We start from the raw sequence: 51,362 nt of genomic DNA, 5'->3' as shown, positions 1-51,362 counted from the left end.
TTGTCAGCAATGTGGGGGTCATTCCGAGTTGATCGCTAGAAGCAACTTATTGCTGCCCGTGCGATCAACTCGACGCCGCCTATGGGGGAGTGTATATCTACATAGCAGGGTGCGATCGATTGTGCAGCCCTGCTACGCAAAAAAAAAGTTTTGTGTAGAACTAGACCAGGGTAACAGTTACTTACCCTGTGCGATCGATCCAGCGTTGCAGGTCCCGGAATTGACGTCTGACATCCGCCCTCCAAATGCCTGGACACGCCTGCGTTGGACTCACCACTCCCAGAAAATGGTGAGTTGCCCCCCGAAATGCCTTCCTGCTGTCAATTTTCTTACGATCGCTTTCTTTGTTCTTCTGGACAATGCCCGGCGACGGGCGTCGCTGGGCAACGGCACGCGTGCGCATTGCAGGCGCAGTACCGGCTCGCGCGCACCGCTGCGACAACCAGTAGTGTGCGAACGGGTCGGAATGACCCCGTGTCAGTATACCTGCACCGGCTATGTCTTAAATGCAATTTTAAGCCTCTTCCTCAGAAAATAGGAATAGGGTACTCAGAAGACGAGATTGTTGTTAACCCTAAACTGTACTATATCAGGTATCAGATATGGCGGGGCAGACCTCAAACACTGCCCAGAGGACGACACTTCCACAACTCCTGTCATCCAGGACACAATGTTCTGCTCCTGTTTTACCAACTTATTTCTATCCCATTTTAATTATCCTCAGCTTGCTGGTCTCAGTAGTGCTTTTTGGATGTAGCACTACTGGGCCTAACTCAGACCTGATCTCAAAAGCAAAATCTTCCTCTAATGGGCAAAACCATGGTGGTCATTCTGAGTTGTTCGCTCGGTAATTTTCTTCGCATCGCAGTGATTTTCCGCTAAATGCGCCAGCGCAATGTTCGCACTGCGACTGCGCCAAGTAAATTTGCTATGCAGTTAGGTATTTTACTCACGGCATTACAAGGTTTTTTCTTCGTTCTGGTGATCGTAATGTGATTGACAGGAAGTGGGTGTTTCTGGGCGGAAACTGGCCGTTTTATGGGTGTGTGTGAAAAAACGCTACCGTTTCTGGGAAAAACGTGGGAGTGTCTGAAGAAACGGGGGAGTGTCTGGGCGAACGCTGGGTGTGTTTGTGACGTCAAACCAGGAACGAAACTGACTGAACTGATCGCAGTGTAGGAGTAAGTCTGGAGCTACTCAGAAACTGCTAAGAAGTGTCTATTCGCAATTCTGCTAATCTTTCGTTCGCAATTTTGATAAGCTAAGATTCACTCCCAGTAGGCGGCGGCTTAGCGTGTGCAAAGCTGCTAAAAGCAGCTTGCGAGCGAACAACTCGGAATGAGGGCCCATGTGCACTGCAGGTGGGGCAGATGTAACATGTGCAGAGAGAGTTAGATTTGGGTGGGTTATATTGTTTCTGTGCAGGGTAAATACTGGCTGCTTTATTATTACACTGCAATTGAGATTTCAGTTTGAACACACCCCACCCAAATCTAACTCTCTCTGCACATGTTACATCTACCCCACCTGCACTGCACATGGTTTTGCCCATTAGAGAAAAAGTGTGATCGGTCTGAATTAGGCCCTCTGTCCAGAGATCTGTGCAAAAATAGGGACCAAAGGATTTGTTATTGTAGAGATGAGCCGGTACAGATGTAACAGCAGAATTAACGCCAGTTCGCGTTTTACCCGGATTTTTATTATTGGCTATCCAAAACACGTGACATCCGTGAGCCAATAAGATGCCGTTTTGAGAACTGAGTAAATTTGAGTAAAACCGAACCCGCTCATCTCTAGTTATTTGCAAGATTAAAGTGAACTTCATCCAATGCAAGCTAGCAACGCGTTTCGTGGTCTAAACCAAGTGCTCTTTGGCCTGTCTTGTGTAGTCTTTGTCTAGAACTACCTACTCTGTCACAAGTGCACTGCACTGCTCCCCTATGAGTAGTTAGCGGGGGCGCATCCAAGTCTTCGAGGTACCCGCAAGACAGCCAGAACCCAGGTAAGTAACCTGTTATGACCAGATTTTGCTGAAGACATTGGCTGGAGCTATCCTTTTAATGTGTTTAGGTTTGGGCACCATGATACGCCCCGTCACCTCTCATATGGCAACACGCGTTTCACAGACTGTGTGTCCGGCCCACAGCTTGTTGTTACAGTGGTCACAGCCTGGGTGCTTAGTCGGGAGTTTCTTTGTCTACCACAAGCCCATGTTTGTGTATCTCCGCCGGATGCTGTCTCAGCCCTGAGATATTTCTAGACGTATACAGCAGGCCGGCTAAATCAGCGCCACACAGAGAAACGGGTTAGAGTCTCAGAAACCTAAAACCAGCAGATAGGCAGACGTACCCAGTGTGACTATGGTGACCCGGCAAACATCAAACACAGGGCCTGCTACAGAGACATAGGTAAATGCATTCACCGCTGCGAGTTTGTACGCAGCGGCTGTGCCATAAATTTCGCACAGGCGGTAAGGGCAGCCGGTCCGGACATTCGCTTTCGTTTTCTAAACCGTACAAGCCTGCTAATGGTTACACAAAATTATTTTTGCACTATACAAGTGGCCTATACAATTATTATATGTGTATAATGGGGTATATATTTATACACACACACACACACACACACACACACACACACACACACACACACACACACACACACACTGTATATATTGTATATAGCCATTTCATGAGGTGACATTTGTTAGCCGTTTATTGCAATGTACACATATTATGGTATATGGTAAAAATAGTGACAAGTGGCGTGGCCCCAACTAATACACTATAATCCAGGTAGATTCCTGACGACACAGCCGACGGCCAGTCATGTGGTGCTTAATGCTCTATACCCACTTCACAAGCTGGATTATGAATTCCCAGTAGAGAGACATAACTTCTTCCCCCCTTCGCGGGCTCAGATCCGGAGAAGAGAATCCCCCTGGCTTTGTACAGGAGAATACAAGAGGCTTTCCTCTTACACAAATACACTTCGTCAGCACACAACGCTGCAACCCATTCAGTGCCACGGACATCAGCAGCCGCTGTGCCTTCAGGATAAACGTGCCCTCAGAACTGGTCTCGGCGCTGTGACATATTGGGGATCCCCGATCCCCGTCACCCCAAATGCCAAGTCACTTGATGTGGTGATGAAACTGTATAATGGACTTCTCTTGCTCCGTCGTCTCTATGGATCCGCGCCGGAGCTGTCGAATCTCGTTGATGGCCTCCACCCCGGTGATCTTCTTCGACTTTACCAGGTAGCAGGCTAACATGGTGCCCGTGCGTCCGTGCCCGTGCATGCAGTGCACTGCCACCCCCTGGAGGAACGAGCAAAGCTTTAGGAAATTCTCTTTTTGTAAATATATTATTACAGTTTATTCCGAGCTTAATAAAAATGATCATCCGTGCACAGCACAATAGTGAGGAGACGCCAAGGGTGGGGTATCTCTGTCCCACCTGTGCTGATGACATGAGGTAATATAATCCCTACTGTACATTATACGGATAATAGAAGTCACTCTCTGCAACAATATAAGGGCCTGGAGGCTAGAAAGATGGATGCCATTGTTTTTTTACATACAGATTTTACGGGAGCTTATACATACTGTATACCACTGTCAGTGTGTTATAAAATAAATGGGGGAGGGGGCTCTTACCTCTCTCCTGCCATTTGCATCCTCCACAATCTTGAGGAAGCTTTTAATCTGCTCCAGACTGGGCGGGCAGAAGTCCACGATTCGTATACGGTGAAGGGTGATGCCAGGGCAGGTGTCGTGGTAAGGCGGCTTGTGTTCGGTCAGGGTCACCAGGTGGCGGATGCCGTTCTCATACAGGTATTCATAGTGGGCAGGTAGACGCGGCATGGCCATGCCAGCTAGAAGCCCTGGCTCCACCCAAGAGAAGTTATGAGGGGATACTGGAGGCATCTCCGCCAGTCTGTGTTGAGCTGGGGAGACATAAGTTAACAAGTGTACTGTAAATGGTATATATATTAAACTTGTCCCATCACTATATAAAGTCAGGGAACGTCAGGGTGCAAAGTTATGAAGTAACATAACCTGTACATTGCCGTTATTCCATATTACAGATACTCAAAAATGTCCGAGCACTTCCAGATCAGTTCCCTGGTTGGGCGACGCTAAACAAATGGCAGCACACTCAGCTACGATTGTATCGCCATCAAAATAAGATATTCAATATTAAAGTTATCTAACATTTTGGTTTTCAAATGCAACTGCGACAATTAGTGCGTTTACAGAACGCCATTAGTAAAACAAAAAAAGTGAGGCGCCAAAATTATTCAAATTGAACTCAAACGTTTTCAAGCCATTAAAAATAGGCCCAAACAAGCTGGAATGTTCCACTTTCTCTAAATCTGAGGTTGTAAAATTTGCGAAATTCGGACAACTCTCAAAGCGCTCTGATGTCCCCGCGTCGAGAATCTCTAAGGTGCATGATAGGATAGGAACACTCTACGAGAGGGCACTCCCTGAGGTCAGTGCTGATCTGGTGTCTCATTCAGGAAGTGTGCACTGTATATATAGAAATCTATGCTGGGAACCAGTGTGACAGAACACACTAGTATACAACATAGCTCACTATAGTGTACAATTACAAGCAGCAGTGTCACCCTGCCTCGGTCATAATAGGACTGTTCAAATCCAACTGAGGAAGCAGACATTTTAATTATTATTATTATTTTTTGTTAAGCCTTAATCATGTCAATAGTGAAGTCACTGGTTCCTTATGATGCCCCTAGCTCGACTGATATAAGCACTGTTGCATAGTCTACAAGATGGCTGCCTCCATTAAGTATTGGTTTAGTCTGATTGAGACCTCCTGGGGCCCTAAGCAACTAGTTTGAACCTCATTTTACACTCATTTGTCAAAAATGAAAACCCACGTAAAAACAGGCTAGGGCAGTGGTTCCCAAACTTTTTTGAATAACGGCACCTTAGAGTACCAGAATTTTTTTCACGGCACCCCTAGGCCAAAAGCTTCTTATTCAGAAATTTAGAAAAAAATATTAAATGAAGTAAATTGTGTTTATATGTCATCCTTAGGTTCAGTTTTATCGTAAGGTACAATATTTGCTTCTGTTTGTCCATGTATTTTATGATTGACAGTCACCATTACCGGTTTTCCCCATTACGTTGACCATAAATAATTTGAATTGGTCCTGGACCACCAATCCAAGGCACCCCTGCAAGTGTCCCGAGGCACCCCAGGGTGCCATGACACACAGTTTTAAGACCACTGGGCGAGGGTAATCAGAGCCTCTCTACGTACAATAGGCCCTATGCATGTGCCTAGGTTGGATAATAACTGATCGTCTGGCTATGACTACAAGATGGCTGCCTCTGCTGTATGTAGCAGGGAGGTAAACGTTACAATGACAAGCTGGCACTTATACTGTCCAGCCAGCCATTCTGTACAGTTACAATATACACTATGCATACAAGATGCGCAGGAATAATGAATATGTGTCACCGAAAATGGTCCCTGACACAGGGGCCCGATTCAGAGCTGTACACAAATGATGCTGCAGTTGCGAATTTGTACGCATCGGCTGTGCAAACACATACCTCCCAACATTTGGATTCCTCAAGGAGGGACGGCTGACGCAGCTAAGCTGCGTGGCACCGAAAGGGTGGGTGGTCTATTGAAAGGGGGCATGGCCTCGTGTGGATGACGCAATCGCGAGCCGTGCCTCCAATTTTCGCCACAGTGGGGCACGGCCAGCGCTCTGTGAGTTGCTGGCCATGCCCCCAGTCTCTCTGAACTGAGCAGAGCAGCGAGTGCTAGAGAGCCTCCCAACTGACCCCTCCCCGCCCCACCGCGGTACACTGCGGCTCGTAGGAGGGACAGCGGGACAGACCCAAAAAGGAGGCGTCTGTAGGAGAGAGACGTCTCATGTTATCATTAGTGAGATCTGAGTGCAGCGTCTGAGGAAGCAGCCTCAGATCACCATTGGTCGCGATTTGCAATGGTTCTAGGCACCAGCCAGTCTGAGTAAGCTGTGCTATAATACTGTAACTCCCAGCGGCCATTAGGAGACAGGGAAGGGTTATTTCTACATCAGCGCAGATGTGGCATCCAGCTGCAGAGATAACCCAGCCTGTACATCATCACCTATGCATTGCTAATTTATGTCCATCAGCGTTCTTTATAAATGTATCCAAAATAATAAAGCAGTGTTGCCAGGGCTCCAAGTCCGCTAGCTCTAGCTCCGGGCCTTGGAGCCATCTCGTAGGCCCAAAACACTGACTCAACGTCAATCGCTGATTATACAGTGATTATACAACAGAACAGTATAATGTAAAGGTTCTTTTATCCGTCTCTCTCTTTCTTAAACTCATCACTTGGGGATCAAATGTCACAATCAAATTTGTCTCCGATGCTAAAGCCATAGTGGCGGAGTTATTTCCATAGGTCTCAGTGCATGTTGCTCTCCAGAAAAATGTCTGCCACTTGTATAACTCAGTCAGTATTAGAGACGCACTGTAAGGTGGAAGTTGCTTCACGTGAAACTGTTGTTCTGGCAAAACTTTATTCCCCTTACCCAAATGAACAATCCCGGAGTTCTAATATGCCACATACAGGTACTTTACTGATAGCACAGATGGACTGGCAATCTGGCAAATGCCAGTAGGGCCAATGGCCTGATTGGCATCCAGCTGTCTGGAAGCATCGCCGAGCAGCTCCGTCTGCTGGCATTCTGCTTGACTGGCAAGTTTAAATGCGGGGGTGACACGTGGCCATGATCCAGTGTCTCGTGGAGTGTCCCTGTGATGCAAAGTCATGCCCCCTTTTCCCCATTCACACGCACTGGGAATAATGTCGGGGCCTATTTTAAGTCCCAAGCTGTCCCTGACTGATAGATTGATTTATGCATACTGGGTGCTATTCTCAGGTGTATGCGTGCTGTGTGTACTTTGACCACTGTATGTACTATAGGTGTATATATGGGCAAATACAAAACCCCAAATTAAGTCAAATTATGCATATACATGTTACGCGGCCAGCTTTGCAGAAGGCGTAGTGCGTCGGTGGATCGGCTCCCCAGCAGAGTTAGTAAAAGTTGATCTGCATGTACGTACTAGCAGCGACTGGAGATTAGGCGCTCATTCGCCCCGACGTAGACATGCAGCACTAGTCAGAGCAGGGACTGACCCTTGTGCTGTGCCCTCACAGAGCTTTATCATTGCTGTCAGAGTTGTGTCTATGTTCCCTTCATGATCAGGACCAGGAAGTGACAGCAGTAGAGGGCAGCAGATAACTTCCGCCCTGACAGCACCTAAATGTTTTCTCCATTCTCCGTTTGTTTCAGATTGTTTAGTTTTATCTCTGCACCATTGTACGCTCGCCACGATTCGGGCTCGGTGTCTCGCCTCGCTCACCAGGTTACTATTCCAAAAAGTTTGTGTCATGGACCCAGGGGCTTATGGGAAAGGTCCTCTCCACGAAGGGTAACTAGACGCTACCGTTCTGTCAGTAACACGTCTCCCAAGGAAAGTTGTAATATGTAAATTGACAGTTAGGAGCTGATTGGCTGGAGCGTTATCACCTTCTACTTATCGCTGCTTTATCACTTCTCCCGGCTTAATACATCAGCCCCATAGTACTCTAACTGGAGCCTTAGGAGAGAGATAAAGTATCATCCAATCAGCTCCTGTCATTTATCAAAGACAGTGTGTAACATGCTAGTCAGGAGCTGATTGGCTGGTACTTTATCTCTCTCTCCGCTACACTTCTGAGTGCTGCAAGCAGCGGTGAAACTGTCGCACGTGTGTGCAGGTCCATTCGCTTACACTATTTGTTGAACTGTTTGCAGTATATCATATGAGTGCTCGGGAGTCAGCCCAATGCAGGTCACAGAGATAGGATCCACTGTATGGAGACCCCTGCTACCAGCACTTACCCCTGCTGGATCTCCCAGGGTACTCAATGTCAACGTGACAAGCCCCCCACCCACAGCGTAACCATCCCATCCAGCCCTGCCCCTGTAGTAGCTTCCATTAGCCCTGATCCCCTGGACACGCTGGACAGTCATATTCAGCCTGCAACACTGACCTGGCACTCTGCAACACCCAGCAACACACTGCAGCCTGGATTACCCCTAGGTCTCTGACGTCAGAGGATACAGCCCAGGCACCGGCTGACAATAAGCAGCAGCAGCTATGCAGTAGGGACAGTGTGCAATGTGCAATACCTACACTCGGCGAAGGGAGCAACGCCGCTTGTTATAGAAAAGGAAATCTTGGGAAACGATTTTACAGTTACTGACTACTGTGCATCCAAATAACTATATACGCAGGAAAACTGCAGGGGGGTCAGTGTGCAAACTAGAGCCTAGGGCAGGCATTCCCAGCCTCCGTCCTCAAGGTACACTGGCAGTGCAGATTTTAGTGATATTCATGCTTGAGCACAGGTGACTTAAATTAGTACTTCCGGGACGCCTATGGTTTACTCAGTTTGTGTGGCTGATCATAAATGGAGAAACGCAGGCTTGAATTTAACCAGCCACAGAACCTGTATAAAGCATAGGTGTCCCAGATTAAAGGGGTACGATGGCAAGCTTTTATATATATATATATATATATACACGTATACGCATACCATACTATCCCTTTAAACAGGGACACAAATTACACAGTTTCTGTGGCTGATTGCAACCAGGTGAAATGCATCATACTTACCTCATGTTAACTCCTTCCCTCCTAGAACTGGGAGGTGCTAGTTGCGTGGGGCCGAAAATTGTGACATCAAGGTTTCCAGAGCTGGATTTAAAGTGACAATTATAAATATAAAAAAAAATAAAAAAAACATTGCCCCTTTAAATCCAACGTCCAAAACCTCCTGGATTTGAAAAGTGCTGCTTAAGTTAATGCATCCCTTAGTCTTTAATTAATTGAAAGGTGCTTTATCTATTAAGCCAGCTATCACAGTTTGTCCTATCATAGTGAACAGCGCTTGACTGTTTTCTCCCGCACTTTGTATTTAATAATGAGCGGGGGTCTGTGATTTGGCACTCGTTGTGATTAGACAATTCAAATTTTCCTGGTAAAAAGAGAAAATGCAGGTGCACGACAAGTCACAGCATGGTAGCACCCCTTACTATGTTTAGAATTAGGGTGTGCAGTACAGCCCCCTCCCCCATAAACCCGTCAGGCAATCCTGGCGTCTATCTGCGCCAGCGAGTGGTAATATCCAGGTAGGTAGCCGGTATCCAGGATATTACCCACAATGCAGTTCCATCTCTTAGCCCTGTTGTCCGCCCCTCCCTTCCCTCCTACTCTCCGCCCCTCTATCCCACTCTCCGACCCTTCTCTGTGCTGCAGTCTTCACCGGTTGGCGCCCGGAGAGCAGAAAAAAACGCTGGCTGGTAAAATAGAACTTCTCGCTGCATGGCAACGCTGTGTTAAATAGTTAAATACCAGCAACAGTTAACTAAATAGCGCTGGGGTGGGGCCCAAAGTTTTGTGATCCTCTTAGTAACGTGTCATATTGGCCCCCGCCCACTCCTCTAGAGCCGCTATTCGCTGCATTACATCCCCCATTCAACCCACTTCAAAAAGAGGTGGGCGGAATGATGACGGCCCACCCACTCTTCCAGGAGTCAGGGAACTCTCTAACATTCCGGGAGAGTAGGTAAGTATGATATGAATGTTATCCCTTCCAGAAAATAAAATATAAATGAGTTTTAAAATTGCACAGTACAAATGCTCCTGTTCTGATATTGGAAGTAATTCACAAGATCTGTTCCTATTCTGTATATATGGTCAAGTGCACAGTGTAACTTCACTTAATCTGAATGATGTAATTCTCAATACATATTTTGTTCTGCTTATTCCAAATGTATGAAGTTGCACAATACTACCTCTGCTACTGTACGCTGAATGTAATTTTCAGTATTATTGTACTCTTACTCCATATATGAATGAACAGTAGCACAGTACCACCTCTCCATCTGTACGCTGAATCTAGTTCCCAGTATTATTCTTCTACTTTTATGCCAAATGTATGAACAGTGACACAGTACCACTTCAGTTGTCATGTACTGTATGCTTTATGCAATGTTCATTTTCTAAATTATCCACAGAACCATTCTCTCATTCTATAGCCTACCCTTGATGTAATTCTTAGTATCTGTCTCTATTTCGTATGTATAGAAAATCACAATGTATTACTCCTCTTGTTGTGTTTACTGGATGTAATTCTCAGGATCTACTGATAACTAAAATAAGAATGTACTCACCGGTAATTCTATTTCTCGTAGTCCGTAGTGGATGCTGGGAACTCCGTAAGGACCATGGGGAATAGCGGGCTCCGAAGGAGGCTGGGCACTCTAGAAAGATTTATGACTACCTGGTGTGCACTGGCTCCTCCCACCATGACCCTCCTCCAAGCCTCAGTTAGGACACTGTGCCCGGACGAGCAGACATAATAAGGAAGGATTTAGAATCCCGGGTAAGACTCTTACCAGCCACACCAATCACACCGTACAACTCGTGATACTATATCCAGTTTGACAGTATGAAAACAACTGAGCCTCTCAACAGATGGCTCAACAATAACCCTTTAGTTAACAATAACTATTTACAAGTATTGCAGACAATCCGCACTTGGGATGGGCGCCCAGCATCCACTACGGACTACGAGAAATAGAATTACCGGTGAGTAAATTCTTATTTTCTCTGACGTCCTAGTGGATGCTGGGAACTCCGTAAGGACCATGGGGATTATACCAAAGCTCCCAAACGGGCGGGAGAGTGCGGATGACTCTGCAGCACCGAATGAGAGAACTCCAGGTCCTCCTCAGCCAGGGTATCAAATTTGTAGAATTTTGCAAACGTGTTTGCCCCTGACCAAGTAGCTGCTCGGCAAAGTTGTAAAGCCGAGACCCCTCGGGCAGCCGCCCAAGATGAGCCCACTTTCCTTGTGGAATGGGCATTTACAGATTTTGGCTGTGGCAGGCCTGCCACAGAATGTGCAAGCAGAATTGTACTACAAATCCAGCGAGCAATAGACTGCTTAGAAGCAGGAGCACCCAGCTTGTTGGGTGCATACAGGATAAACAGCGAGTCAGATTTTCTGACTCCAGCCGTCCTGGAAACATATATTTGCAGGGCCCTGACAACGTCTAGCAACTTGGAATCCTCCAACTCCTTAGTAGCCGCAGGCACCACAATAGGCTGGTTCAGGTGAAACGCTGACACCACCTTAGGGAGACACTGGGGACGAGTCCTCAATTCTGCCCTATCCGTATGGAAAATCAGATAAGGGCTTTTACATGATAAAGCCGCCAATTCTGACACTCGCCTGGCTGAAGCCAAGGCCAGTAACATGACCACTTTCCACGTGAGATATTTTAGATCCACGGTTTTAAGTGGCTCAAACCAATGTGATTTTAAGAAACTCAACACCACGTTGAGATCCCAAGGTGCCACTGGAGGCACAAACGGGGGCTGAATATGCAGCACTCCTTTCACAAACGTCTGAACTTCAGGTACTGAAGCTAGTTCTTTCTGGAAGAAAATCGACAGAGCCGAGATCTGTACCTTAATGGAGCCTAATTTCAGGCCCATATTCACTCCTGCTTGTAGGAAATGCAGAAATCGACCTAGTTGAAATTCCTCTGTTGGGGCCTTTTTGGCCTCACACCAAGCAACATATTTCCGCCATATGCGGTGATAATGCTGTACAGTCACATCTTTCCTGGCTTTAATAAGCGTAGGAATGACTTCTTCCGGAATACCCTTTTCTTTCAGGATCCGGCGTTCAACCGCCATGCCGTCAAACGCAGCCGCGGTAAGTCTTGGAACAGACAGGGCCCCTGCTGCAGCAGGTCCTGTCTGAGCGGTAGAGGCCACGGGTCCTCTGAGAGCATCTCTTGAAGTTCCGGGTACCACGCTCGTCTTGGCCAATCCGGAACCACGAGAATTGTGTTTACTCCTCGCTTTCTTATTATTCTCAATACCTTTGGTATGAGAGGCAGAGGAGGGAACACATAAACCGACTGGTACACCCACGGTGTCACTAGAGCGTCCACAGCTATCGCCTGAGGGTCCCTTGACCTGGCGCAGTATCTTTTTAACTTTTTGTTGAGACGGGACGCCATCATGTCCACCTGTGGTTTTTCCCAACGGTTTACCAGCATCTGGAAGACTTCTGGATGAAGTCCCCACTCTCCCGGGTGGAGGTCGTGTCTGCTGAGGAAGTCTGCTTCCCAGTTGTCCACTCCCGGAATGAACACTGCTGACAGTGCTAGTACATGATTCTCTGCCCATCGGAGAATTCTTGTGGCTTCTGCCATCGCCATCCTGCTTCTTGTGCCGCCCTGTCGATTTACATGGGCGACTGCCGTGATGTTGTCTGACTGGATCAGCACCGGCTGGTGTAGGAGCAGGGATCTTGCTTGACTTAGGGCATTGTAGATGGCCCTTAGTTCCAGAATATTTATGTGAAGGGAAGTCTCCTGACTCGACCATAGTCCTTGGAAGTTTCTTCCCTGTATGACTGCCCCCCAGCCTCGAAGGCTGGCATCCGTGGTCACCAGGACCCAGTCCTGTATGCCGAACCTGCGGCCCACTAGAAGATGGGCACTCTGCAGCCACCACAGTAGAGACACCCTGGTTCTTGGAGACAGGGTTATTAAGCGATGCATCTGAAGATGCGATCCGGACCACTGGTCCAACAGGTCTCACTGAAAGATTCTGGCATGAAACCTGCCGAAGGGAATTGCTTCGTAAGAAGCCACCATCTGTTTTGGTTTCAGGAGGTCTCTGACTAGAGATGACAACTCCCTGGCTTTCTCCTCCGGGAGAAACACTTTCTTCTGGACTGTATCCAGAATCATACCCAGGAACAGTAGCCGTGTCGTCGGAACCAGCTGTGACTTTGGGATATTCAGAATCCAGCCGTGCTGGTGCAGCACCTCCTGAGATAGTGCTACTCCCACCAACAACTGTTCCTTGGACCTCGCTTTTATTAGGAGATCGTCCAAGTACGGAATAATTAAAACTCCCTTTCTTCGAAGGAGTATCATCATTTCCGCCATAACCTTGGTAAATACCCTCGGTGCCGTGGACAGTCCAAACGGCAGCGTCTGGAATTGGTAATGGCAATCCTGTACCACAAATCTGAGGTACTCCTGGTGAGGATGGTAAATGGGGACATGCAAGTAAGCATCCTTGATGTCCAGGGATACCATGTAATCCCCCTCGTCCAGGCTTGCAATAATCGCCCTGAGCGATTCCATCTTGAACTTGAATTTTTTTATGTACGTGTTCAAGGATTTCAAATTTAGAATGGGTCTCACCGAACCGTCCGGTTTCGGCACCACAAATAGTGTGGAATAATAACCCCGGCCTTGTTGAAGTAGGGGTACCTTGATTATCACCTGCTGGGAATACAGCTTGTGAATTGCCGCTAGCACCGCCTCCCTGTCTGAGGGAGCAATCGGCAAGGCAGATTTTAGGAACCGGTGGGGTGGGGACGCCTCGAATTCCAGCTTGTACCCCTGAGATACTATTTGGAGGATCCAGGGATCCACCTGTGAGCGAGCCCACTGATCGCTGAAATTTTTGAGGCGACCCCCCACCGTACCTGGCTCCGCCTGTGGAGCCCCACCGTCATGCGGCGGACTTGGAAGAAGAAGCGGGGGAGGACTTTTGCTCCTGGGAACCTGCTGTTTGTTGCAGCCTTTTTCCCCTACCTCTGCCTCTGGACAGAAAGGACCCGCCTTTTCCACACCTGTTTTTCTGGGTCCGAAAGGACTGAACCTGATAAAACGGCGCCTTCTTAGGCTGTGAGGGGACATGGGGTAAAAATGCTGACTTCCCAGACGTTGCTGTGGAAACTAGGTCCGAGAGACCATCCCCAAATAATTCCTCACCCTTATATGGCAACACTTCCATGTGCTTTTTTGAATCTGCATCTCCTGTCCACTGGCGAGTCCATAAGCCTCTCCTAGCAGAAATGGACAATGCACTTACTTTAGATGCCAGTCGGCAGATTTCCCTCTGTGCATCCCTCATATATAAGACTGAGTCTTTTATATGGTCTATGGTTAACAGGATCGTGTCTCTGTCTAATGTGTCAATATTTTCTGACAGGGAATCTGACCACGCAGCGGCAGCACTGCACATCCAAGCTGACGCAATAGCTGGCCTAAGTATAATGCCTGTGTGTGTGTGTGTATACAGACTTCAGGATCGCCTCCTGCTTTCTATCAGCAGGTTCCTTGAGGGCGGCCGTATCCGGAGACGGTAGTGCCACCTTTTTTGACAAACGTGTGAGCGCTTTATCCACTCTAGGGGGTGTTTCCCAACGTGACCTATCCTCTGGCGGGAAAGGGAACGCCATTAGTACCTTCTTAGGAACTACCAATTTTTTATCAGGGAAAGCCCACGCTTCTTCACACACTTCATTTAATTCATCTGATGGGGGAAAAAATAAGAATTTACTTACCGATAATTCTATTTCTCATAGTCCGTAGTGGATGCTGGGGACTCCGTCAGGACCATGGGGAATAGCGGCTCCGCAGGAGACAGGGCACAAAAGCAAGCTTTTAGGATCACATGGTGTGTACTGGCTCCTCCCCCTATGACCCTCCTCCAAGCCTCAGTTAGGTACTGTGCCCGGACGAGCGTACACAATAAGGAAGGATCTTGAATCCCGGGTAAGACTCATACCAGCCACACCAATCACACCGTACAACTTGTGATCTGAACCCAGTTAACAGTATGATAACACAGAAGTAGCCTCTAAAAAAAGATGGCTCACAACAATAATAACCCGATTTTTGTAACAATAACTATGTACAAGTATTGCAGACAATCCGCACTTGGGATGGGCGCCCAGCATCCACTACGGACTATGAGAAATAGAATTATCGGTAAGTAAATTCTTATTTTCTCTAACGTCCTAGTGGATGCTGGGGACTCCGTCAGGACCATGGGGATTATACCAAAGCTCCCAAACGGGCGGGAGAGTGCGGATGACTCTGCAGCACCGAATGAGAGAACTCCAAGTCCTCTTTAGCCAGAGTATCAAATTTGTAAAATTTTACAAACGTGTTCTCCCCTGACCACGTAGCTGCTCGGCAAAGTTGTAAAGCCGAGACCCCTCGGGCAGCCGCCCAAGATGAGCCCACCTTCCTTGTGGAGTGGGCTTTAACAGTTTTAGGCTGTGGCAGGCCTGCCACAGAATGTGCAAGTTGGATTGTGCTACAGATCCAACGAGCAATCGTCTGCTTAGACGCAGGAGCACCCATCTTGTTGGGTGCATACAAGATAAACAACGAGTCAGATTTTCTGACTCCAGCTGTCCTTGAAATATATATTTTCAATGCTCTGACAACGTCCAGTAACTTGGAGTCCTCCAAGTCGCTAGTAGCCGCAGGCACCACAATAGGCTGGTTCAAGTGAAAAGCCGAAACCACCTTAGGGAGAAAATGAGGACGTGTCCGCAGTTCTGCCCTGTCCGAATGGAAAATCAGATATGGGCTTTTGTACGATAAAGCCGCCAACTCTGAAACTCTCCTGGCTGAAGCCAGGGCCAGTAGCATGGTTACTTTCCATGTAAGATACTTCAAATCTACCGATTTGAGAGGCTCAAACCAATGAGATTTGAGAAAATCCAAAACTACGTTTAGATCCCACGGTGCCACTGGAGGCACAATTGGGGGCTGTATATGTAGTACACCCTTGACAAAAGTTTGTACTTCAGGCACTGAAGCCAATTCTTTCTGGAAGAAAATTGATAAGGCCGAAATTTGAACTTTAATAGACCCCAATTTTAGGCCCATAGACAATCCTGCCTGCAGGAAATGTAGGAATCGACCCAATTGAAATTCTTCCGTTGGGGCCTTCTTGGCTTCACACCACGCAACATATTTTCTCCAAATGCGGTGATAATGTTGTGCGGTCACTTCCTTCCTAGCTTTAATCAAGGTAGGAATAACTTCCTCTGGAATGCCCTTTTCTTTTAGAATCCAGCGTTCAACCGCCATGCCGTCAAACGCAGTCGCGGTAAGTCTTGGAACATACAAGGTCCCTGCTGAAGCAGATCCCTTCTTAGAGGTAGAGGCCACGGATCTTCCGTGAGCATCTCTTGAAGTTCCGGGTACCAAGTTCTTCTTGGCCAATCCGGAGCCACTAGTATTGTTCTTACTCCCCTTTTCCGTATAATTCTCAGTACCTTTGGTATGAGAGGCAGAGGAGGGAACACATACACTGACTGGTACACCCACGGTGTTACCAGAGCGTCCACAGCTATTGCCTGAGGGTCTCTTGACCTGGCGCAATATCTGTCCAGTTTTTTGTTGAGGCGAGACGCCATCATGTCCACCTTTGGTTTTTCCCAATGGTTCACAATCATGTGGAAAACTTCCGGATGAAGTCCCCACTCTCCCGGGTGAAGGTCGTGTCTGCTGAGGAAGTCTGCTTCCCAGTTGTCCACTCCCGGGATGAACACTGCTGACAGTGCTATGACATGATTTTCCGCCCAGCGAAGAATCCTTGCAGCTTCTGTCATTGCTCTTCTGCTTCTCGTGCCGCCTTGTCTGTTTACGTGGGCGACTGCCGTGATGTTGTCCGACTGGATCAACACCGGCTGACCCTGAAGCAGCGGTTTCGCCATGTTTAGAGCATTGTAGATCGCTCTTAGCTCCAGTATATTTATGTGAAGAGACTTCTCCAGGTTTGACCATACACCCTGGAAGTTTCTTCCCTGTGTGACTGCTCCACAGCCTCGTAGGCTGGCATCCGTAGTCACCAGGACCCAGTCCTGTATGCCGAACCTGCGGCCCTCTAACAGATGGGCACTCTGCAACCACCACAGGAGAGACAACCTTGTTCTTGGTGACAGTGTTATCCGCTGATGCATGTGCAGATGCGATCCGGACCATTTGTCCAGCAGATCCCACTGAAATATTCGTGCGTGGAATCTGCCGAATGGAATTGCTTCGTAAGAAGCCACCATCTTTCCCAGGACTCTTGTGCATTGATGTACTGACACATTTCCTGGTTTTAGGAGGTTCCTGACAAGTTCGGATAACTCCCTCGCTTTCTCCTCCGGGAGAAACACCTTTTTCTGAACAGTGTCCAGAATCATTCCCAGGAACAGCAGACGTGTTGTCGGTGTCAATTGAGATTTTGGAAGATTCAGAATCCACCCGTGTTGTTGAAGCACTACTTGGGTTAGTGCTACCCCGACTTCCAGCTGTTCTCTGGACCTTGCCCTTATCAGGAGATCGTCCAAGTAAGGGATAATTAATACGCCTTTTCTTCGTAGAAGAACCATCATTTCGGTCATTACCTTGGTAAAGACCCGAGGTGCCGTGGACAAACCAAACGGCAGCGTTTGAAACTGATAATGACAGTCTTGTATCACGAACCTGAGATACCCTTGGTGTGAGGGGTAAATTGGGACATGCAGATAAGCATCTTTTATGTCCAGGGACACCATGAAGTCCCCTTCTTCCAGATTCGCTATCACTGCTCTTAGTGACTCCATCTTGAACTTGAATTTCTGTATGTACAGGTTCAAGGATTTCAGATTTAGAATAGGTCTTACCGAACCGTCCGGCTTCGGTACCACAAATAGTGTGGAATAATACCCCTTTCCCTGTTGTAGGAGGGGTACCTTGATTATCACCTGCTGAGAATACAGCTTGTGAATGGCTTCCAATACCGTCGCCCTTTCTAAGGGAGGCGTTGGTAAAGCAGACTTTAGGAACCGGCGAGGGGGAGACCTTTCGAATTCCAACATGTAACCCTGAGATACTATCTGCAGGATCCACGGGTCCACCTGTGAGCGAGCCCACTGATTGCTGAAAATCTTTAGTCGACCCCCCACCGCTCCTGAGTCCGCTAGTAAAGCCCCAGCGTCATGCTGATGGCTTTGTAGAACCCGGGGCGGGCTTCTGTTCCTGGGCAGGGGCTGCTTGCTGCCCTCTCTTACCCTTTCCTCTGCCTCGGGGCAGATAAGACTGTCCTTTTGCCCGCTTGTTTTTATAGGAGCGAAAGGACTGCGGCTGAAAAGACGGTGTCTTTTTCTGTTGGGAGGGAGTCTGAGGTAAAAACGTGGATTTGCCGGCAGTTGCCGTGGCCACCAGATCCGATAGACCGACCCCAAATAATTCCTCTCCTTTATATGGCAATACTTCCATATGCCTTTTGGAATCCGCATCACCTGACCACTGTCGCGTCCATAAACTTCTTCTGGCAGATATGGACATCGCATTTACTCTCGATGCCAGAGTGCAAATATCCCTCTGAGCATCTCGCATATAAAGAAACGCATCCTTTAATTGCTCTAAAGTCAATAAAATACTGTCCCTATCCAGGGTATCAATATTTTCAGTCAGGGAATCCAACCACACTACCCCAGCACTGCACATCCAGGCTGAGGCGATTGCTGGTCGGAGTATAACACCAGTATGTGTGTATATACTCTTCAGTGTAGTTTCCAGCCTCCTATCTGCTGGATCCTTGAGGGCGGCCGTATCAGGAGACGGCAACGCCACTTGTTTTGATAAACGTGTGAGCGCTTTATCCACCCTAGGGGGTGTTTCCCAGCGCGCCCTAACCTCTGGTGGGAAAGGGTATAATGCCAATAACTTCTTTGAAATTAGCAGTTTTCTATCGGGGTTAACCCACGCTTCATCACACACGTCATTCAATTCCTCTGATTCTGGAAAAGCTACAGGTAGTTTTTTCACCCCCCACATAATACCCCTTTTTGAGGTACCTGCAGTATCAGAGATCTGCAAAGCCTCCTTCATTGCCGTGATCATATAACGTGTGGCCCTATTGGAAAATACGTTTGTTTCTTCACCGTCGACACTAGATTCATCTGTGTCGGTACCTGTGTCGACTGACTGAGGTAAGGGACGTTTTACAGCCCCTGACGGTGTCTGAGACGCCTGAGCAGGTACCAACTGGTTTTCCGGCCGTCTCATTTCGTCAACTGACTTTTGTAATGTACTAACATTATCACGTAATTCCATAATTAAAGCCATCCATTCCGGTGTCGACTCCCTAGGGGGCGACATCACCATTACCGGCAATTGCTCCGCCTCCATACCAACATCGTCCTCATACATGTCGACACACACGTACCGACACACAGCAGACACACAGGGAATGCTCTTATCGAAGACAGGACCCCACTAGCCCTTTGGGGAGACAGAGGGAGAGTTTGCCAGCACACACCAAAAGCGCTATAAAATGTATATAAACAATCCTAAAAGGTGTTGTTTCTGTTATATGCGCTTTAAATATATAAATATCGCCAAAATATGCCCCCCTTCTCTTTGTTACCCTGTTTCTGTAGTGCAGTGCAGGGGAGAGTCCTGGGAGCCTTCCTCACAGCGGAGCTGAGCAGGAAAATGGCGCTGTGTGCTGAGGAGAATAAGCCCTGCCCCCTTTTCGGCGGGCTTTTCTCCCGGGTTTTGAGATATCTGGCCTGGGTTAAATACATACATATAGCCTCAATGGCTATATGTGATGTATTCTTTGCCATAAAAGGTATTAATTATTGCTGCCCAGGGCGCCCCCAGCAGCGCCCTGCACCCTCCGTGACCGTTCAGTGTGAAGTGTGTAGCAACAATGGCGCACAGCTGCAGTGCTGTGCGCTACCTTCATGAAGGCTGAAGAGCCTTCTGCCGCCTGTTTCCGGACCCACGATCTTCAGCATCTGTAAGGGGGATCGGCGGCGCGGCTCCGGGACGAACCCCAGGGTGACCTGTGTTCCGACTCCCTCTGGAGCTATGTCCAGTAGCCTAAGACTCCAATCCATCCTGCACGCAGGTGAGTTGAAAATCTCTCCCCTAAGTCCCTCGATGCAGTGAGCCTGTTGCCAGCAGGACTCACTGAAAATAAAAAACCTAAAAACTTTTTCTAAGCAGCTCTTTAGGAGAGCCACCTAGATTGCACCCTGCTCGGACGGGCACAAAAACCTAACTGAGGCTTGGAGGAGGGTCATAGGGGGAGGAGCCAGTACACACCATGTGATCCTAAAAGCTTGCTTTTGTGCCCTGTCTCCTGAGGAGCCGCTATTCCCCATGGTCCTGACGGAGTCCCCAGCATCCACTAGGACGTTAGAGAAACTACGGGTAGTTTTTTCTCTCCAAACATAATACCCTTTTTAGTGGTACCTGTAGTTATATCAGAAATGTGTAACACCTCTTTCATTGCCTCAATCATGCAGTGAATGGCCTTAGTGGGCATCAGGTTAGACTCATCGTCGTCGACACTGGTGTCAGTATCAGTGTCGACATCTGGGTCTGCTTGAGGTAGCGGGCGTTTTAGAGCCCCTGACGACCCATGCGACGCCTGGGCAGGCACGAGCTGAGAAGTCGGCTGTCCCACATTTGGCATGTCGTCAATTTTCCTATGTAAGGAGTCTATACGTGCACTCATTACTTTCCATAAGCTCATCCACTCAGGTGTCTGCCCCACAGGGGGTGACATCCCTTCTAAAGGCATCTGCTCCGCCTCCACATCATTATCCTCATCAAACATGTCGACACAGCCGTACCGACACACCGCACACACACAAGGAATGCTCCGAATGAGGACAGGACCCACAAAAGCCCTTTGGGGGGACAGAGTGAGAGTATGCCAGCACACACCAGAGCGCTATATAATGCAGGGACTAACTGAGTTATGTCCCCTATAGCTGCTTTTTCTATATAATATATACTGCGCCTAAATTTAGTGCCCCCCCCTCTCTTTTTTTACCCTTTTCTGTAGTGTAGACTGCAGGGGAGAGCCAGGGAGCTTCCTTCCAGCGGATCTGTGTAGGAGAAATGGCGCCAGTGTGCTGTGAGAGATAGCTCCGCCCCTTTTCCGCGGACTATTCTCCCGCTTTTTTCCATATTCTGGCAGGGGTATTTTCCACATATATAGCCTCTGGGGCTATATATTGTGGAATTTTTGCCAGCCAAGGTGTTATTATTGCTTCTCAGGGCGCCCCCCCCCAGCGCCCTGCACCCTCAGTGACCGGAGTATGAAGTGTGTATGAGGAGCAATGGCGCACAGCTGCAGTGCTGTGCGCTACCTTGGTGAAGACTGATGTCTTCTGCCGCCGTTTTTCCGGACCTCTTCTTGCTTCTGGCTCTGTAAGGGGGACGGCGGCGCGGCTCCGGGACCGAACACCAAGGACTGGGCCTGCGGTCGATCCCTCTGGAGCTAATGATGTCCAGTATCCGGCTGCAAGCAGGCGAGTTCGCTTCTTCTCCCCTTAGTCCCTCGCTGCAGTGAGCCTGTTGCCAGCAGGTCTCACTGAAAATAAAAAACCTAAACTATACTTTCTTTCTAAGGGCTCAGGAGAGCCCCTAGTGTGCATCCAACCTCGGATACGGGCAGAATTGAGGACTCGTCCCCAGTGTCTCCCTAAGGTGGTGTCAGCGTTTCACCTGAACCAGCCTATTGTGGTGCCTGCGGCTACTAAGGAGTTGGAGGATTCCAAGTTGCTAGACGTTGTCAGGGCCCTGCAAATATATGTTTCCAGGACGGCTGGAGTCAGAAAATCTGACTCGCTGTTTATCCTGTATGCACCCAACAAGCTGGGTGCTCCTGCTTCTAAGCAGTCTATTGCTCGCTGGATTTGTAGTACAATTCTGCTTGCACATTCTGTGGCAGGCCTGCCACAGCCAAAATCTGTAAATGCCCATTCCACAAGGAAAGTGGGCTCATCTTGGGCGGCTGCCCGAGGGGTCTCGGCTTTACAACTTTGCCGAGCAGCTACTTGGTCAGGGGCAAACACGTTTGCAAAATTCTACAAATTTTATACCCTGGCTGAGGAGGACCTGGAGTTCTCTCATTCGGTGCTGCAGAGTCATCCGCACTCTCCCGCCCGTTTGGGAGCTTTGGTATAATCCCCATGGTCCTTACGGAGTTCCCAGCATCCACTAGGACGTCAGAGAAAATAAGAATTTACTCACCGGTAATTCTATTTCTCGTAGTCCGTAGTGGATGCTGGGCGCCCATCCCAAGTGCGGATTGTCTGCAATACTTGTAAATAGTTATTGTTAACTAAAGGGTTATTGTTGAGCCATCTGTTGAGAGGCTCAGTTGTTTTCATACTGTCAAACTGGATATAGTATCACGAGTTGTACGGTGTGATTGGTGTGGCTGGTAAGAGTCTTACCCGGGATTCTAAATCCTTCCTTATTATGTCTGCTCGTCCGGGCACAGTGTCCTAACTGAGGCTTGGAGGAGGGTCATGGTGGGAGGAGCCAGTGCACACCAGGTAGTCATAAATCTTTCTAGAGTGCCCAGCCTCCTTCGGAGCCCGCTATTCCCCATGGTCCTTACGGAGTTCCCAGCATCCACTAGGACGTCAGAGAAATATTATTCCACTTACTCTGTAATTATCAGTATATACTGTACTCCTGTTCTGTATGTATAGACAATTGCACAGTACCACTCCTCTTGCTCTGTTAGGTGCAATTATCACCAGCTCTATATGTACAGATATTTGCACAGTACTACTGTATGTGCTCTCAATAGTGGATGTAATCTCATTATCACTTATGTATGTATAATTGCACAGTACCACTCCTGTGATCTGTTACATGTCATTCACAGTATTTGTCCCTGTCCCGTATGAATAGATAATTGGACCATACAACTTTCTGTGCTTTAAAGTAATTCCCAGTATCATAGCCTGTTCTGTATGTATAGATATTGGGGGTAATTCCAAGTTGATCGCAGCAGGATTTTTGATAGCAATTGGGCAAAACCATGTGCAGTGCAGGGGAGGCAGATATATAACATGTGCAGAGAGAGTTAGATTTGGGTGGGTTATTTTGTTTCTGTGCAGGGTAAATACTGGCTGCTTTATTTTTACACTGCAAATTAGATTGCAGATTGAACACACCCCACCCAAATCTAACTCTCTCTGCACATGTTATATCTGCCTCCCCTGCAGTGCACATGGTTTTGCCCAATTGCTAACAAAAATCCTGCTGCGATCAACATGGAATTACCCCCATTGGACAGTACTACCTTCTGTGCTCTCTACAATAAAGGTAAACTCAGTATATGTTCTGTATTTATAATTGCACAGTACCACTGCCCTTGCTCTGTAAGATGTATTTCTTCGTTTCAGCTCCTGCTCTGCAGATAATTGCACAGTGACACACTCTGTATACTGTATGTAATCTCAGTATCTGTCATGTATGTATAATTGCACAGTACCACTCCCTTTGCTGTTAGATGTAATTCTCAGTATCTGCCTTGCTATGTATGTATAAATAATTGTACTGTATCGCTTGTTGTGCTCTGTATGCTGGATGGAATCTCAGTATCTGTCGTGTGTATAATTGCACAGTACCACTGACCTTGCTGTTAGATGTAATTGTCAGTATTTGTTTGGTATGTATAGATAATAGCATAGTACAACTCTGTGCTCTCTGATGGATGTAATCTCGATATATGTTCTGTGCAGATAATTGCACAGTACCACTGACCATGCTGTTAGATGTAATTGTCAGTATCTGTTCGCGGTATGTATAGATAATTTGCACAGTACAACTCTGTGCTCTCTGATTAATGTAATCTCGATATCTGTTATGTGTGTATAACTGTACAGTACCACTGCCCTAACTCTGTTACATGTAATTCTCGGTACCTCTTCTGTATGTACAGTATAGATAATTGTTCAGCACCACTCCCATGCTCTCTATTCTGGATGTAATCTCAGTACCTGTTCCTATACTGTGTGTGTAAATACACAGTGCCACTCCTCTTGCTCTGTATATTGATATAGCGCAGATACCTGTGTATTACACAGCTCTTATTAATTCCAATCACATTAGAGGTGTGACAGGTGTATTGCAGTAACATACGTGTCTCAGAGGCTTACCTGGTTACCTAGTCCCAGCTATTGTTATCCATTGGAGAGTGAGCACACCTAATTAAAGGGACAGAACCTCTTTACTCTGGAATTGCCCCTATCCTGAGGGGAAATTTACTAAAGATCGATTTGCCATTTTTGGGCGATAAAGCTGTGATTTTGCTGAACGCGGATTTACTAAAGACCAGTTTGCATAGAAATCGCATGTCAAAAGTGACTTCGCACTTCAAATCGCGGTAAATCACCATCGGAACAAACATTAAAATAACATTGATGCCAATTAATAAACTAAGAATCGTTTTTGTGAAATTGTTGAAAATCACTACAAAGTGCAACAAATCAATGTACTCCTCCGTGCGGCTCACGGCTTTTTGAAGTGCTGGTGTTCTGAACCTTTTATAGAGTTCCTCCCGATCTCCTGCTATATACGTATCCAACGCGTTTCGGAGGAGTGTAAGCCGAAGCTGTCAAGAGAACGGGAGCCGCCAGCCGCAGCCGCTAATTGCGCTCACCACAGCCGCACAGGCTGCATAGCTTTTTTTACCATCCAAACCCGCACTCAAGGTAAGGAAAAAATAGGGAAAGTGATCTTGCAAATTCTGACGGACACTGAACTATTAAAACCATTAAAACCCGTCTCCTGCACTTTTAAAAAAAGAGCTGTAACATTCAAATATTAAAAAATGTCTTTTTTTACAGGTATGTGCGGTTAGTATATACAAGCGCTCCTTTTTATTAATCTCTATATGCCCCTTAGCCCTGAAACATTTTTCAGGGATAAGGGGCAATCTCAGATCGGATGATTGTTAGCAAATTTCCCTCAGGCATGATCTATAGATCTATTGAATAGGTTCTCAAACTCGGTCCTCCGGACCCCACACAGTGCATGCTTTGCAGGTAACCCAGCAGGTGCACAGGTGTATTCATTACTCACTGATCCATTTTAAAAGATCCACAGGTGAAGCTAATTATTTCTGTTGCGATTCTGTGAGGAGACCTGCAAAACATGCACTGTGTGGGGTCCTGAGGACAGAGTTTGAGAACCTGTGTTCTATTGCATAGGTTCTTAAACTCGGTCCTCAGAACCCCAAACAGTTTATGTTTTCCAGGCCTCCTCACAGAATTACAAGTGAAACAGTTTCACCTGAGGCTCTTTTAAAATGATTCAGGGAGTAATGAGTACACCTGCGGGGTCACCTGAGAAATGTATCAGTGAGTAATGAGAACACCTGTGCACCTGCTGTGTGACCTGGGAAATGTGTCAGTGGGTAATGAGTATACCTGTGCACCTGCTGGGTGACCTTGGAAGTGTTTAGTTAGTAATGAATACACCTGTGCTCCTACTAGGTGACCTGGGAAATGTGTCAGTGAGTAATGAGTACACCTGTGATCCTACTGGGTGGCCTGGAAAATGTGTCAGTGAGTAATGAGCACACATGTGCACCTGCTGGGTGACCTGGGAAGTGTGTTAGTTAGTAATGAGTACACCTGTGATCCTGCTGGGTGACCTGGGAAATGTGTCAGTGAGTAATGAGTACACCTGTGCTCCTGCTGGGTTACCTGGGAAATGTGTCAGTGAGTAATGAGTACGCCTGTGCTCCTGCTGGGTGACCTGGGAAATGTGTCAGTGAGTAATGAGTACACCTGTGATCCTGCTGGGTGCCATGGGAAATGTGTCAGTGAGTAAGGAGTACATATGTGCTCCTGCTGGGTGACCTGGGAAATGTGTGAGTAATGGAGTACACCTGTGCACCTGCTGGGTGACCTGGGAAATGTGTCAGTGAGTAATGAGTACACCTGTACACCTGCTGGGTGACCTGGGAAATGTGTCAGTGAGTAATGATTACACCTGTGCACCTGCTGGGTGACCTGGGAAATGTGTCAGTGAGTAATGAGTACACCTGTACACCTGCTGAGTGACCTGGGAAATGTGTCAGTGAGTAATGAGTACACCTGTACACCTGCTGGGTGACCTGGGAAATGTGTCAGTGAGTAATGATTACACCTGTGCACCTGCTGGGTGACCTGGGAAATGTGTCAGTGAGTAATGAGTACACCTGTACACCTGCTGGGTGACCTGGGAAATGTGTCAGTGAGTAATGATTACACCTGTGCACCTGCTGGGTGACCTGGGAAATGTGTCAGTGAGTAATGAGTACACCTGTACACCTGCTGAGTGACCTGGGAAATGTGTCAGTGAGTAATGAGTACACCTGTGCTCCTGCTGGGTGACCTGTGTTTCGCAGTGTTTGTGACTGCATCTAACTTTTCTATGATAACGTAAAGGAGTGCAAGGGAAGGGTGGCCAATCCACGCATCAAACAACGTACAAATAGCCTGGCTCTTAGAGTTGTGATATAGCAAACACGGACGCGCCAAGTTGTGGCCGTCTGATTTGTTTGCAAGGTAAACAACATGATCCTGTTCTATTACTGCCGTGTGTACGGGATAAAAATCACTCCTGAGCAAACAGCTTTCCGCTGCAACGTGCCAGATATCATGTATCCGAGCTTACTCAGGCACTTACCTCTCACTCCTATATATATTAATGACGTGCAGTATTATCTGCCTCAGGTAACAAGTCTCTGAGAGTCTATAATCAGTTACATGTGCCCAATATAGACACATAGAATGTGACGGCAGAGAAGAACCACTGGGTTAATCTAGTCTGCCCACGTACACCCTAAAACCGCCGCTTAATAAATACTACCTGCCGTATTAGACCTCAAAACTGCCGGCAATCCATGGCGGTTTCGGAATGACACCAAACCCGCTTCGTAAACTAGCCCACAGGGGGTGCTCAGTGTTACATGTATTCCCAAAATTATAATAGTATACTCTGTCTTTACCAGTCAGCACTGTGTCCCCAGAGGGGACTTAAGCCAGGTGTTAAGATTTAACTTTGCACCAGTGGGAAGACCGCACCAACAAAGACGATAATATAAAACATTGGAACAAATCGTTCTTATTAGTTCCCATGCCCTGTGTTTTATAGCTCAGCCTTCTGTGTAGGCCAGATTTCTCAGCCACCTCTGATCCAGATAAACCTTATTTTATTTCATAAATGGAGATATTATGTTGTTTCTATGTGTAATAATCAGTTTTAATTTTTTAACATACTACACTCTTTTTACTTTGAGATCATGAACAGTGGTTTCGGTTTGGCTTCGGCGCCATTTAATGTGGACGATTTCCTGAAGTATATCTGTCATGCAGATTTAATATAGCACTTATATTCTTTTTTGTCATTATTTGCACAAAAGTGTATATCACTCATGCCCGGAGGGTCATTGTTATCTTACAGCATGCTTAATTGAGGATTTTTACGTTGTTGAAACGACTTTCTTTGCACATGTGGCGGTTCTGAATTATTATACATACTGTAGTATTGCTCTATGCACTTTATCTGGGTTTTTTTTTTGCTGCAACCTCTGCGAATACCAGAATACAGAAGGATGAGAGCAGAAGTCACAGTAGGTAGGCTTATTTATGAATTAAATTCTGATATACCTATTAATTGATATTTGTGGATTTCATAACACTGAAGACTCTTTTTCACACATTTTTTTTAAATAATGATATTTGCAAGAGGCTGAAATTCCCAGTTATTGAGCCCAGAATTCAGCCCTTCTAAATATAATCTACAGCGCAGCCGCCGCTATGCTGACGGAATGCTGCCATATGTACACAATTACTAATTAACACCGACAGAGTGACTTCCTGACCCCTAAAACCTCTTACTGAGCTCTACAGATGCCCACAATCCACACTGAATGCCTGTTACAATTCAGTCAGAGGAGACTGTATGATAAAAACATATAGATTAGGACTAGTGTAATGCACCTGACCTGTAGTAAGTAATGTAAAAAAAATAAAAACATTTTTGGCAATGAATGGGTTAATTAACACTTTCTCCCCAAAACACCAGAATGAATGTAAGAAAGATGGATGAGGGGGGAAGGGGGCACGACTTTTAGGAGACAGATGGTCACATCCTCACCTCAGGAATGTCAGTGGGAATTTCCCACTGTTATGTGGCCACTGTCTGATCCTGCGGAACTCCGTCAGCAGTCAGCCATAGAACACTTCAAGTTCTGTGTGTGGGTTGGGCTACGGGCGGGAGGAGAGGACCGCGCAAGACGGGCGGCCGTGAGGGAGCGCGATGTGACACCAGCACGTCACACCGCGGCCAGGAACACAGCACAGGGGAGCCAGGAACACAGCACAGCGCAGGACGGAGCGCGGTGTGACGTCAGCACGTCGCATCGCGAGCCGGTGCTGGACGGGGCTGTGTCCCAGCAGCGCAACCGTCCATTACCCCCAGGAATTTAATTTTTACCCCATTTGGGGTAATTTACCCGTTCCCCGACCACTGCGTTAGTGTAATTTTTAGGCTTAAATATTTTTATTTTTTTTAAGACGGTATGTCGACAGTGCCAGCAATTTTGGTGTCAACATTCCGGATACCGACTTAACATACCACACCCATTTACTGTATGAAGAAACATGCTATAATCTGGGTTTCATGCCAGAAGGACCCTGACCCCAAATAAATCCATTTCTTTACAGACACAGGAAGAAGACACGAAGACAACGCTGGGGTGTAAAGAGTTTTATTATCATTTACCTATAGGATCATCTCTACACCGTGCAAAAGCTGCTCACAGTGTCTGTCCCCCGGGACAGACGGGAGAAGAGTGATAGGAAAATCGGAGATAGTTGTGGTCATGCGGTTCTAGGTAAAGTGCGTGACATTAAGGAGAGCGTAAGGTGACCCTCGGATGAAGTCCTTAGAGTTGACCATGGCTCGCCCTGTAAAAGTTGGTTGCAGACTGTCATCTTTAAATCGTTTTACAGTTTTTCAACAAAACAAAAACCGGGGGAATTGCAAGTGGACCCCAATCTGTACAAAGTGTGAACATACAACCCACACTGGGGAGGGCGAGACGGGGAGAATCGCTACTCAACAAGGGCATGGGTCTCCCATCATTCAACCCCAGAGTCTGGTTTTGGTTTCCCGATCAGCCGACACACGGTCGACACCAGCAGTTTGTTCAAAAGGACACTTGGGAAAAGTGGCTTTTCTAACAATCCCAAAGAGAAAAATTGGTCCACAAATGGGGAGGGGATCTCATCTGTCGCAGCAGCCGGACGTCAGGGTCTATACGAACCACAAAGGAGATTTATGAAAGGGATACTGATGATAAGGTATATGCCGCCGGCACATGGATCATCACGGCCTCCGGTTTTTATATCGAACACTTCCTCATAGCAGATCAATATACAAGACTTGTGCATGGTAACTTGTTGGTGGGATCATTATCTTAGGGGGCACACGCCATCCCTCTTACGATGAAATAAAAAGAACAGTTCCATGCAGAACTGGTTATAAATTATAGATCAAAACAATAGCAAATAATTCTATATGATACAAAGTGGAGGTACGTGCAGGTGTACTGCGCAATCACGCACACGGCAGCCATTTTTTGTGAGCCTGACCAGAGAGCCCTATGAATTACGAGGTCCCCACGGCGTTCCATGAATAAAATTTCTGCCTTCTCATGGACATTGGTATGGCACCACAAAATGGCTGCTTCGGTGATGTCACTAGTACCCGTCGGCTGCCACTTCGCTACGCTGATTACAGACGTCATTTAAAGAGGCTAAAAATGCAGACTGCGTGGTCCCTCGTCATCTTATCGCTACTCAAAATCGTGGCGCTGTCATGCGTTTTACACATTAGTCGCCTAAGGTATTTGGCCGGTGGGCGAGGGAGCTCGTGTAAAAGGAGCGGACTTAATACTAGACCAGTGCTTTGATTGGGTCTTGAAATTGCACTACGGACATTACATTATTAGTATGAATTAAAATAAAATTTTTTTTTTTTTTCAGAAGTAGCCCATTAGCACAACATGTATTATAGATGATGTTGTCCTTCAGACACCAGATGTCACCGTCATCTGAGCTGGAGAGAAATACTGACTGATACAACGATGATTACATTTATAGATTTAGAAAAGAAAAAACAGAAAATAACATGAAAAACATTTAAAGAGAGTGACCTCAGATCACTTTTTACACACACAGGAACAGAAATAACTTTTACTGGGGGATATTCAACCGATCTGTCGGAGCGCTGAGTAACAGGACTGGCAAACCGTGAAAGTAATAACATGTAGCCCTTTAAATTCTGACGTTATAATGGCCGAGTGATTGGACTCCGCCACGGTGCCGCGTGATTTAAGATGAACTTCTCCCCACATTAAGAAAGTTTTTTTTTTTTTTTTTGTCAGAGCCTAGACGAAGAAGAAGAAGAGGTCCTTTAAAATATTTACTGTACTGATACAAAAAGCAAAGAAAAGATACGAAACAGCCGGAGTGGCCTTAAGTGGTGCTCAGAATCTCTCCCAGCTATTGTATTACAAGGAAAAGTCACACACGCTGTAAGTGCTTAGAAAAAAACAAAACAACAGGATCCGGAGAATCGTAGAAACTCAGCATAGGGATTGAGCTGATTCAAAAGCATCTGCTTGTAGAATAAAGGGGTAAGGTGTTTGTGCTGCGCCCCCTTGTGGAGGTACCCTGCATTCCATCGCCCAGTGTGCAGAGGCAGGCTATAGTAGAACGCAGTCAGAATCCTGCTTCTGTCGCTGCCTGCGCTCAGAGGACGGCCGGCCGGAAGTCTGGGGCCTTGCCTGGGAAAAACAGAGATGTAGAATTAGAAATATGAAGAGTGTATATAAGGTCTAATTCAGACTGGATCTCTGCTATGCGCACCCCGGGAGCCCAGTGAGATGCTTAAAGCCGAGCGGCCGCGGGGTGTGCCAACGAACACCGTTGGCGGGGCACGGTCCGGACAATGCAGGTGTGTCCAGAATGTAGCGGCGGCTGTGTGATGTCAAACGCAGCCGCTGCGCCCCGGGACGCGGCGAGTAGTGGCCTGCCAGCGTGCAGGAGCTGCACTGGCAGGGAGCTACTCAGCGGGTGCAAAAGCATCGCCGCTCTGTGTTGCTTTTGCACCCTTGCGGGGAGGGGATATAGGTCCAGACATGCGGGGCAGACTAGCCCTGTGCTGGGCGTCCCCCCGTATGTCTGAGAAACTGATTGTTACCCCCATAGTGCATTGGGGGCAGATGTATTAAGCCTGGAGAAGTGATAAAGCAATGATAAACGCAAGGTGATAACGCACCAGCCAATCAGCTCCTAACTGTTGATTTTTAAACCTGTAATGATTGGCTGGTGTGTTATCACCTTGCACTTATCACTTCTCCAGGCTTAATACATCTGCTCCATTGTTTCTATAGTTTCATAAGGATTGGTTTCAGCCAAAAAATTGGGGATGGTTAGCGTGATATACAAGTCGTTAACGTTATAAAAGACGGTCTTCATTAGCCCTATGGGTAGACCCGATGAATTTGAACCTCTGTATGGATTGACTGCTCTACAGGTAGGCCGGAGAATCTCAGGCTTCCCCCGCCCAATGCCCTGACACAGATCAGTCTCAGCGCCAACTAGAACCATCCATCGGCAAGCAGACCAGACATTCCGGCAGTGGCTTATCAGATGCCCTCCATTGATGATACCCAATTTCAGCAGCGGCCCCATTATATGGAAGGCTTTCTATAGCGAGAGGGCAACACCCCTGCTTCAATAAACATTTTGGAGTTGTCCTTTTCGGCTACATCCACACCGGCCTATGGAACCTCCACGCTGTCACCACCACCCAGGCTGGTCCCCCTGCAGAAGGCACGTTATACATTTTTGATGCAAGCGTGCAACTTGTCACACCCCCTCGTCAGAAACACACAGACTGAGAGCAGACTAAACTGTTCCAGCCACAAGTGTTAATCCATTTTGCTAGAACACGTAGACAGCTAATGATCAACGCGCTGGCATGAAAATTAATAATTTACAAAAAGGAAAAAATAAATAAAAATCCCAGCCAATCACATAACCCTACCCATCGCATGGACCAAAAACATCCCAATCTGGCTGATTAATTAGTGATTAGTGTGACAAGCAGGTTGATGGGTATATGGACGGCTTAACACAGGCGTCGACGGGTGAAGGAATAAAGGGGCGTCTCCTTTACTCCTGTCAATGATTTGCCTACGATGTTTACGCTGTAAGCAGCTGGATTACACACAGGACGCTGACTCAATCTCTCCTGTAGATTAGTGGCTGCCGCTGTATCTGTGCACCTATGTAATGCCTATATCACATTAAACAGCAATATGACTTAAGTGCTCTCCTGTCACGTATTAAAGGCCCTGGCGGACAGGGTAACGATTGGTCTGTATCAGCGGCGGATACACAGAAGCTGCTGGGAGTCCGTGAATACACTTTACCTGCTGGGGAGACTGCGGAGGGGCCTCGGGTGGAGGCTGCTGCTGTTGTTGTTGTTGCTGCTGCTGGTACTCCTCCTGCTGCAGCTGCTGGGCCAGCTCTAGGTCGCTCATAGGCAGAGGCCCCTGCTGCTGCTGTTGCAGCGACAGAGCGATCATGTAATCCTGCAGGTGGGGGGGAATAAAGACACAAACGTTCCATAAAGACGCTCTATCAATGACTAGCCGCAAACCAAGGCCGACGGCACCCACCTGGTCCACTTGTCGCTGCTGCAGCTGCTGGGGGCTGCCGAAGGAGGCGTCCTTCTCCAGGTGCTGCGTCAGGTGGAAGTCGGAGTCGCAGAAACAGCTGTCCCCTTCCACGTTGTGAAGGCTCTCCCAGATCACCTTCTCCTCCTGCAGGAAGCCCTGGTCGGTGACCAGCAGATATAGGTGGCCCTGTAGACAGATGACATTTCTGAATCAATAGCGTCTAGATGGTGAATAATGACCGCCACCTCTCATGTTGGCAGCCCCAACCCTTATGCATACGTAAGAGAGACAGGAACAGCAGAATTATAAATAAGTGTTACTACAGGAAACTGAAGCTCAGACATTGACCATACTTGTTGTGGCCTGAAGTAAAACTTGTTGCAAAGGGGGCGGCCCCCCTCTGGCAGCCCCTACCGCGGATCAGATGCCGCCTGCAGCAGTTTCTGACCCCTGCAGCTTGTGGTTTTGCACAAAACTAAAGTCATCTGCAAAACGCGTGGACGGCTGGATGATGTGAAATGATTTGGAGACGTCTACAGATGCTGGCTGATTATCAATAGCTACTAATACCCATAATACATTGCTTAGCGTGATAATATTCCTTGGCCTTATATCACTGCGTAGATATACAAACACTTCTTTGCCTGACCTTGCCTTAGTCGCTGTCTAATCATCTTGTAAACGGTCACATCCCTGATGGCTCCAACCACAATGCGATTGACAGTGACGGGAGATTTCGAAACAGTGAGTCGGCATTGGGGGGGAGGCGGGATATCACGCTCAGATTAAAAAAAACATTGCTGCTGACCGTCTGCCAGCGCTCAACCCTAGATCCGATGCGTTCACAGCATCTGCAGAGACGGACGCAGATCCGGGTGCGTATGCCGCCATCTGCGATCATCTCTGAATAACCCCCTTTATCTGCATCTCAGTGAGGTTTAGGGCCTAGTTTAAGAATCTGGCGGTACTAGATATAAGACATATGTAGATCAGATTGTATGGTGGTGGTGGTGGTGGGGCAGCTCCATACCTTGTGCTTTATAAGCGTGCTGAAGTGATTGTTGCGAAAGAAGACACTGAGCTCCCCCTCCTTGACGGCGGCCATGAGCTCACACAGGCCGTGGTATGTCAGCTGCGCTGCCGAGGATTCCAGGAACTGTTCTGCCAAGAGGCCTGCAAGAAAGACACAGGCAGAAGAGGACAGGTGAATGATATTATACAATGATAAGTGGACAATTCCTTTTTCATAAATGCCCCCTCATTGTTTTATATGATCAGGCTCGTCACCCATGTATGTATATTATCAGGCAGATGAATCGTGAATTTCTGTGGGATGTGATCCCAGAGCAAGAACAATACACAAAGGGATTGTTTACAAGGAAAGCAGAAGGGTCCCCACAGAAGGCTAACGAGGCACCCCTCTCCCCTACCGAGGCAGGCCAAGAGGGAGGAGGCTGCCTGTTTGAATCAGGCGAGTGGCAGATGAGGGCCAGGAGAGAGGACGGCACGGTTTCTGACCACTTTATCTTATCATGTGGACTCCGACCAAAGTTAAATGGAGTTTTGGGTGGAATTCTTTAATAATCAAGATTCATCAGGTGTTGCGGAGAGACTATGAATATGTAACAGTAAACAGCTTTACCTTCAGTGACCAGGTTGGGGTCACTCGAGTGCTTGCAGGTTATAATTTTCTCCACCAGTTGGTTATAACTCAGTTTCCCAACAGCTTCAACAGTCTCAGAGTTCTGCAGAAAAGACACAGAACCACTTAAATGGAAACTGTGCAAATATAAAGCAGACCACCTGCTCCCCCTGGAGGTGTCGGAGGCGCACAGCTCACTAGTTGATACATTAGTATAAGGTCTTTATGCGCCTCCTAGAGGGTGGTATCTATTACCTCCCCCCGAGCACCGCTACGCCCGCCGAGCTTCTGCTGGAGCATTACCCCTACAAGCAGGCATACCAGAATATACAAATATACAGCCGCGCATCTTTGACCCATAGCCGGGGGATAACAAGGTCCTACCTGAGGATCCACCAGCCAGCCGTGGTACAGCGGGATATTCAGAAGATCGAATACAATGCACTCCGGCGTGTACTCAAAGTCAGACACTCCCGTGAACCGCACGTTGACATCCAGTCCCGTAGAGAGCTTGGGCAGCACAGTCATGGCGTCATTTACGTTCTACGAGTGAAAGAGAAATGCTTAAGAGAACACTTGCTGTGAAGATGCGCATAGGTTGTGTTAGAACTCTGCTTACAGCTTCCCTGATTCATTCCTCTCCTCCAACCTCAGCCAGGCATACACTGCACACACTGCACCAACAGCTCCTACCCCTCTCCCTGTGCAGCCGCCTGTCCTCCTCCTCTCCACTGCTGGAATGGTAATTTTCCTTCCTCTCTTCCTACCTCAGCCAGGCATACACTGCACACACTGCACCAACAGCTCCTACCCCTCTCCCTGTGCAGCCGCCTGTCCTCCTCCGCTCCACTTCTGGAATGGTCATTTTCCTTCCTCTCTACATTACACTGCACCAACAGCTCCTACCCCTCTCCCTGTGCAGCCGCCTGTCCTCCTCCTCTCCACTGCTGGAATGGTAATTTTCCTTCCTCTCTTCCTACCTCAGCCAGACATTACACTGCACCAACAGCTCCTACCCCTCTCCCTGTGCAGCAGCCTGTCCTCCTCCTCTCCACTGCTGGAATGGTCATTTTCCTTCCTCTCTTCCTACCTCAGCCAGACATTACACTGCACCAACAGCTCCTACTCCTCTCCCTGTGCAGCCGCCTGTCCTCCTCCTCTCCACTGCTGGAATGGACATTTTCCTTCCTCTCTTCCTACCTCAGCCAGACATACACTGCACACACTGCACCAACAGCTCCTACCCCTCTCCCTGTGCAGCAGCCTGTCCTCCTCCTCTCCACTGCTGGAATGGACATTTTCCTTCCTCTCTTCCTACCTCAGCCAGACATTACACTGCACCAACAGCTCCTACCCCTCTCCCTGTGCAGCCGCCTGTCCTCCTCCTCTCCACTGCTGGAATGGACATTTCCCTTCCTCTCTTCCTACCTCAGCCAGACATTACACTGCACCAACAGCTCCTACCCCTCTCCCTGTGCAGCCGCCTGTCCTCCTCCTCTCCACTGCTGGAATGGTCATTTTCCTTTCTCTCTTCCTACCTCAGCCAGACATACACTGCACCAACAGCTCTTACTCCTCTCCCCTGTGCAGCCGCCTGTCCCCCTCCTCTCCACTGCTGGAATGGACATTTTCCTTCCTCTCTTCCTACCTCAGCCAGACATACACTGCACCAACAGCTCCTACCCCTCTCCCTGTGCAGCGGCCTGTCCTCCTCCTCTCCACTGCTGGAATGGACATTTTCCTTCCTCTCTTCCTACCTCAGCCAGACATTACACTGCACCAACAGCTCCTACCCCTCTCCCTGTGCAGCCGCCTGTCCTCCTCCTCTCCACTGCTGGAATGGTCATTTTCCTTCCTCTCTTCCTACCTCAGCCAGGCATACACTGCACACACTGCACCAACAGCTCCTACCCCTCTCCCTGTGCAGCCGCCTGTCCCCCTCCTCTCCACTGCTGGAATGGACATTTTCCTTCCTCTCTTCCTACCTCAGCCAGACATACACTGCACACACTGCACCAACAGCTCTTACTCCTCTCCCTGTGCAGCCGCCTGTCCTCCTCCTCTCCACTGCTGGAATGGTCATTTTCCTTCCTCTCTTCCTACCTCAGCCAGGCATACACTGCACACACTGCACCAACAGCTCTTACTCCTCTCCCTGTGCAGCCGCCTGTCCTCCTCCTCTCCACTGCTGGAATGGTCATTTTCCTTCCTCTCTTCCTACCTCAGCCAGACATTACACTGCACCAACAGCTCCTACTCCTCTCACTGTGCAGCCGCCTGTCCTCCTCCTCTCCACTGCTGGAATGGACATTTTCCTCCCTCTCTTCCTACCTCAGCCAGGCATACACTGCACCAACAGCTCCTACCCCTCTCCCTGTGCAGCCGCCTGTCCTCCTCCTCTCCACTGCTGGAATGGACATTTTCCTTCCTCTCTTCCTACCTCAGCCAGACATACACTGCACACACTGCACCAACAGCTCTTACTCCTCTCCCCTGTGCAGCCGCCTGTCCCCCTCCTCTCCACTGCTGGAATGGACATTTTCCTTCCTCTCTTCCTACCTCAGCCAGACATAAACTGCACACACTGCACCAACAGCTCCTACCCCTCTCCCTGTGCAGCAGCCTGTCCTCCTCCTCTCCACTGCTGGAATGGTCATTTTCCTTCCTCTCTTCCTACCTCAGCCAGACATTACACTGCACCAACAGCTCCTACCCCTCTCCCTGTGCAGCAGCCTGTCCTCCTCCTCTCCACTGCTGGAATGGTCATTTTCCTTCCTCTCTTCCTACCTCAGCCAGACATTACACTGCACCAACAGCTCCTACCCCTCTCCCCTGTGCAGCCGCCTGTCCTCCTCCTCTCCACTGCTGGAATGGACATTTTCCTTCCTCTCTTCCTACCTCAGCCAGACATAAACTGCACACACTGCACCAACAGCTCCTACCCCTCTCCCTGTGCAGCCGCCTGTCCTCCTCCTCTCCACTGCTGGAATGGACATTTTCCTTCCTCTCTTCCTACCTCAGCCAGACATTACACTGCACCAACAGCTCCTACCCCTCTCCCCTGTGCAGCCGCCTGTCCTCCTCCTCTCCACTGCTGGAATGGTCATTTTCCTTCCTCTCTTCCTACCTCAGCCAGACATTACACTGCACACACTATACCAGTGTATCAATTCTATATACTGGTGCGGGAGAAAGATAACTCACAGCGCACGGTTGCGGTTTATACCACCCTTACAGGCGCGACAGTAACTGACCTGCTGGAAGTTAAGCTGCAGCGCCTCCGAGTTTTCCTGTGGCTGAATAGACAGTACACAATCCCCTATAGAGAGATGGGAGAAAATCCACATAACGGTAGTAAGAAACACACTTCTGCATATATGAATAGATTATCCTATACAAAAGACACCTGGGACACATGTGACGGATAGGACACCTATACTGTACACTAAAAAAATCATATACTATAGAAGACACTTTTCTAAAACAGCACAAAGTACTATAAACGGATAACAACAGTGAAGCAGGTGGGAGGACTGAAGGATAGACCCCTTTGAAAGTCAACAGGTCGACACCAGATTATCGACATGGATTTAGGTTGTCAGGGTCAAAAGGTAAATGGTTGTCACTTATTTGTTATTTTAACACTAGTCTTAACCCTCCCCTAGTGCCTAACCCGGACAGTTCCCTCCGACAACCTAACCCTCCCCTAGTGCCTAACCCGGACCGTTCCCTCCGACAACCTAACCCTCCCCTAGTGCCTAACCCGGACCGTTCCCTCCGACAACCTAACCCTCCCGTAGTGCCTAACCCGGACTGTTCCCTCCGACAACCTAACCCTCCCCAAATTGCCTAACACTAAAAACCATGAACAATCACGTTAACCTTTCCTGTGTCAACCATTTGCCTTTCCACCATCGACCTTTCAACCTAAGTCCATGTCAACCACTTATCTATCGCCCCCTTCTGGCCCTGTTGACCTACTGCATGGTGATCCATTAATTGCCTACCATCTGGATACCGTGAAGCATAAAAGACAACTCACTAAAGGTGCATACACACGGTGAGATTCGGACTTATCCGATTCTCACCGTGCGACAGGGGGCCGGGTCGGCACTTAGCCAGTATCGCAAGCACATAATGAGTGTGCTTGCGATGCTGGCTATGTGCGATGTCAATCCTGACTATCTCTTCTATAGAGATAGCCAGGATTGACTTGTCTGCCGATGCCGACCGCGCGGGGCCGCGCATCGGCATCGGATCGGGATCGCAAGGTGACTGTCACCTTGCGATCTGCACTATCTTTTCTTCCGATTCTGACTATATAGTCAGAATCGGAAGAAAATATCGTACCGTGTGTACACACCTTAACACTGTTGCGAAAGCCGCAATATTGGCCAACCAAAAAGCAATTTTCGTGGATTTTTTTTTTTAAACTAGTAAAACTTTATTCTTAAAAAACGCACAATAAACATCTTACAAAGAAAACTTTGACTTGTTATTGGTTACAGAGAACAACAGCTACATATCATGAGACTAAATGAGGTATCCATCCACATTTTATACCAGGAATAGTACACTTGTATGGACATATAGGGTGATGGCGATCATTCATTCATCCGCTATACAGTAGACCCTCTTACCCAGATGGGCCATCAGCTCCTCCGAGGTGATCACTTCCTTCTGCGGTGGGAGTTTTACCTGTAATCACAAGAGGCAGGTGACCACTCTGCACCACTAGAAGGCACCACTACCTGATCTTGCACATACAAAGCATTACTCAAGCATAATATTGGGCTAATTACAGAATTTTCACGTCTTCTGGATACAAACACTGACGTGGTCTTAAGGCAGTGAGAACGCAGAACACAAACCTGCTTTACCACATGTCAATAGGCATGACAAAATAAAGGCAACACAAGGAGCTCTATATACAATGACCTTATGTTTACACAACACAACGGTTTTTACAATGCTAAATACAGGCAGACAGCTTAGCACCGGCTGAGTCCTGCTAGCGGTATGACACCATGCGGCAGGTGACCGGACGCCTTAAATTAGGAGTAAAGACCTAAAACCGGGAGCGGCGTGCTCTTCTACAGACAGCAGCACAAACGCAAAATTGTGTATTAACACCCAAATAATAAAACATTTGGTTAGATCTATTATCTAAGAAAATAATAATAGGATTTTAGTACCTACCGGTAAATCCTTTTCTCCTAGTCCGTAGAGGATGCTGGGGACTCCAAAAGGACCATGGGGTATAGACGGGATCCGCAGGAGCTTGGGCACACTGAAAAGACTTTGACTGGGTGTGAACTGGCTCCTCCCTCTATGCCCCTCCTCCAGACCTCAGTTATAGGAACTGTGCCCAGGAGAGACGGACATTTCGAGGAAAGGATTTTTGTTTAAACTAAGGGCTAGAAACATACCAGTCCACCCCACAACCATACCGTACAACCGAAGTAACAGTAAACCAGATAACAATATGAAATAACAACAGCAACAAGCTGAAAACAACAAATACACAACCCGTGTGTAAACTAAGTTGACCAGCAAGAAAACACTGCAAGTAACAGTCCGCCCTGGGATGGGCGCCCAGCATCCTCTACGGACTAGGAGAAAAGGATTTACCGGTAGGTATTAAAATCCTATTTTCTGTTACGTCCTAGAGGATGCTGGGGACTCCAAAAGGACCATGGGGTCTATACCAAAGCTCCAGAACGGGCGTGAGAGTGCGGACGACTCTGCAGCACCGACTGAGCAAACATGAGGTCCTCGTCAGCCAGGGTATCAAACTTGTAGAACTTAGCAAAGGTGTTTGAACCCGACCACGTAGCTGCTCTGCAAAGTTGAAGAGCCGAGACCCCTCGAGCAGCCGCCCAAGTAGAGCCCACTTTCCTGGTAGAATGGGCCTTTACTGACTTCGGCACCGGTAGCCCAGCCGAAGAATGAGCTTGCTGAATCGTACTACAAATCCAGCGTACAATAGTCTGTTTTGAAGCAGGATGACCAATCTTGTTAGAAGCATACAGAACAAACAGAGCCTCTGTCTTCCTGGTAACAGCCGTTCTGGCGGCATAGATTTTCAAAGCTCTCACAACATCAAGAGACTTTGGAACTGCCACAGCATCCGTAGCCACAGGAACCACAATAGGTTGGTTAATGTGAAACAAAGAAACCACCTTCGGTAAAAATTGTTGACGAGTCCTCAATTCCGCTCTAGCCGAATGGAAGATCAAGTACGGACTCTTATGAGATAAGGCCGCCAACTCTGACACTCGTCTGGCAGACGCCAGAGCCAACAGCATGACTACCTTCCAAGTGAGAAACTTTAACTCAACCTTACGCAAAGGTTCAAACCAGGAAGACATAAGAAACTGCAAGACCGCCTCAAGATCCCATGTGCCACAGGGGGCACAAACGGAGGATGGATATGCATCACTCCCTTCACAAAAGTCTGAACCTCTGGGAGGACAGCCAATTCCTTTTGAAAGAAAATAGATAAAGCCAAAATCTGCACTTTGATGGAACCCAATTTCAGGCCTGCATCGACGCCTGCCTGCAAAAAATGGAGAAACCGACCCAAGTGAAATTCTTCCGCAGGAGCAGTTTTAGTCTCACACCACGAAACATACTTTCTCCAAATACGGTGATAATGTTTCGCCGTAACCTCCTTCCTAGCTTTAAGTAGAGTGGGGATGACCTCCCCGGGAATACCTTTTCGAGCTAAGATTTGGCGCTCAACTTCCATGCCGTCAAACGCAGCCGCGGTAAGTCTGGAAACACGCATGGTCCCTGCAATAACAGGTCCTCTCTTAGAGGAAGCGGCCAAGGATCTTCCACAAGTAATTCCTGAAGATCCGGGTACCAGGCCCTTCTTGGCCAATCTGGAACGACGAGAATCACCTGAACCTTTGCTCGTCGAATGATTCCCAGTAACTTTGGAATGAGAGGAAGTGGAGGGAACATATACACCGACTGGAACACCCACGGAGTCACCAGGGCGTCCACTGCACTGGCTTGGGGGTCCCTTGACCTGGAACAATACCTCGGAAGCTTCTTGTTGAGGCAAGATGCCATCATGTTGATCAGCGGAATTCCCCAACGTTTTGTCACTTCTGCAAATACCTCTTGATGAAGAGCCCACTCTCCCGGATGGAGATCGTGTCTGCTGAGGAAGTCTGCTTCCCAGTTGTCCACTCCCGGAAGGAAGACTGCTGACAGAGCGCTCACGTGTTGTTCCGCCCAGCGAAGGATTCTTGTGGCCTCCGCCATAGCCGCCATGCTCCTTGTTCCGCCTTGACGGTTTATATGCGCCACCGCTGTTATGTTGTCCGACTGTATCAGGACAGGTCGACCCTGAAGAAGGTTTCTTGCTTGTAGCAGGCCGTTGTAAATGGTTCTTAACTCGAGAACATTTGTGTGGAAACAAGATTCCTGAAGCGACCATTTCCCCTGGAAATTTCTTCCTTGGGTGACTGCGCCCCAGCCGCGGAGACTTGCATCTGTTGTCAGTAGTACCCAGTCCTGGATACCGAACCGGCGTCCCTCTAGAAGGTGAGAACTTTGTAGCCACCACAGGAGAGAAATCCTGGCCCTGGGAGATAAACTTATCTTCCGGTGCATGTGCAGGTGAGACCCGGACCGTTTGCTCAGCAGATCCCACTGAAACACCCGGGCATGAAACCTGCCAAACGGAATGGCTTTGTATGCCGCAACCATTTTTCCCAGAACCTGAGTACATTGATGAATCGACACACTTGTCGGCCTTAGAAGCTTCCTGACCATCGTCTGCAGTTCCAGAGCTTTGTCTTCTGGAATAAACACTCTCCGTAACTCCGTGTCCAGAATCATGCCAAGAAAGGGCAGCCCAGTGGTCGGAATCAACTGAGATTTTGGCAAATTTAGCACCCAACCGTGTTGTCGCAGAACCGACATAAACAAATTCACATTTCTCAGCAACCGTTCCTTGGACCTCTCCTTTATCAGGAGATCGTCCAAATACGGGATAATTGAAACCCCTTACTTGCGAAGGAGAACCATCATTTCTGCCATAACCTTAGTGAAAATCCTCGGGCCGTGGAAAGCCCAAACGGCAACGTCTGAAATTGGTAATGAGAATCCTGTATCGCAAACCTGAGGAAGACTTGATGCGGAGGATATATCGGGACGTATAAGTAGGCATCCTTTATGGCGACTGACGCCATAAAATCCCCCCTTCTAGACTGGAAATCACAGCTCGAAGAGATTCCATCTTAAACTTGAAAACTTTCAAGTATGGATTGAGGGATTTTAGGTTCAGAATTGGTCTGACCGAACCGTCCGGTTTCGGTACCACAAAGAGGCTCGAGTAGAACCCCTCCCCCCGTTGTGACGGGGGAACGGGAACAATGACCCTCTGTTAACACAACTTTTGTATTGCTACCTTCACCACCTCCCTGTCCGGAAGAGGCACTGGTAAGGCCGAAATGAAGAACCGGTGAGGGGGCACCTCCTGAAACTCCAGCTTGTATCCCTGAGATACTATCTCTAGGACCCAAGGATCCAGGCCTGAATGAACCCAGACTTAACTGAAGATCCGCAGACGGCCCCCCACTGGCCTGGACTCCCCCAGGGAAGCCCCAGCGTCATGCGGTGGACTTGGTAGAGGCGGGGGAGGACTTTTGGTCCTGGGCGCCGGACACTGCAGGCGACTTTCTTCCCCTTCCTCTACCCTTTGAAGCGAGGAAGGACGAACCTTTTCCACGCTTGTATTTATTCGGACGAAAGGACTGCATCTGCTGATGTGGTGCCTTTTTCTGTTGTGTGGGAACATATGGAAGGAAAGACTACTTACCCGCAGTCGCGGTAGACACCAGGTCAGCCAAGCCGTCACCAAACAAGACATTACCTTTGAAGGGGAGAGCTTCCATAGCTCTCTTGGAGTCGGCATCAGCATTCCATTGATGGATCCACAGCGCCCTCCTGGCCGAGATCGCCATGGCATTGGCTCTTGATCCCAAGATACTAACATCTCTCGCCGCATCCTTCAGGTAATCTGCAGCGTCCTTGATATAACCAAGAGTCAAAAGAACATTATCTTTATCAAGGGTATCCATATCAGCCGCTTAATTCTTAGCCCATTTAGCAATAGCACTGCTCACCCATACCGACGCCACAGCAGGTCTGAGCAATGCACCCGTATTAACGAAAATGGACTTCAGCGACGTCTCCAGCTTGCGATCCGCCGGATCCTTGAGAGCTGCCATGTCAGGGGACGGAAGCGCCACCTTCTTAGACAAACGGGATAGAGCCTTGTCGACATTCGGAGACGACTCCCATTTTTCCCTGTCATCAGAGGGGAAAGGATACGCCATGTAAATTCTCTTGGGAATCTGCCACCTCTTGTCCGGCGACTCCCAAGCCTTTTCACAAAGAGTATTCATTTCAGGAGAGGGGGGAAACTTCACCTCTGGCTTTTTCCCTTTAAATAGGCAAATCCTTGTGTCCTGAACAGCAGGTTCGTCAGAAATATGTAAAACATCTTTTATAGCCACAATCATGTACTGAATACTCTTAATTAACCTTGGATGTAAAGCAGCCTCAGTGAAGTCGACATCGGAATCAGAATCCGTGTCGGTATCCATATCTACCAACTGGGTAAACGGACGCTTTTGTGACCCTGATGGGGCCTGCACCTGAGACAAAGCATCCTCCATGGATTTCCTCCACACCTGTCTCTGAGACTTGGATTTATCTAACCTTTTAGACAAAGAGGCCACATTTGTATTAAGCGTACTTAACATTGTGAGTAAATCAGGTGTCGGCTATGCCGACAGAGCCAACTCCAGCCCCACATCTGCACCCCCAGCAACCTCCTCCGGGGAATAACACTCAGCCTCAGACATGCCGACACGGAGTATCGACACACCGACACACACACACTGCCTCAGCTAGGGGACAGACCCACAAGGAAGCCCCCCCAGCGCCCTGCACCCTGTGAGTGCCATTGGTGAAGTGTGTGGGAGCATGGAGCGCAGCGCTGTACCTCCGCTGCTGAAGTCTTCTGCCTTCTGCATACTCACCCGGCTTCTTTCTTCTGGCTTCTGTGAGGGGGGTGACGGCGCGGCTCCGGGAACAAGCAGCTAGGCGAACCAAGTGATCGAACCCTCTGGAGCTAATGGTGTCCAGTAGCCTAAGAAGCAGAGCCTTTAACTCACAGAAGTAGGTCTGACTTCTCTCCCCTCAGTCCCTCGATGCAGGGAGCCTGTAGCCAGCAGGTCTCTCTGAACAAAAAAAACCTAACAAAAGTCTTTTCCAGAGAAACTCAGGAGAGCTCCCCTAGTGTGTGTCCAGTCACTCCTGGGCACAAAGTCTAACTGAGGTCTGGAGGAGTGGCATAGAGGGAGGAGCCAGTTCACACCCAGTCAAAGTCTTTTCAGTGTGCCCAAGCTCCTGCGGATCCAGTCTATACCCCATGGTCCTTTTGGAGTCCCCAGCATCCTCTAGGACGTAAGAGAAAATTTGTTAAAACATTTTCTTTTTAATAGTTCCAAATTCACACCCAGAATACATTAACTGGTTTTGACGCTCTTATGCCACACAGAATCGCTGCAAGATCAGACTAGGCCCCTATAATGTAAATTGTAATAAGAAGAACATAAAAAATAACCCAACCTTAAAGCGTTTACAGCCCCCTACCTTCCAGCGTAAAAAGAGGATGTTCATGATAGCCAGCAGAGGACACGGGCCGTTCTCGCTCTGGGTAATTACCGGCGTCCGCTCTCCTTTCCAGTTTATCCACTTCACAAAGTAATAGTCCGCCTCCGCCACCTCCTTGTCTGGCGACTTGGAGGCGCCGGCTTCTGAGGCCTCTTCGCAAGGGCTGACGCTGGCACTAGAGCACAGCAGGTTCTGCAGCGAGGGGTCCGTCATGGAGTTGTCGACTGAAGGCCGGTTGCTCTCGGGTTGCTCGGAGTCGATAGATGTGGACAGCTGGTTTGCTCTGCAGGAGTCCAGAACGGACTGCGAGTTGCTGTCCTCCGCTTCTCTATCGGATTGCGAGTCACTGGCCTTGCTGTCGGCGCTAGAGGCGGAGGCTTCACACTGATCGGACATCTCCGTACCTTTCCTAGACGTTGTATCGGACACATCGAAGGGCCTCTCCTCCTGGTTTCCAGCCTCGGTTTCCATCATTTTTACGTCTGCTCGCTCGCCATTGGCGGCTTCATTTTCAGGACTGGGAACCTGACATTTATCTGGCTGCGGCGAGGCGACATTTACTTCTTCACCCTGATCCATTCTGCATTCGTTTACAGTGGGCTCCATAAGTCTAGCGGTTCTCAGTTATACGGGAAACAAAACACTCCCTCCAAAGCTTCAGAAACGTACAAATACACTATATAGAAAAGTTGTATAAACGAAGATTAATCCGACCAGAAAAGTCGTCTGTCAAAAAAAATATAAATATATTTTTTAAATTACTTTTCAAAAACGCATCAGGTCAACGTGGGGTAATATTTTATCTTATACCACGTACTGGTGGGGGGTGGGTGCCCTTCCCAGGTGACTGGCTTATTACTTAAAGGTCCAGTGTACTTTATGTGCGAGATTCACACGCTGCTGTCAACGCAGGCTAGAAAAATAAATACCATTAAAGAAAACCATTAAAAAGTAGCCAACTGGAAATGGATAATTAGCGAAGCATAAATTAATATGCAGGAGGTGGGAGATCTCTGCACGGATCTGGAAAGGTACAAAATATTTATATAAAATGCATTTTCTCAAGCGCAGGATGCTCAGCTCAAGGAGATCCCATCTGCTGGTTTCCCGGCGGGGGCGCTGGGAGTTTTGAAGCTTCAGTGCTGGCAGTCTACGTCTTGCAGTGAATGCATGGAGGAAGGACGGGCGTTTGAGATGTAAGCGCTCTCCGATGTCTGTGGAGAAAATATATACAATGAGAAACCTTCATGTTATGGCTCTTTCTCACACTTTGCAAGTTCGTATATCATCCTACGATGTTAGTCTGAACACTGATGGGGCATATTATATAGAATGAAACAAATAAGTACTGCGGGCGTCACACAACTTCTGGTGTGTCAGACGTTACACAACGCTGATCAAACAGTTCTGGGACAGGACAGGCTCCAATTTACTACAGGTATATTCCACTTACATGGGGAGTAATTACTGAGGCTCTCTCCAGCAACTGCTAGACGGACGCATCCGTGTATTATATGATATATACAGTAATATACAGTATGTGATATACAGGATGAATGTAAGAGACTGGTACCTATAGGTTATATACAGGGTTACTCAGAGATGGACGCAGCTGCTGCATTCACATGCACGTACATCGGCCATAGTAAAGGTGCATGACCATTCGCCATGCGAACGCATACTGACTGACAGCTGCGGGCGTTGGGCTGCGATTCGTGGGCGTGGTCCGGACAACGCAGACGTGTCCAGACCATTTTCGGGACAGCTGCGTGTCGTCACACGGAGTCGCTTCGAGACAAAAGATGGCGCCGGAACGCCTGCCAGCGCAGCCAGGCTGTGCAGGCAGGGATCGTCCTCTAATCAATGCGTTTGCAATTAAATTATATAATAATAATATACAATATACAGTGTGTGATATACAGGATTGGTGTAAGAGGTATACAATATATAATGTACAATAGAAATATAGTGTTCAATATACAGGATGGTGCTGTATATACATAATATTGCATAGTATATAGTGTGCTATACAAAGAATGGTGCTGTATATATAAATTATGTATAATATTTAGTGTGTGATATACAGGATGGTGCAGTGTATAGTATATACCATAATGTATAGTACAGTGTGACATATAGGATGGTGCTGTGTATAGTATATATAATGATGTATAGTACAGTGTGTGATATACAGGATGGTGCTGTGTATAGTATATATAATAATGTATAGTATACAGTGTGTGTGATATACAGGATGGTGCTGTGTATAGTATATATAATAATGTATAGTATACAGTGTGTGTGATATACAGGATGGTGCTGTGTATAGTATATATAATGTATAGTACAGTGTGTGATATACAGGATGGTGCTGTGTACAGTATATATAATAATGTATAGTACAGTGTGTGATATACAGGATGGTGCTGTGTATAGTATAATAATGTATATTATACAGTGTGTGATATACAGGATGGTGCCGTGTATAGTATATATAATAATGTATAGTACAGTGTGTGATATACAGGATGGTGCTGTATATGTAATAATGTATAGTACAGTGTGTGATATACAGGATGGTGCTGTGTATAGTATATATAATAATGTATAGTACAGTGTGTGATATACAGGATGATGCTGTGTATAGTATAAATAATAATGTATAGTACAGTGTGTGATATACAGGATGGTGCTGTGTATAGTATATATAATAATGTGTAGTACAGGGTGTGATATACAGGATGGTGCTGTGTATAGTATATATAATATGTACAGTATACAGTGTGTGATATACAGGATGGTGCTGTGTATAGGATATATAATAATGTGTAGTACAGTGTGTGATATACAGGATGGTGCTGTGTATAGCATATATAATAATGTATAGTACAGTATGTAATACACAGGATGGTGCTGTGTATAGTATATATAATAATGCATAGTACAGTGTGTGATATACAGGATGGTGCTGTGTATAGTATATATAATAATGTATAGTACAGTGTGTGATATACAGGATGGTGCTGTGTGTATAGTATATATAATAATGTATAGTACAGTGTGTGATATACAGGATGGTGCTGTGTGTATAGTATATATAATAATGTATAGTACAGTGTGTGATATACAGAATGGTGCTGTGTGTATAGTATATATAATAATGTATAGTACAGTGTGTGATATACAGGATGGTGCTGTGTATATAGTATATATAATAATGTATAGTATACAGTGTGTGATATACAGGATGGTGCTGTGTGTATAGTATATATAATAATGTATAGTACAGTATGTGATATACAGGATGGTGCTGTGTATATAGTATATATAATAATGTATAGTATACAGTATGTGATATACAGGATGGTGCTGTGTGTATAGTATATATAATAATGTATAGTACAGTGGGTGATATACAGGATGGTGCTGTGTATATAGTATATATAATAATGTATAGTATACAGTGTGTGATATACAGGATGGTGCTGTGTATATAGTATATATAATAATGTATAGTATACAGTATATGATATACAGGATGGTGCTGTGTATATAGTATATATAATAATGTATAGTATACAGTGTGTGATATACAGGATGGTGCTGTGTGTATAGTATATATAATAATGTATAGTATAGTATAGTATATGATATACAGGATGGTGCTGTGTATATAGTATATATAATAATGTATAGTATACCGTGTGTGATATACAGGATGGTGCTGTGTGTATAGTATATATAATAATGTATAGTACAGTATGTGATATACAGGATGCTGCTGTGTGTATAGTATATATAATAATGTATAGTACAGTATGTGATATACAGGATGGTGCTGTGTATATATAATAATGTATAGTACAGTATGTGATATACAGGATGGTGCTGTGTATATATAATAATGTATAGTACAGTGTGTGATATACAGGATGGTGCTGTGTATATAGTATATATAATAATGTATAGTATACAGTATGTGATATACAGGATGGTGCTGTGTGTATAGTATATATAATAATGTATAGTACAGTGTGTGATATACAGGATGGTGCTGTGTATAGTATATATAATAATGTATAGTATACAGTATGTGATATACAGGATGGTGCTGTGTATATAGTATATATAATAATGTATAGTATACAGTATGTGATATACAGGATGGTGCTGTGTGTATAGTATATATAATAATGTATAGTACAGTGTGTGATATACAGGATGGTGCTGTGTATAGTATATATAATAATGTATAGTATACAGTATGTGATATACAGGATGGTGCTGTGTATATAGTATATATAATAATGTATAGTATACAGTATGTGATATACAGGATGGTGCTGTCTGTATAGTATATATAATAATGTATAGTACAGTGTGTGATATACAGGATGGTGCTGTGTATATAGTATATATAATAATGTATAGTATACAGTATGTGATTATACAGGATGGTGCTGTGTATATATAATAATGTATAGTACAGTATGTGATATACAGGATGGTGCTGTGTATAGTATATATAATAATGTATAGTATGTGATATACAGGATGGTGCTGTGTGTATAGTATATATAATAATGTATAGTACAGTGTGTGATATACAGGATGGTGCTGCGTATATATAATAATATATAGTACAGTATGTGATATACAGGATGGTGCTGTGTATATAGTATATATAATAATGTATAGTATACAGTATATGATATACAGGATGGTGCTGTGTATAGTATATATAATAATGTATAGTATAGTACAGTATGTGATATACAGGATGGTGCTGTGTATAGTATATATAATAATGTATAGTATAGTACAGTGTGTGATATACAGGATGGTGCGGTGTGTATAGTATATATAATAATGTATAGTACAATGTGTGATATACAGGATGGTGCTGTGTATATATAATAATGTATAGTACAGTGTGTGATATACAGGATGGTGCTGTGCATATATAATGACACATATATAACATACGGTGTGGGGGCCGGCGCTTGCGCTGGGCCGCTCTCTCGCTGTCAGGGGCCCCTGTGGCTCCACCAGGCTGCGCTCCCGGCCGGGTCCTGTTTATATCCCGGGAAAGTTATTATTCTCCGGGCTGCATCCAGCTGAAGGCTACGGGCTGTGTGGTAGAGCGGAGCCTGGACGCCCGGAGAGCGGAGCTCGCACTGTACGGCGGCCCCTAGCGGCCGGGAGGAATCAGCGCAGCCTCTCTCTGTTATGTACTAACTGTACGCAACAACCTCATGCGATCACTACAGATTGCGCTGGTTTATATACACGTTATATTATTAGTACTCATATTAATAATACATCTGGTTTAACATTCTCCTATTGGTATACATGGTAGTTTACGAGCTTCCTTAGGGTAACCCCAGACTTTGACAATGATGCTGGATGTCAGTGTTATGAGGGCTCCATGGCCAGGCCGTTACGCCTCCACCCTGTGAGCTTGCATTCCAAATCTGTAGGAATCTTTCCATGGGAGCAGCTCAATTCTTCTTAGCAGTATATTTCCAGATCATTCAGCTCAGAGGGAATGGCGGTGCAATACTGCACATCAGCTAGGACCAGATCAGTCAGCTCAGAGGGAATGGCGGTGCAATACTGCACATCAGCTAGGACCAGATCAGTCAGCTCAGAGGGAATGGCGGTGCAATACTGCACATCAGCTAGGACCAGATCAGTCAGCTCAGAGGGAATGGCGGTGCAATACTGCACATCAGCTAGGACCAGATCAGTCAGCTCAGAGGGAATGGCGGTGCAATACTGCACATCAGCTAGGACCAGATCAGTCAGCTCAGAGGGAATGGCGGTGCAATACTGCACATCAGCTAGGACCAGATCAGTCAGCTCAGAGGGAATGGCGGTGCAATACTGCACATCAGCTAGGACCAGATCAGTCAGCTCAGAGGGAATGGCGGTGCAATACTGCACATCAGCTAGGACCAGATCAGTCAGCTCAGAGGGAATGGCGGTGCAATACTGCACATCAGCTAGGACCAGATCAGTCAGCTCAGAGGGAATGACGGTGCAATACTGCACATCAGCTAGGACCAGATCAGTCAGCTCAGAGGGAACGGCGGTGCAATACTGCACATCAGCTAGGACCAGATCAGTCAGCTCAGAGGGAACGGCGGTGCAATACTGCACATCAGCTAGGACCAGATCAGTCAGCTCAGAGGAAATGGCGGTGCAATACTGCACATCAGCTAGGACCAGATCAGTCAGCTCAGAGGGAATGGCGGTGCAATACTGCACATCAGCTAGGACCAGATCAGTCAGCTCAGAGGGAATGGCGGTGCAATACTGCACATCAGCTAGGACCAGATCAGTCAGCTCAGAGGGAATGGCGGTGCAATACTGCACATCAGCTAGGACCAGATCAGTCAGCTCAGAGGGAATGGCGGTGCAATACTGCACATCAGCTAGGACCAGATCAGTCAGCTCAGAGGGAATGGCGGTGCAATACTGCACATCAGCTAGGACCAGATCAGTCAGCTCAGAGGGAATGGCGGTGCAATACTGCACATCAGCTAG

General features: G+C 47.2%; 2 protein-coding genes across 4 annotated transcripts; both read right to left on the bottom strand.

Annotated features, from left to right (window-relative positions):
- Positions 1-2,687: 2,687 nt before the first annotated feature.
- DUSP23 (dual specificity phosphatase 23) lies at positions 2,688-32,304 on the bottom strand. 3 transcript variants are annotated; one of them, XM_063947003.1, is made up of 3 exons: positions 32,222-32,304; positions 3,659-3,948; positions 2,688-3,319 (listed from the first exon to the last, which is right to left on the bottom strand). In XM_063947003.1, exons 2-3 carry the CDS (start codon positions 3,926-3,928, stop codon positions 3,134-3,136), a joined length of 456 nt encoding a protein of 151 aa, XP_063803073.1. In that variant the 5' UTR covers positions 3,929-3,948; positions 32,222-32,304; the 3' UTR covers positions 2,688-3,133. The 3 variants fall into 3 exon arrangements, with proteins under 3 accessions (XP_063803073.1, XP_063803072.1, XP_063803071.1); XM_063947002.1 differs by lacking the exon at positions 32,222-32,304 and adding an exon at positions 8,702-8,780; XM_063947001.1 differs by lacking the exon at positions 32,222-32,304 and adding an exon at positions 8,076-8,154.
- On the bottom strand, positions 28,471-49,995 carry MINDY1 (MINDY lysine 48 deubiquitinase 1). Its single transcript, XM_063947000.1, has 10 exons — positions 49,800-49,995; positions 44,793-46,027; positions 38,753-38,810; positions 37,367-37,431; positions 34,497-34,655; positions 34,113-34,215; positions 33,501-33,643; positions 32,471-32,656; positions 32,222-32,383; positions 28,471-30,568 (listed from the first exon to the last, which is right to left on the bottom strand). The coding sequence occupies exons 2-10, from the start codon at positions 45,417-45,419 to the stop codon at positions 30,488-30,490; spliced, it is 1,584 nt and encodes a 527-aa protein (XP_063803070.1). The 5' UTR covers positions 45,420-46,027; positions 49,800-49,995; the 3' UTR covers positions 28,471-30,487.
- Positions 49,996-51,362: the final 1,367 nt, after the last annotated feature.

The sequence above is a fragment of the Pseudophryne corroboree genome, chromosome 12, assembly GCF_028390025.1.
Source record: "Pseudophryne corroboree isolate aPseCor3 chromosome 12, aPseCor3.hap2, whole genome shotgun sequence".
NCBI classification, from domain to species: Eukaryota; Metazoa; Chordata; class Amphibia; order Anura; family Myobatrachidae; genus Pseudophryne; species Pseudophryne corroboree.
This window is presented reverse-complemented; position numbering and strand designations above follow the sequence as displayed.

What these genes read in the sequence shown, in the direction of transcription:
- MINDY1 (XM_063947000.1), bottom strand. Translation starts at nt 45,419, where the DNA reads ATGGAGCCCACTGTAAACGAATGCAGAATGGATCAGGGTGAAGAAGTA. An exon ending in TCCTCTTTTTACGCTGGAAG is followed by an intron (nt 38,811 to 44,792) that starts GTAGGGGGCTGT and finishes TTGTGATTACAG; the next exon opens with GTAAAACTCCCACCGCAGAA. An exon ending in GGAGCTGATGGCCCATCTGG is followed by an intron (nt 37,432 to 38,752) that starts GTAAGAGGGTCT and finishes ATCTCTCTATAG; the next exon opens with GGGATTGTGTACTGTCTATT.
- DUSP23 (XM_063947003.1), bottom strand. Translation starts at nt 3,928, where the DNA reads ATGCCTCCAGTATCCCCTCATAACTTCTCTTGGGTGGAGCCAGGGCTT. An exon ending in ATGCAAATGGCAGGAGAGAG is followed by an intron (nt 3,320 to 3,658) that starts GTAAGAGCCCCC and finishes TCGTTCCTCCAG; the next exon opens with GGGGTGGCAGTGCACTGCAT.